The following is a 72,089-nucleotide window of genomic DNA, read 5'->3' as shown; positions in this document are numbered from 1 at the left end:
ATGATTGTTGTACCCTCTGTTATTAATAAAAATACATATTTTTCTCACTTGCTTGAGTATTCAAATTTATGGCATAGTAGACTTGGACATGTTAATTATGGATCTTTGCGTAGATTAATTAATATGAAATGTTTACCTAAATTTGACATTGATTCAAATCATAAATGTAAAATTTGCATTGAGGCAAAATTATCCAAAACTCCTTTTTATACAATTGAAAGAAGTACAAAACCACTTGAATTAATTCATAGTGACATTTGTGATTTTAAATCAATTCAAACTAGAGGTGGGAAAAATTATTTTATCACTTTCATAGATGACTATACTAGATATAGTTATGTTTATTTAATTCGAACCAAGGAAACTTGGTAAGAAAATTAAGAAACTTAGAAGTGATAGAGGTGGTGAATACGAATCACCTTTTGGTGAATTTTGTAAAGAATATGGAATAATTCATCAAACCACCGCTCCTTACCCACCTCAGCAAAATGGAATTGCTGAAAGGAAAAATAAGTTTTTAAAAGAAATGATGAATGCTATGTTAATAAGTTCTGGATTACCTTAGAACTTGTGAGGGGAAGCAATACTTTCTGCTAATTATATTTTAAATAAAGTACTCCGAAAGAAAGTGAATCAAACACCTTATGAAATGTGGCATGGGAGAGTACCATCCTACAAACACTTAAAAGTGTGAGAGTGTTTGGCTAAAGTGGCTATTCCTACTCCTAAAAAGACTAAGATAGGTCCTAAAACCGTTGATTGCATTTTCATTGGTTATGCCAAGAATAGTAGTGCATATCGGTTTTTGATTCATAAATCAAAACATTTCGAAATGCATGTAAATACTATAATTGAATCTCAGAATGCATCTTTCTTTGAACATGTGTTTCCGAATAAGATTGGACAAGAGACTAGTAATAATAAATGATCTTTTGATGCTATTACTAGTGATGATCAAGAACAAGAGAAAGATCAAATTGATGAAGAGGAACCTAGGCGTAGTAAACGTGCTAGAACCTCAAAATCTTTTGGTCTAGATTTTCTAACATTTTTGTTAGAAAATGAGCCTTTAACTTTTAAAGAGGCTATGTCCAATCCTGAGGCTCTTTTATGGAAAGAAGCTATAAACAATGAAGTTGGATCCATCTTGCAAAATCACACTTCGGAATTGGTTGATTTGCCACCAGGTTGTAAACCTCTTGGATATAAGTGGATTTTCAAAAGGAAAATGAAAGCGGATGGATCAATTGACAAATACAAGGCAAGACTTGTGGTCAAAGGGTATAGACAAAAAGAAAGTCTTGATTACTTTGACACAAACTCACCGGTTACTGGAATAACATCCATTAGAATGCTAATTGCTGTTGCGTCTTTGTACAATCTAAAAATTCATCAAATGGATGTGAAAATCGCTTTCTTAAATGGTGAGTTACATGAAGAAATTTACATGGAACAACCAAAAGGTTTTTCTATTTCAGGAAAAGAAAAAAAAGTATGTAAATTGGTTAAATCATTATATGGTTTAAAACAAGCGCCAAAACAATGGCATGAGAAATTTGACAAGACAATGATGTCAAATGGATTTAAAATTAATGAATGTGACAAATGTGTTTATATTAAAAACACATATAAAGGTTATGTTATAGTATGTCTTTATGTGGATGATATGCTTATTAGAGGTAGTAATAATGACATAATTAAAACTATCAAGAAAATGTTAGATAAACATTTTGACATGAAAGACATGGGCATTACTGATGTAATTCTTGGTATGAAAATTACCAAAACATCATAAGGATATGCTTTGTCATAATCTCATTACATTGAGAAAAAACTTGACAAATTCAGCAAAGATGATGATCATCTTGCTAGAACACCTGTAGATGTTAATTTGTTTTTTTCTAAGAATGTACAGAAAAGTATTTCTCAATTAGAGTATGCCCAAATTATTAGAAGCTTAATGTACTTGATTGTAACAACCCTCGTCACTGTTTACCGAATAACCACTGATTACCGTTAAACTGAAACTGATTATGACTGATAAGTGAACTGAATAAACTACTGAACTGACTGACTGAAATCTGAAACTGATTGATTAACTGTATCTGGTTAAATACGTTTCTATCTGTTTGACTGTTTGACTATCTGTTCATATTTTTGTGTTTAAATTGCGAATTGAAGGCCTTATCGGCGGCCGAACCGGAAACCGATTAGTGTTTTATGATCATCGTGATTTATGTGATTTTATGGTGTAATTACCTGAAAACTGATTAGGTATGATTAAATTAGATTAAAATGAGTTGAATTGCAATAATTTGCCTTAATTACCATTTCGCCACATGAGTGGCCCACTATTTGAATCATTTTTTAGCCTTATTACACCCTTGGCCAAAACATTTGATCAGCCTTATTCCTTGCCTCAGCCGACTAGAAAGAGAGAGTGAGTTAGAAGAGTGATTCATCTTGTTTTGCTTGAAATTGAGTTCAAGTGAGAGTCTAGCTTGGAGACTTGGAGAATTTGTAGGAGATTTGCTTAATTGAACTTCTACTCTTGTAATTGAAGACCTAAGGTAGATCATTGACCTTCTTTATTGTGTATTTGAACTTATTCTTGCATAATTCTTGGGTCTTTAGTGATTTAAGGCATGAATTGGTTCATTAATGTTGAATTGGAGCTCATTCCATGCATGCATGTTTGAATTGTTGAATTTGAGTTGATTCCATGGAGAATTGTCTCATGCATGCTCATGGTTATGTTAAGTCCATGTTTTCATCTTGTTTTTGGAACAATTGGCTCCCTAGAGCATGTAATTGAAGCTTTGAAATGATTTAAATTCATGCATGTTTGCATGTTCTTCATATTCATGGAAATTGGTTTGAATTGGATTTATTTGAAACACCTTTGGGCTTTGATTTTACAAATTAAGCTTTGAATCATGTTAAAGTATGAGTTTTGATGCGTTTTCTGGAAAATTGGCCCAAGAGGATCGAAATTTATGGTTTAAAACTTGGTTTTGAGCTTGAGGTTCAAATCTAGAATTTCCAGAATTTGGACTCACGCTCGAGCGGGGTGACTGGCACTCGAGCGTAGAAATCGTGCTCCCAGCATTTTGTTCTGTTTTGAAGTCCGCTCGAGCGGAATAATTGACGCTCGAGCGGGACATTGTGTCTCATACTCGAGCGGGTGTCGAGCGCCCAATCGAGCGTGATTTTCACCTATCCAGCACTTTTGACTGTTTTGCAGAACGCTCGAGCGGGTAAGTCTACGCTCGAGCGGAAACCTTTGTCTGCATGTCCGCTCGAGCAGAGTAACCTACGCTCGAGAGTGGCCCCTGTTTTTCTGAAAATTCTAAAAATGCTTTTAAAGTACATCTTTGCATCCTCATCTCATCCTAGGCATTATTAGGCCTAGTTTAAGACATCTTAATGAGGATATAGATGTAGAACCACACCGAGGCATTAGGGATTAAGTTATTATCTTTCCCAACTGTGTAGCTTAGTGTGTGTTCAATCTGTATACTGTGTAGGGTTGGCGACTGGGGACGCGCTCTAGCTTTACTGTAGCCCAGAACTCTGTGAGTAACAACTGTGTAAAGATATGTTCAAAATGATTATCTTCTGAACAATTGAACTGTACTGCTTTCTGAACTGTTACTGTTAATTGAATGAATGTATGTCCTATATTCTGAACCGTATTGTGGCATCCTTAGCAACTACTGTTTACTGTTACTGTTACAGAGATATCTGTTGGTTCCCTTGTTGGAACCACTACTGTTACTGACTGATGGCCATCATTTACTGTTCGGTCTTTTAAGACCTACTGTTTACTGTACTGTTATGCTAATGGATGTACCACATATGACTGTATCAACTGAACGACTGAAATACTGATTTAATGAACTGTTTTCATTACTATAAGGACATTCATTCATAACCTCTTTACGCATTGTGTTATTCACTGGGCTTTAGCTCACTGCTCATATATATATGTAAGTGTACAGGCACCAGACCGCGGCTAGAAGCGTTGGGGTAAACTCCAGTTTTGTCAAGCCAACCTATGTGCCTCACTGCGAGGTTCCGAGCCTGTCAAGCTGTGGCTTAGGGGTGTTTTTAATTTCCCCCTTCGGTCTCTGTAACTGTTTTGTTTACTGTATGGTACTGTTTAATAGGGATTAGATCCCTGAACTGAATGATTGTATATATGTACATGCTGTTTTGTTTGATTGTATATATTTGAATGAAAAGTCTTTTTGCATACAGATTGTCACAACTCATTGGACATTGTTTATTTACTGTATTGGCTTCCGCCAGCCCCTGTACTCTGTATTACTGTATTACTGTTAAGCAAGCCTTCGGTAATCTTGGATTACTGGCCGGTTACGGTGCTAAACCCATATGGGCGGGTTTGGGTCGTGACATTGATGAACTGCACTTTCCCAGATATAGCTTATGCAGTAAGTAAATTAAGTAGATATACGAGTAATCCAGGAGTAGAACACTGGAAAGCAATTATAAGGGTTTTAAGATACCTTAGATTTACTCGTAACATTGGGCTTAATTATACTAGATATCCAACAGTACTTAAAGGTTACTGTGATGTAAATTGGATATCGGATACTAGAGACTCGAAATCCACCAGTGAGTATGTCTTTACTCTTGGTGGTGCGGCTGTATCTTGGAAATCTTACAAACTGACTTGCATTGCTAGGTCTACTATGGAATCAGAATTCATAGCTTTAGATAAAGTTGGGGAAGAAGTAGAATGGCTTCGCCACTTCCTTGAAGATATTTTAATGTGGCCAAAACTGGTACCTGCTATATGCATACATTGTGATAGTCAATCAGCAATAGACAGAGCACAAAGTCATATGTATAACGGTAAGTCACGACACATCCGTCATCGACATAACACCGTAAAACAACTACTCTCTAATGGAATTATTTTCATTGAATATATAAAGTTTAAAGACAACATAGCGCATCCACTAACCAAAGGATTATCAAAAGAGCTAGTTGAGAATTCATCGAGGGGAATGGGACATAAGCCTATTAAATAAGAGTTACCACAATGGAAACCCAACCTAGTTGACTGGAGATCTTAAGATCTAGGTTCAAAGGGACAACCGAGTTGTGTATGACTCATAAGGATCATTGGGTAGTCAAACTCCTACCAATTTCTCTGATGAAATAGTGATGTCTGCAGCGTTTTAAGTTAAATAATATTTTTAATGATTCTTATATTTAGGTATACCTAGTGGAATAAGGCAAGATATTCCTCATAAGAATCACCTATGTGAGTGTGAACTGGGCCGGTTCTATGAGATTTGTAAAGAGCTACAAGTCCTTAGAGCACTCATGAAAGACCAGGTTGTTCAGGACCAAAATAAACACAATAGTGAGAACTAAACTTTGTCTGGAGATATACTGTGTGAGTTCTATTGTCTTGATTTACACAAACGGCTGAACAGTTTAAAACATCATGTTCACTGGTTAACTAGTAAATCCGATAGTGTCTTACAAAGGAAGGTTCAAAGCCAAAAGCTACCTATCCTTTGCAGAATATTTCCAATTTCTGTACTCTCTGTATTTAGATCATATTGTTTCATTTTCTCTCTGTCAAATTCTATTCATATGGGGGATTGTTGGAAAATTGGTTTTATATAGGCTTATTTTGGGCCATTTTTGAGCCCAAAATTGAGTGGGTCCACACGTCTTTTGAGATGGGTCCGAAGAGGTGATGTGTTCCTTGCCGCATGGCAAGTCACACCGTGAAGACAGTTCGTCAAAACCATTTATGAGTGAATGAGAAATTGACGTCATTTTTGGGTTCGTAGAATAGACAATTAAAGAAGTAAATATGGGTTTCTTTGAAATGGGTTGTCCCACATTGAAACTTTAAAAGAGCTTAGTATATAAGCACTTAGTGTACTAACTTGAATTGGGCTCTAAGGGGCACCCCAAGTTTGTAAAATGAATGAGTTATGGACAAAGTGAACCTTAGCTCAAACCACCACACACGCGGGCGCGCGCCGCCGCCCCCCATCCGTCCGGCTGAGCCGGACGCGGGTGTGATCGGGTCGATTCTAACTTTAATTATTTGGACAAAATTTATTTGAAATTCTTAATGAAATTAAATTCAAATTTTGTGTCAAAAATTGAATTTATTTTTCTGTCCATATGTTACCTGTTTTTCAATCCATTTTTTCAGCAAAGTTCAACAGGTTCAATCTGTTCTAAACAGATTGAATAACTGCCAGCAGTTTTTAGACAGTTTTAACTGCCAATAGATAAAAAACTGCCAGCAAATTTGTTCATTTGAATTTGGCACTTGTTGACCTCATTTTTGCACCTGTTTGGGTTTGTCAAAATTGCCTATATACATCAGCATTTCCAGCAGTGTTCTGGCATCAAAAACATCCAGGAAAAATCTGTTTCCTTCTCGATTTTGCCCTCTCTTTGCATTATTCTTCATATTAGATTTTAGGCAAATAATTAAGAGAGTATTAAAAACATAAGGTTTTGTTCGGTAAACAAATTGTTTGAAGTGCTACTACAATTTGTGAAGATCATTGTATCTCGGGAGATAGGCGCCATTTGTCTGTAAGTACCGTAGCGAGGCGAATCTGTCTTAAGGACAGAGTGTCACACACTCAACTTGATCTTTTTATGATTCATTCGGTTCGGTAAAATAAATTCGGTAAGTAATTTGTTTTATTTGTTGATTTAGTTTCAATTTATTTATTGTATACAGAAGATTGTTCCAACAATCTTAAGACTGATAACTGCAGCAGTTTCTATCTGTTGGTAACTGCTGGACAAATTTAAATCTGTCTGGCAGTTTTATAACTGTTTGGGTTCCAACAGATCCGAAACTGTTTAGACTGTTTCATCTGTTTGGAAAATTCGACTAGAGAAAGTAACAAATAGACAAAAAAATAAATTCAATTTTTGACACAAAATTTGAATTTAATTTCAAACAAATTAAAGTTAGAACCGATCTACACCCGCGGCCGGACGGATAGTGGCGGCGACGCGCACGCGTGTGTGGTGGTTTGGGCTAAGGTTCACTTTATCCATAACTCCTCCCTTTTAAAAACTTGAGGTGCCCCTTGGGGCCCAACTCAGGTTAGTACACCAAGTGCCTATATACATACATAAGCTCTTTTAAAGTTTTAATATGGGACAACCCATTTCAAAGAAACCCACATTTACTTCTTTAATTGTCTATTTCACGAATCTGAAAACGACATCAACTTCCTATTCACTCATAAATGGTTTTGACGAACCGTTTTCACTGTGTGACTTGCTATGCGGCAAGGAACACATCATCTCTTCGGATCCACTCTAAAAGACGTGTGAACCCCACACAATTTTCGGCTCAAAGATAGCCCAAAATAAACCTATACAAAACCAATTTTCCAACATTAAAAATAATTTCACTGTGACTTGCCATGCAGCAAAAAACACATCACCTCTTCAGATCCACCCTAAAAGACATGTGGACCCCACTCAATTTTCGGCTCAAAGATAGTCCAAAATAAACCTATATAAAACCAATTTTCCAACATTAAAAATAATTTTTGAATTGAGTTTTGAGTTATGTGTTTGGTTACGATTTGAGTATGAAGTTGTGTTTTGAGTTTGAAATATTAAAATTAAAAATTAAAAATTAAAATATTTACAAAATAAAATAAAATGTTTAAAATAAAAAAAATTTAAATAAAAATTATATATTTAAAATAAAAAATAAAATTTTCTTAAACATTTTTAATATTTTTAAAAAATAAGTCCAAAAATTTAAAATACAACTCAAAATTCAAAAATTCAAAACTCAAAATACAACTCAAAACTCTTCAAAATTCAAAAACTCTTTTCAAAACTTATAATCAAATAAATTATCTCTTTTTAAAACTCAACTCACAATTCTACACTCAAATTATAACTCCAAAAAAGAAATCACAATTCTAAAACTAAACCAAACGTAGCCTATATTTTGGTTTTTGACTTATTTCTTTATATTTTTTACATATTTTTTTTTTTAAGAAAGTCAAAAAATTAAATTTTAATCAACTTTTCAAAACAGCATTGAATTGGGTGACATATGAGAATGAGGTACAACTCATCTGAATCCAACTTGGAATCGAACCGCGAACAGCTTGGCCAGACTGGTGCAGTTTTGGGTGCATAGAAAATAGTAACTTGTTGATTTATTTGGATCATATTATTTTTTTATTTTTTACACATCTTATTACAATAAATAAAAAAATAGCACTGTTATATCTACTAAAGTTGTTTAGTCCTTATCATAAAAAAAATAAAATGCGAATTACACTACCAGTAGTTTGAGGCTTGTGTTATTTAGATTACTAACATTTTAATTGTGATATATTTAATTCTGAATTTTGAATTTCGTTTTAAATAGGGACAATTGAATTTCAAGGACAAAATTATCAATTTGAAAAAATATAAACTAAACTGTCAAAAATAAATGTGAAAAATTTATTTTTAAATTTTTAAAAATTATTTCTACCTATCAAAGATAAAATTATATAAAAATGATAAATATTTTACATTTTTATTTATTTTTTTTATTTTTTTACCAAATTAATTTTTAATATGTGATTGGATAACAATCATATAATGGTTAGTTGTTTTGTTTGTTGATTTTTTTTTATGATTATCATGTAAATGACGGTTGTATTCAGTGTTAATAGATATATTTTTTTGATTATCATGTAATGAATGGTTATTAGTCTTTTAATGTGTAATCAATATATTTAATATATTAAATATTTTTAATTTAGGCCTTGTTTTGGAATAAGTTATTTTAGTAATTTTTTTGACTTTTACGAAAAGATGTGTAAAAAATAGAGAGAGTGATATAACAACTTATAATGATTTTTTAATTTTTTAACTAAAAATATAGTTACCAAACGAAGCCTTAATGAATTGATTTAATAATGACATTAAAATTATCGACATCTTTGACTTTTGAAAAAAATTAAAAATAAATTATTTTTATATAATTTTATCTTTTTAAAAAAATAGAAATAATTTTTTTATATTGATTTTTATTAAATTAATTTTTAATTTTTTAAAAGTCAAACATGATTCCGCACATTAATAAAATGCATTATTTTATCAATTTATTTAGTTAGAATTCACTTTTAGCGGCATAGGTCTCGTTTGGGAACATATTTTTTTAGTGTTTTAGTTAAAATATGTTATAAAAAATTAATATATTTGGGATCATTTTTTGATTTTTTATAAAAAGATATACACAAAGCAGAGATAAAAAGGAATATTTGATAACGTTTAGTAGAATTTTAAAATTATGAGAATAGTGTTGTATTTTAAGTTTATGGGTTTTGAAATTATGATTTGAGTATGAAAAACTTGTTTGATTATGAGTTTTAGAAAGAGTTTTGAATTGAGTTTGAAATGAATGGTGTAATATATGATATTGATTCAAAAACTTACAACTCAAAATCAAACACATAATTCAAAATTCTTTTCAAAACTCAAAAAAAAAATTTAAAAAATTTTGAAAATATTTTTATTTAAAATATAAAAATAATAGGTGTAAAAAAAATTGTACACTGTTCTAATCAATTGACTGGACATTTCGGGAATGACTGAATAGACCTGTTTTGAAAAGTAGGTGTTGAATTATATTTTCAAAATTCTATCCAAACAGAGGGTGTAATGGAAGAGTGAAATCATAATTTGAGAGGTTAACCGAGCACAACTTTTCATTTTTTAGTATAAATTATTAATTTTTTTTTAAAATTTTTTTATAACTTTTTAATTTTTAAAATTAAAGAGCGAATTTATACTTATAAATAAATAAATGAATCATATCCAAAACAAGCGATCATGTCGGCAACAAGGGTAGGATTGTACTTTGGCGGCTCCTCACATTTATCTATCTTCTCCACAGTCCTTATTCATCTCTCTCTCTCCTCTAACCCTAGATCCGAGGGTTTCTCACTCTTGTTTTCAGTTTTTGTTTTCGCAGACGCCTCGACCTCGCTTTGCTGTCTCTCTTTCTCATACTCAAGCTCCAGGTATGCCTAGCTCCAAGAGCTCACTCTACTCTGCCTTATACCTTTCACTTCCTCATTCAAATTCAGAGCTCTGAATCTGATTCTAAACCTAGGTAGTATATCAATCTGGTTTGTTGTTTGTAGGATCATGGGTGAAATTAGGGACAACGAGGCTTACGAGGAAGAGCTTCTCGACTACGAAGAGGAGGACGAAAAAGCCCCTGACTCCGTCAACGCCAAACCCACTGGCGAATCCATTAAAAAGTAAGCTTTTCTCGATCTTTACTGTCTTGTTGATTAGGAAAGTAGATGTTCTTTTGGGAAAACCCTAAAAGTTGTTAACTTGATTAGTTTTTTTTTTGAAAAATGGTAGAGGTCCCAAATTTTCTACCAAATAAATGGCCCCGCACCCATGGGAGACATTTGGTCATTTGTTTGGTAGAAAATTTGGGGAAAATTTGGTGTCCATAGCATTACTTTTTTTTTTAATAAATACCCTTTTTTGAATTCAATATTGGTACTTCTTAAATTCTTTTGGGTTGATTTTGCTTTGTACTTTTGCTTCTATTGTTTGATTTTTACTAATACTTGATCTGGGTGTTGAGGAAATCTAGGAAAATAAATGAAGTTAGAACTTAGAATATGGTTTTATTAATATGGTTTGTAGGAGAGAAGAAAGTTCTCTTCTTTAATGCAACTATTTGACTTGGTTGATGTGGTTTCTGTGTTAGGTTGAATGAAGTTTGAAAATGTTTTTTGTGGTTCTGACTGCCAATACATGAGTAGCTCAAACCTAGATTTAGTGAGAAATTGTTGTTGGTTGTGGGAGTAGTGTATTGACTGTTTGGGGCCTTTCTTTAGCACACCTGCTCATAAATGGTTTGTTTTGGAGAAAATCTATGCGGCAGACACCATTTGTGTAGCTTGATCTTTTGATCATGCTTGTCCAAGTTGAGGGAGACATTCCCTTTGCTGGGATTGAATTCTAATCTAATGTGTTGTGTAAATCTAATATTTCGCCCTTAACCCAAAACTATGCATTGTATGAAAATGGTCACCACTTGTAAATTATACGTGTTATGCTCTGTTTTATAACACCAATGTGGACTCATAAGTGGTCAATGACTTTGGAATGTGCTACAAGGGAAATTTAGTTCACCTAAAGAAGCATTTTTCTTGTGGAATGCTTTAGTTATAAATTTCTTACTATATGCTGTTGAATATTTGCATGTTGTATTAATTCTTCTGCACCTTGTTTTGCTTGTCTGCAATGATGTAGGGGCTTCCTCAAGTGAATACGTCATATTAAACTATCTTTGTTTTGCTATTTTGTGATGTAGGGGCTATGTTGGAATTCACAGTTCGGGATTCAGAGATTTCCTGTTGAAACCAGAGCTTCTTCGAGCCATTGTAGATTCAGGATTTGAGCATCCTTCAGAAGGCAAAGTTCTAACCTACACCTTTTGTGGATATTAGATTTTGAATTTCTTTAAATCTTACAAGAGTGGCTATTTCAAAAAAAAAAAAAAAAATTCAATGAATTTTTATGTTTTCATTGTCCAATAAGAAAAAGAACTTTTTATGTTATCTGAGTTTTGCTGATGATTTTGAATCAGTTTCTGTTTGTGTATAAGATATTGTAGAATTGTTGCGTGTACACCACTTAGCTGCTTTCTACCTGTGAGCATGCTTTACTTTTGACATTATTCTACGAAATACGTAATTTGGATTTGAGCTGTGTTTGTGGAATGCTACACAGTGCTATATACTTGAAAACCTTTTGAAACTGGTTTTTTCAATTCTATTTCACCAATTTATATTTATATGCTTTTGTCTTCAATTATATGTTACTATTGGGGAAAACATGTTTGTTATTTTTCTTGTTGTGGGTGATAAATGTGGTTACTTGCATGTATGTAAATAAATATATCTGTTAAGACCTTAAGTGAGGTAACTAGTGTTCAAAAGGTGTTGTCTATTTAATTGCAGTAGATGTCTGCAGAACCTGCTGATACACTTCAAAAATGTGTGATCTTTTCTTTTGGTGGGCTTGAAACTTATTTTGCTAGTTTTTTCTTTTGTTCATGCGATGACAGATGGCTTGTTAAGCTTTTTGTAGCAAGTGGGACATCTTGGTACCCAGCATATTTGGAGACTTTTCGTATGATGTTTCAGAATTATAGTTCAGCCTGTCACTCTACTTAGTTTCATGTTGGTGCATACTATACTTTTTTTTTAACTTGAAGTATTTTATATTTTTCAGGTAAAAAACACTACTTCCATACTCATGATTTGGGCCAGAAAACTGGTTTGCTAAACCTTTCCATTAAAAGGATCTGGAAGATCATTTATACTTATTGAGGATTCGTCCGCTCCGATTTTGTTTCCTTCTTCACCAGTGCAACATGAGTGCATACCTCAAGCTATTTTAGGAATGGATGTCATCTGTCAAGCAAAGTCAGGGATGGGGAAAACTGCTGTGTTTGTTCTTTCTACTCTGCAGCAGATTGAACCTGTTGCAGGACAAGTTGCTGCTCTTGTCATGTGTCATACGAGAGAATTAGCTTACCAGGTATGCTGGGAGACCTGGAAGTTAGTATTTAGGCGTATTTGTTTGAGTTCTTGGACCATGTATTTCCAATAATGTGATTTTGTTTCTTAACTAACCATTACTTTTTATTATTTACAGATCTGTCATGAATTTGAGAGGTTCAGTACCTATTTGCCTGATATTAAGGTTGCTGTCTTCTACGGTGGTGTCAATATCAAGGTTCACAAGGATTTACTGAAGAATGAATGTCCTCATATTGTTGTTGGTACTCCTGGAAGAATATTGGCTCTTGCAAGAGATAAGGAACTCGGCTTAAAGAATGTGAGGCATTTTATCCTTGATGAGTGTGACAAGATGCTCGAATCACTTGGTAAGCTTCTGCATTGTTTGGCCTGCATTGTTTGTTCTTTTTAGTACCTCTTTTCTTTTTCTTTCCTTCGAACATTGATAATTTATTTATTTGTTTTTTTATTTTTATTATTACCTTATCTACAGATATGAGGAGAGATGTGCAGGAAATTTTTAAGATGACTCCTCATGATAAACAAGTTATGATGTTTTCAGCTACACTCAGCAAGGAGATTCGTCCAGTTTGCAAAAAGTTCATGCAAGATGTAATATTATTTCTCCTCTGTTTCCTTTCTGTTATGTTAGATTAGGAAGATATGCAAACTACTGATTTTCTGGTTGTGCTGGCACTGGTTTCTATGAATTAGGCAGGGAAATCAACAGTTTGCATCTTGGTATAGATGTTGATGGTTCATGGGTCCTTTACAGGTTTCCAGCTATGCTATTACGTATGAGTGGCTATGTAGTGTCAGTGTCGATGTATTGCTTCTTATCGAACTGTGTTGTGCTGTGCTTATGGCGACATAATTTATGCAGCTGTTAAATTAATGAATTATACAAGTTTACTGAATGTTATGATACATGCGGGACACGATCCAATTAATTATAGTATTTGTTTCATTTCAGGACACAAAATGTGTATACTGGATAGTTTCTGTTGTTTCTCAATTTTTGGTTAAGCATTATACACTAGGATAGTATTGATGGACTGCCCTTTGTTTTCAGTGTTTACATCATGTCAAATATTTACTTCTTAATTCTTAGAATCCTATGTCATTTGTCTACTTCTGCACTGGGAGAAGCTTTCTATATTGTATCTTTGTACACATACATTTATGTTTATTATTTTGAAGCCGTTTGGAGGAATGGCTATTGGAGGCACACTTTTTTTTTTTTATTTGGTGAAAGGAGGCACACTTTTAAAAATAGGGTGAAACTCTTGGCGTTGGGTGGGTGTTTCAATCTGTGTTTGTTTCTAAAATTTTAGGCTGTAGCATGTGTTCGCTTCTTTTTTGGGGGATAAGTGTAGTGTTTTGTGTTAGCTTACAATTAGTGTTTAATATGTCTTCTTGTGATCTTTGGCCCTTTCAGCCAATGGAAATTTATGTGGATGATGAGGCCAAACTGACTCTTCACGGTCTAGTACAGGTATTTGTAATTTTTCTAGTAGAGCCTCAGTGATTTGTATTTGCTTACACACTCACTATTACTTCTATGTTTTTTCCCATCAGCATTATATTAAACTGAGTGAGCTTGAGAAAAACCGCAAACTTAATGACCTCCTTGATGCGTTGGACTTCAACCAAGTTGTCATCTTTGTCAAAAGTGTCAGCAGAGCAGCTGAACTGAACAAGTTACTTGTGGAATGCAACTTTCCTTCTATTTGCATCCATTCTGGAATGTCTCAGGAAGAAAGGCATGTATTCTGTAACTCTGGTTCCACTTGTAGTGAGGAGTACTTGATAATTTTGTATTTTTAGGCTTATACAACGTCGTCAGTTTTATCTATGTAGTCTTCTCTGTAGTTTCTACTGCTGACTTGTTCTGTGCATCCTAGTATCTAATAATCACATATATGATGCTGTTAGGGGACCAAATTTTGGTTACTTAATAAATATCCTGAGTAGATCATCTGGTTTGGGCTGATAAAAATACAAAAAGATCATCTGGTTAGGATGATGTACTTTTTTTCCTTTCTTCCATTGTTATTTTCTTCTCTTCCATTTTTTTTGCAAGACAAGTGGAAAGTTAAATCTCTGTGGTCTTTTGTTGATTTATTATGATGTCCTTGGACTATGTAGTTTATTATTCCATTTTTGACTGGTGTCATTACAGTTTGTGAACTCACAATCACATGCAGTGTGGGATGTGTCCTTGAACTTGTATTTGCAAGTTCTCATGTCATACATTTGAAGTCGGCACATCTATTCCTGCCAAATGTTGGCTGCTACTCTAATTTACCCCCCACATGATGTGGCCGAGGAATGGGTACGGGGGCACTCTTCTCTGCAGAGGTCTCACTACACCTTATGCTGAAAGCCGGTTGGTCTGTGGGATATGTTCATTGAACATATAGGAAATAATTCCTTACCACTACTCTGTTCTCTAGATGCTTGCTTGTTTGGCTGTATTAGTGTTTGAAAAATGTCATATTGTCTGTTCATTTGGGGGATCTTGCAACTTCCGAACATAATTATTTTTTGGGTAATGGATGATTTTTAAGGAACTTTATTGACAAGACTCCGCATTCTAAATTGAAATGAATGTGTAAAACAATATAATTAATGTTCTCCATTTTACTGTTTCTGCTGCTGTTATGTTAAAGAATCATTGGTGACTGATTTTTAAGGTTAAAATTTTTTAGGTTGACACGCTACAAGGGTTTTAAGGAGGGGCACAAAAGAATTCTTGTGGCAACTGATTTAGTTGGAAGAGGAATTGACATTGAACGTGTCAACATTGTTATCAACTATGACATGCCTGATTCCGCTGACACCTACCTGCATCGTGTATGTCCCCCCTTTTAGCATATGAGATGTGCCTATGTATTGCAGTTTCAGAACTGCGATTGACCTTCCTCCTCGATTTTTAATACTTGACAGGTGGGTAGAGCTGGTCGATTTGGCACCAAGGGGCTTGCAATTACGTTTGTATCTTCTGCATCCGACTCTGATGTTCTCAATCAGGTAATTCAATCACACTTGATATCAGCTTGTTGGCAGAATTCCTCTTTTTTTTTTTTGCTTGATGGTCCATTTAATGCTATTAATCTTGTACTTGTTATTTGTACAGGTTCAGGAAAGGTTTGAGGTGGATATCAAGGAACTTCCAGAGCAAATTGATACTTCTACATACAGTATGAACCCTATGCTTTCCTATGCACATGTTAATTTATGTTGCTTTATTTAAATGATCCTTTTGGTAATTTGGAAATGGGGGTACAAGTTAATATGTTATGCGGTTCTTAATTTGGTGAGCGTGCGTTTTAATACAATCTGAGTTTTTTATTTGCCTGTCATATGTAAGCATAAATTATAGAGTACCCAAATCTGTTTACTCATCATTCAATGGGAAGAGAACTGTGGAAAAGAACTGCAAAACGAACTTGTAAAGGATCCTTACTGCTTAAAGATTAGATGTAGGAAAGGATGTGAATACTTACGAGGTAGTAGCAATAGGTTCAACATTGAATGTACACCAACTAAGAAGCATGGACACTTCTCGGAGGAAGTGTGTCCTATTTTTAACACCCGTGTCACACATTGTCACCCTTCTGTGTCTGAAATTTCTTCATCATGTCTTAATTACAAAATTAAATTCATAATATTGAACACTTACACTTCGGTGGCACTTCTTGAACCCTCCAAAAACATCCTATGTGATGACTCCTTTCATGGCTTTGCATTCTTCAAAATACAATTTATGCACTCTTAATATGGTTTAAAACATTTGTAAAATTAATACATTATGTGTGTTACAATTTTATAAGTGTTTTACATTCTTTAGAATGTAATTGTTATTACGTGAATGATATCTTAATGTTTTAAGTTATGAAAGATATAACTTTTAAATGTAAATAGTGTCATGTTACATATTTGTAATTTTCTTTGAATAAATTATTCATATATATGACATAATAAATTTGTAAAAAACCAACGCCCAATAGTACATGTTAATGTGTGTTTGGAAGGAGAAAGATTGGGTACACACCTAAACTTTGACATAAGTGCACAAAGTGGTTGACCCGAGACTTGAACCCATAACTTCAAGGTGCCGTGTCCTACATTTTTTGAAAATTGATGTGTTGACGTGTCAGTGTCATGCCATGTTGTGCTACTTAGCTACCCAGGACACCAATTTCTTTGTTGCAGAATACATCATTTCTATTTGATGGAGCTTTAAATTTCAACTTTTTGAAAAGCAATAATTTATATCATTATCTGGGTGAATATATTTTTTTTTTTGATCAACAAAGAAAAGTTTCATTAACAGCATGAAATTAAAGGTATGGTTGAGTATATTTTGTGAACTATGCATCACTGGTGAAAGTTTGCTATCGTATCTGCTCATAGTAGTTTGTCATAATGGAATTTATGGGAATGCTTTTCATTGAGAGGGCCAAGTTACATAGGCTTTCTCACCATGCCTTTTAAAATATTATTCTATTATATAACTCACAACTCACTTGGTGTGAACACGTAGTCACACAATTTTGATTCCCTAGAAGTTCTAGCTTATATTTTCCCTAAATATTTTTCCTTACCTAGTAGTTACAGTAAGGATCAGAACCTTAAATCAATTAATAAAAAACTGCTGCGCACCTCTCTCTCTCTCTCACACGATCTAACAACAATTCCAGCTGCACTAGTGTGCAGACTCGTCTAGTGTGTATATATGTTTTTTACTGTTTATTTTGGTTTGTGTAGTGCCATTGAGATGGAAATTCTTCACAATCTAACAATAATTCCACCTGCACATGTAGTGTGCAGACTCGTCTAGTGTGTATATATGTTTCTTAACTGTTTATTTTGCTGCTTTGTGTAGTGCCATCGTGATGGAAATTCTTCAGTTGGGCTTGGATGCTTCAAGCTTCTGTGTAATTCTATTTAACCATGATTGGAAGTTTAAGAAAGCGAGTATGGGCAGGAAAATTTCTTGGGCGATTGCGTTATTTCAATGTAGAATACTGAAAGCAGCTGTAGGGCGAGCGGAGATAGCCTGCTATCTTTTGTTTCTCAACTATCTATCACTTTTGTTTTGCGGATTTTAGACTGGAAGATGTAGGGATTTGAAACTAGGCCTAGCTGAATTATTCAAGCCAGGGCTCAACATTTGCCTGCCAACGTCCATGGAGTATTTAATTTTTGTTTCCGTGTCGTATCCTTTTTATGGTTTTGTTTTGCATTTGTTAATTCTTCATCTTATTTGTCTTAATTTTTCCAAGTAATGTTTTTAATATCACCAATTAAAATGTAGTGCTGTGCTGTATTTCCTCTGGATTGTTGGCATGCCTCCAATTTTTTCCCCAAAAATCAGTTAGGTTTGTGTTTTTTTAATTATATGAATTTTATAACTGTTTGAATTAGGATCATTTTGACCATGTTTTAATTTGATCTCTATTGTAAAAAAAATAGATGAAATTTGGTAATTTGGCTACTCAATACTCTTCTTTGGAGAAAAAGTGAAGTGCTTTCGAATGGGTTAAATGTAAAATTGGGGAAATTGTTTTCAGTAGTGGAGATGTAGGATTTTATTTTCATGATGGAGCAAGTTTCTTGTGTAGCGGAAGTTTTTTTTTTTTTTTTTTATTTATTTGTTGGTCTTTGGTGCAATTCTTTTCTGTGAAAGTTGCATCATAAAAAAATTAAAATAAAAAATCTAGTGTAATTATTCTATGATTGCTCACTTATTTGTAATTTTATTATGAAATTCATAAAATAAAAAAATGAGAAATATTTGAGAGATTTTTGTTTTCTTTTTATTTTGTTGCTCTTATTCAGATTTATGAAGTGAGTTGAGATTGTGTTTGTGATATTAAAAGTTAATGAATAGGTTTTGGTATTTCTATTAGGCTGATTTAAACTAGTTTTATCAAATAAATTGTGCTCCCTCCGTCCCAAAATAATGGTTCATTTTGGAGAATTTAACTTTTTTTGGTAGTACAATTATTGTACTTTTAAAAAGTTGATTTTTTAAAATTACTTTTTGATAGTACATTTTTTTGAGAATATCAATGTCATAATTGTACTTTTTATATTATTTATGAATTTAAAAGAATGGCAAAATAAAAAATTTATATTATTTTTGTATTTGATTTTTGAAGAGGGACTAATATTTTGAAACAATGAAAAATGAAATAAGGGACTAATATTATGGGACGGAGGGAGTAAGCAAAATGTACACCAATCTCAAAATAAATAAATAAAAATTTATAAGCTGCTAAGATCAACTGTGTCAAATAGGCCAATATAGGGCAATTATGTTTAGTGAAGGAAAAATTGTCTTTTGCTCCCGGGATAATGTCGTGGTGATTGAACTTAATTTCGATTGGTTAAAACTGTAGAATTCAATGGTGATCGAACTTAATTCCGATTGGTTATAACTGTAGAATTCAATATTTTTTATTAAATTTTTGGATAAGTTGAAACTGTAGAATTCAATATTTTTTATTAAGTTTTTGGATAAGTTGAAACTGTAGAATTCAATATTTTTTATTAAGTTTTTGAAAAATAAATTATCAAGTGTTAAATGATAAATAATGTGTAACAATGCGTCAATACCAGTCAATACCAGCAAATAGTCACTCAGGAAAAAGTTTCGGCAATGTGTTGGATGTAATTATGCTGCCTGCTGCTTGAGTTGCATCTGTTTATGATTTTAATGTTCAATAATGTTTTGTAGCTCGAAATTCAATGTCCCGAATGGCTCAAATGCCTCGAACGACGTCGTTTTGACATTTTTTTTTTCTCTTTCCCTTCCACTTCTCGTTTCTCTCCCAAACATTGAGTTAAACCTAAACAAACAGAGAGGAGAGGCGATATCGAGAGAAATAGAGGAGGAAAGGAGGAAGAGAGGACAAAGAAGATGGCTTCGCCGCCCAAATGGGAAACCGTGATCTGGCTATATCGGAGAGAGAAGGAGAATGGGTTTGATTTTTCTTAAAAAATCACATCTCAGATTAGCTATAAAAAAAATGTTGCTATTTTGGTCTTGTTTTTGTTCAAATTGCTACTGTTTTGGTGTTGTTTTGCTACTGTTTGGGTGCTGAAATTGCTACTGTTTTGCCTTTTTTTTATTGATGTTTAGCTGTTATTTTGTGCTGAAATTACTACTTTTTTGTGTGTGCTGAATTTGCTGCTGATTTGCTGCTAATGCAAATCTTGAAGGAGATGAGAGTGAGGGAGATGAACAAAGGGAGTGAGGGAGATGAACAGAGTGAAGGAGATGACGGAGGGAGTGAGGGAGATGAACAAAGGGAGAGAAGGAGATTCGGGCCTTTTGAGCCACAAACAATTCGAGCTACCCAGCAAAACTCTTTAATGTTTTAGGTTTTTGCAGGTACATCAGCTCGTAAAAATTTCAGATTTAAGACTTTGTTTTGCATGTTATTATAGGGTAAATTTTTTGAGAAGATAATGATGTCAAAAATATATTTTAATTAAAATTCAAGTAATTTTATTATCATGTAGAAGAGTAGTTCGAAATATCATTTTTTCTATTAATTTAAAAAATTTTGACAACGATATTTGTAATTTTTAAAATTATAGAAGTCAATCTATATTTTAAGCAACTTTCAAAAGTGTATTTATAATTATTTTTAAGGAGAAATGTGAGTTTAAGAGGTTGGTTATGTGGATAAGACCAAATTCAAGAGAGTAAATCTCCTAACACAGAAGAGTTATTGGTAAAGAATACTTATTAAATTGAATACCACATAACTCCTTTATATAAAGAGTTTGTGTATGTACAATTGAAAATATTTGCAAGAGCATTATTGCAGACTTTAACATCAGAGTGTCCTCGATGGTAATGCTGCCAGTTTACTTGCTTCAACTTTAATTTTGTTTTTTTGTTTTTAACTATTGTTTACTAGGATTGAGCATTAGAACATATTTACATACTGGAAATTTTTTTTGTTCTTTTCACAGTTCTATCAATTATGTATTTAATCAGTTTGACTTGTTTATGGATACAAAAGATGTGCATTGAAAGGGCCAGAATATTCCATTTTCAATATCTATGTTTCAATATAATTTTCAGTTTCATGATCATGCATTAAGATTTTAGTATTTTGAGATTTTAATTATATCGTGTTAAACTCGGAAGCTTATTGAGGACTTAAAGCTAATATTTTTGTTCTTCTTTCTTTAAATAAAAATACTAATTTAATGGTTTTGAAAATATTAATAAATTTCTTATCCTTGTATTTCAGTAATCTTTGAGAGCCCCCCAAAAAAAGAAAAATCTCTCACCCATCCGATTTCTCAACTAGTGGTGGGTTTGGGTTTAAGTTTCTGTTTAGTTAACTTGGTTCGGTTAATCATGGAATTGAGAGGATCAAGTTCGGTTTTGTTTGGTTAATCGAGTATTAATTTGCTTCTTATTAATGAAAATTAAAATTAATTATGTCCAATTATACCAATTAAAAAATATAAAAAGTATGTTAGAAAAATAAAGTTTATGAAATAGTTTTTTTAATGTAATATGATATTATATTTTTCTTACATTCCCACTTAAATGAAAATTTTCCACGAAACATCTAGGATTATGAAAATTTGTAAAAGTATTTAAATTCCTTTTTCCTTGAGAAAACCCAAAAAGAATCACTAATAAATTAGCTCACACTTTGTAATTAATGGTCACTACACAACCCTTTGACATTCAACCAACAAAAGCATTTTTGGAAGCCTTCTCGTCTTTCCCATTCAACTATGTTACAAACTTATTATTCAATGATATTGTAAGACTGCGAATTCTAATAGATTGTAAAATTTTCTCAGAAAAATGAAAATAATCTTGGTTTGTACAACATGTTCTGATTCGCAGGACCGTGTCACGACACTCATTCTTGTTTTGAGCTTGCTTCCAGCTCTAGTGCTAACTTGCAGCGATTTGAGTGAATTCAATGTTCTTGATTATGGAGCTGTCGGCGATGGCATGGCAAATGACACCCTTGTAATTTTTTATTTTTTTGAAATTTCATTTTGGGTCACTATTAGATTTTCTTGAGACTGAGAAATTTTTGACATTTTTTTGAATGTGATTTTGTAGGCATTTGTAGAGGCTTGGAACAGAACATGTAATGCAGAGAGTGAAGATGCAAGTATGGTTGTTCCAGAGGGAATGACATTTCTGGTGTATCCCGTGGCATTTGTTGGCCCTTGCAACCCCACCTACATCACCTTTTTGGTAGAAGAGTTTGAATTTTGTGACAATTTTTGAGTCCTTTGACACTGCTACGAACCCAGAAAAAATTTCATAGAAAAAGTGTCTTGTCGGACTGCATTCATCTTGTTGTGCAGTGGACTCAATCTGGGCTGAAAGCAATGCTAACAATCAACTTTTTGAGCACTTTTTTCATTGTTTTCCTCTTTAATTATTTTCACTACCTATAATTTCATTATTTCACAAGAAAGTGCCAACACTGCATTCATTTGGCGGAGTGTGGGCTCCATCTAGGGTGAATGCAGTGCGGTGTTTTCATATTTCATTAATTTTGTAGTTCATACTTTGTGCGACTTCTTTCTCAGAAGCATAGCATTCTGAACACTTCTGAAAAAAATTATGGGATTTTATTGTTTTCCTATTGAACACTTCTCTTAAAAAGTTAGTTGAGTGACTTCATCTTTCTATTTCCATCTTTGTTGTAGCTCTCGGGCACAATTATAGCTCCCCATAATCCTGAGGCATGGAAAGGGAGAAATCTAGGGCAATGGTTGACCTTTCAGGATGTGAATGGGCTCGGTGTTAGTGGCCCTGGCAAGATCGATGGACGCGGCCAGGGTTGGTGGGACATCTCATGTAAAAGACATCCTCAATCTCCGGTACACTATGTGTTTTCTTGATTTCATATAGTTACATTTCATTAATTAAGATCATAACTAACTTTAATTTTCCCTGTTTCTTGTTTCAACAGGGATGTGGCAAGCTTGCACCAACTGTAACTACATCACTTCAGTGATCAACTACCCAAATTGATTTTTTGAAATAATATAACCCATTAATTCATTAATGTTTTATCTTTTTCAGGTGCTCAGTTTCACAGAATGCAACCAATTTTCCATAAGCAACATTTTGATTGTCAATAGCCCTCAAACTCATATTCTTGTGACGGGATGTAACAACGTCATGATTGATTCTTTGACCATAAAATCTCCCGAAACAAGCCCTAACACGGACGGGATTCACATTAGCCACTCCACTGGAGTGTTTGTCAGCAACACAGACATTGGCAGCGGTAACAATTTCGCCCCTTTTAAGAGCAATTTGCTTTCTTTCTCTTTTTTTTTTTTTTTTTTTGTCAAAAAAAACAAAAAAAAATTATGCTTCTAAAAGCGAAACATAGGTCAAAATTTACATTTTCAAAAAGTATTAAGTTTTGATTTTTTGCTAATGGTGATTTGCAGGAGATGATTGTGTATCCATTGGCGATTACACTTCACATATAGACATCACTAATGTTAATTGTGGACCTGGCCATGGTGTAAGGTAAGCGATCTCGCACGTATCAGTCTACTCAAATTATATAAGCTTATTGTTAACATTTTGGACGTATATTTAAAAGTGGCTTGTGTAATGTACAAATTTTCACACTTTAAAAAACAAACAAACAAAACAAAAACAAGGAAAAATAATTGAATTCTCTCTCCAAAATAGTATATGAATGAAGACCTGAATCACTCACTATATGCGCACGCACACATGCAAAGTGTTTCTATGTGTACAAAATGAAGACATTATTTTGATATATGCAACTCTTTTGATAGCATTGGAAGCTTAGGAAGGAGTGGAAATGAGGTGAGAGTAGAAAATATTAATGTGAACCGCGTAAACTTCAACAAAACAAGCAATGGGGTTCGGATCAAGACATGGCAGGTACGATTGTGAAGTGTTTTATTAGTTCTCAATTTGATGCTTAAATATCAATGCTTCAAATTTCACAATTGACGTACACTAATGTTAATTTTCAATCAATTGTTGTTTTCTTTTTGGTATAGGTTGGGAGAGGTCATGTTCGCAGAGTTGTGTTCAAAAACATAAACTTCACAGACGTCAAAAATCCAATAATTATCAATCAAAACTACCGTGATGTCAAAAACGCACGCAAACGAATGGTATAATAACGTTCTATGAAGTTAAATTTCACGTTTTAATCAAATATTTCACGGTATCTACAATGAATTTTTTTTTTTTTTTTTTTTTTTTTTTGATGAAGAAAGCCGGAGTCGAGATTAGCCATGTGCGGTATAGTGGGACATTTGGTACATCAAAGACCGAAGTCGCAATCAATCTGGATTGCAGCCAGGCTGTGCCCTGCACCAACATATTGCTAGACACTGTTGAATTGGAATCATCAAGTCCGGGAAAGCGAGTGATTTCGTTCTGTAACAATGCTTACGGAAATGCCACCGGAGTTGTAAAACCCAATTCATGTCTCCTAAAACAATTTTGACTTACCAAGATGTCTATTTAAATTTTTTTTTTTTTTAGGCTTTTGATTAGGCTAATCACTATTCTTTTGAGTCAAATTATGCACACTTGTTTTTGCTAAATTGGACTACTTATATACAGTGATTTCAATTTTTGGTATGTTTTGTTTGCCAAATTCTTTTAACTTTTACGTTCATTTCTAGGTTATATGTGCTGAGAACCTCCATTTTCCAAAATGTTGAAGATAGATCCTCAACCCCCAAAAAAATGTTGAAGATATGGGGGGTTAAATAGTGGAGTGACATTGTGGATGTTTGAGAAGTGACTATTTTAGAAGTTTTTTGGCTTTCTGATTATTTTTGTAAGCTATTTTAATTTTTGTATTTGGGAAGATAAGATAGATTTTTATTTGAGTTGTTGTATTGAAAAATACGTTTGAAATGATATTTGAAGTTGAAATAACAAATTTGTCCCTAACCTCACTTTTTTCAAAATTGGTCTACATGGGCAAAATTGTCATTTCATTTCAGCCTGTGGGATTAGGCTAGCACTACACTGTGGCAGTGTAGGCTGCCCACTGCCGGCTGCTTTTTTTTTTTTTAAATATAAATCATTAACTTATGATACTATTTGAAATTATTTGACTTTTTTAATGTTTGAGGCTATTTTAGCCTCAAACTTGGGTTCCCAAACACTCCCATTACACAAACTTCCAAAAAGTACACATTATTTCAAGAAATAGAATTTTAGTTAAATACATTATTAGTTTTAAAATATGCACATTGTGTGAACTTGATCTCCAACTTATTCAATTTTTGTTCGAATGTTCTTACCGTGATATGTTTTTGCTGGAAGGGTATTTTTGTCCAAATCTGGATAAAAAAATTGATGGAGCCCATTTAAACACAAGTTAAATAAAATTTACCACAAAGTAAAAAGCCTATTTAGTTTGGCCAAAGAAACAATTTCTACATTAAAATTTTTTTAAAAAAAATTGCAGAACTTTAACAAAATTATTATAAGATAATATTACCCTCCACACTTCAAAAAATTGTACCATGTCCTTTTAGCTATGTTAACAAGGGCTCCACTGGCAATGTTGTAATTTTTCACTTAAAGTAAAAGTTTTAAAAGACTTAAAAAAAAAAAAAAAAAAAAAGAAAGAAAAGAAAAAAAACTCTTTTAGTGATTACCAAACGCATCATTCTAAAAAAATAAAAATAATTACTAAAAACAATCGTCAAACCCCCACCAAAACATGGCTGAATTGAATCATCAATTGGGCTGTGATGTTTTGGTGTAGGATCAACTGTACTGGTAGATTACTTTGACATTGTTTTCTTGTAGTAGTTTTGTAGCTATAGTTTACAAGGAGGATTATGTGCTTAGTGCTTATGCTCTAGTAATTTCTTTTTTGCAATATTTAAAAAAACTCTTGAAGAGTGATAAAAAGAAAAGATTACATATGGCAGGTCATATGCAATGTAATCTGGGCTGTAAATTTGAAGACTTCAGTGGTTAAGCAGAGTGATATCTTGGGACATCAACCGCGGATCAGGTAATAAATTTGAGTTGCAGCCAGAGGTATAAAAACAAAAATAAAATCTTCTCTTCCATAAAATAAATAAATAAATAAGAATAATAAGTATTTTCTCTTCCATCAGAAATTCCAACAAAGTTGGACAAAATCTTTTCTTTCGAACATCAGTAAATCTCCATCTGAATCTAAATAAATTGTCTTTATATATTCTCTATTTATGTGTGCGCGCGCATGCGCGTGTCAATAAACCACCATTATCGGCCTACAAACCAGCATGATTGATGGAAACTATGTCAAATGTCAGATAAAAGATCACCTACTGCAGTACACGCCATAACATATGAATCCATGATCGCATTTCAAAAGAGAATTAGCAGAGAAATGTTTGATATCACAATCAGTCGTTCATGTCAAACCAGTGACATACTTTTTTGAGTTCAAGCTTCAAGCAAGCAATATCAACAATGCAATCTCATAAATAACAAGTGAACATTTAATAACAAATAGGGTACTAATCTACGTGTTAAATCCGAAAATCTTATTAGGATATTTGAGTTATATCTATAGCACTCCTAACATTATGGATATGAATTAGTATAACTTTGGGATTTATTTTTATTGAATGTCTCAGCCATTTGTTATTCTTGATAAGGATATCCCACCTAAATTTATTTTGCCATTAATACAAATAGTCATTGAGATTCTAAAGAACACAAAATTTCAGTTCTCTGCGAAGCATACCTTATTTTGATTATCTTCTACTCTGCGAAAACCAAAGAAATTGTCCACAGAATAATGGTTTATTTCTCAACATCCACCTCTTTCTCAACAATCTTAGAAAACCCAAAAAATTGAACATACTTTCACAAATTCAAAGGAAAATAAATTTCAAAAGAAAAGAAGAATAATACAGCAAGCAGAGTCTTTCAGCCGACATTTTCTCACAGTTCTGTAATTATATGTTTTTTGCATATGCAGGATCTTCGTACCACATTCTTGGTTTTATGCACAGCCAGCTTGGGATTAAGCAGTGATATGTGTCAAGAAGATGGTTCCGATGTTTTTAATGTGCTCGATTATGAAGTAGTTGGAGACGGGATAAGGGATGACTCCACAGTAATAAGTCATTAACTACGACCTTCTCTTTTTTTTTCCAAAGCTCTGTTCAAATTTTAGATTTCTGGTTTCCAAAATAAAATTTTACAATGGGACATGCCTAGGCTTTTTTGGCAGCGTGGACAGCTGCCTGTGGAGCTGTGTTGGACACTTCAACCTTATACATACCAGAGGGTTCAACATTCTTGCTAAATCCAGCAAAATTTCAAGGTCCCTGCAGGTCTTCCAGCATAGATGTTCAGGTAAGTTTATTATACCATCAATGAACAATTTCGTGTTGGCAAACCACATACATATCAAGATATGAAGTAGTCAATAGAAAATTACAACGATTTGTTCAAGTTTGTAGCATGAATTTGAGATCAAATGTTTCAAAAAAAAATTGGACAGGTCTATGGGAATATCGTGGCGCCAGATATTATCGCATGGACTGGTCAAAACTTGAACAATTGGCTCATTTTCTCGAATGTGAATGGACTAACTGTCAGCCGGAATGGACAAATTGATGGGCAAGGCTCAAATTGGTGGGATCAATACAACGATTCTAGTGTGGGTCAACACAGTTTTATGCTAGATCACTCGTTTAATCTTTCCTTACATGCGATTGTTTTTTTTTTTTTTTTGGTTATATAAATATATTTTTCATCAAAGAAGTTCTAACACATGATCATCTATTCGATCAGAGGTCGAATTTCGAGAGACCCACTGTACGTTAGACCTCTTTTCATTTTCTAAAATCCTATCACAAACACACAGACACACACTAACTCAGCTCAAGAGATGTTTGTTTCTTTGACAGCCAGGCATTGGCATTCCGTAACTGTAACAACCTTCAACTTAGTGGATTGACACATGTCAATGGCCCCAGAAGGCATATATCAGTAGTTGGCAGTACTGGATTAACCATATCTAATCTTCAAATAACTGCGCCTGAGGACAGCCCCAACACGGATGGCATTGACATCTCTCAGTCGAGCAACGTCCAAATCCATGACTGCATCATTGGAACTGGTACATTTAAACTTGTCGATTCCTTTTTATCCCTCATTATGACCATTCCCTTGGTTGTACCTAACTTTTGTCTTCAATCTTTTTCAGGCCTCCTATTGCAATTTCTGTCACTACAAATGTAGGTGATGACTGTATTGCCATGGGTGGGGGATAGGCCAATATCAATATTACTAGCGTGGCATGTGGACCAGGCCACGGAATAAGGTTTCTCAAAACCTATCTTCTAAGCAACCAAATTGGGTACTATATACATATATACATATATCTATAAGATTGAGATAAAAGAAATTTCTTGCAGCATTGGAAGCTTAGGAAAGGGTGGAGCAATGGATACGGTGGAAGAAGTACATGTGAGAAATTGTAGCTTCACTGGAACTATGTTTGGAGCAAGGATCAAAAGTTGGCAGGTAATGAAGCATTGAAAACCATGTAGAAATTTAATTAGATTATTTGGGTGAGTATAATAATAACTGTTCTCGGGCCACTTGTCTTCTAGGGAGGGTCTGGTTATGCCAGATATGCCTCTTTCAAAGACATTACACTCATCGCAGCAGCAAATCCTATCATCATTGACCAGTTCTATTGTACCACTGATAAATATTGCACAAACAAAGTAAGAACAAATTGTTTTTCGTTTTTCTTCTAGGGAGGGTCTGGTTATGCCAGATATACCTCTTTCAAAGACATTACACTCATCGCAGCAGCAAATCCTATCATCATTGACCAGTTCTATTGTACCACTGATAAATATTGCACAAACAAAGTAAGAACAAATCGTTTTTCGTTTTTCGGTTAGATATTCTATAAATGATGGTTTCTGGTGCTAGTTGTTGAATGCTGACTAATTTTTTTTAATCCTACCTAACGTTCAAGACCGAGGCTGTTCAAGTGAGTGATGTTACTTACGATGGATTTTATGGGACATCAATCACAGACAATGCAGTCAAACTTAGCTGCAGTGAGACTGTAGGGTGCACTGACATTGTGCTAAGTAACATTGCCCTAACCTCACAGTATCCAAATCATGTCCTTTCCTCTTCATGCTTGAATGCTCAAGGAACATCTACTGCAATCAATCCAGTAGTGGATTGTTTATTACCTTAGGTTCATCATTTATCCATTTTTGGTTCTTCCATGTTGCCATTGTGTCACTATGGACATTTCTAAGACACTGTACTACTGTTATTAATGTTTGAGGGAAGTACTGCCAATATTATCACTTCAGACTACTAGAGCAGTTGTAAGTATTTTGTTCATTCTTTTTACTCTGTCATTCCAGCAGATAAAAGCTACACTCAATCTAATATAATGACTTCAATTGTACAATAAAACATAAATTATAAAATGTCATCTGCAAAAGGTTTACAATGATATGGCAATAAGAAAATTTTCCAGTACCGCCAGTAATTAACACATTAACATGTACTCCAACAAGAAGTCGACTTTTCCTGTACCTCTATTTTGTATTGTGAAAATGTTCTTTTCAAGTTAAGTCATGTTGTGTTCAAGAATTAAGTTAAGTTTGTATTAGAAAATTACTGTGACGAGTTTAAATTTCTTTGCTTTCTCACTTGGCGTTCGCGTTCCTGGCTAAGTTCATGAGGGAGTGACTGAAGATGAGAGGAATGTAATTATTTTGCAAAGGTGAAGAAGGGAGGCCTTATGCTGAGGTTTTCAATGTCAGAGACCTCTTACAGTATACTTCTGGAAAATACTACAAAAAGGAAATATTAATTGGCAGTTTGCGTATTTTGATGCTAAGATTCCAGAGGTGAGGTTTGTAATGACGGACTAGAGTATATGCATTTAGTGAAATAATAAACTATTCATATTTATAAAAACCACTAGATATCTAAAACAATTACCCATCCTTCTTTAATCAATTAAATAGACACAGTATTGAGTTATGAAGAAAATAATTTTCAAAAATTGCAAATTTTCTATCCTTCTCTAGTCATCTTCTTGACAAAGAGTTCAGCAAAAATTCGTAATTTTAATTTTTTTCCTCTTTGTTATCTTAAACAACAGCAAAGCATATTGTTTGAAAGTTATGTATATACTATATACTATACACTAATGCTAACATAAATCCACAAGCATCATAATGCCAAATCTTTTTGTACCCGATTTTAGTTACAACAATAGAACTCCTGAATTCCAAATTTCCAAATATGAAAGTCTAAAGAACACAATCCTTGAATGTATTATATCTCACATGAATCTGAGCGACCAAAGAATGCATAACGATTGTTTGCGACATTGTCGTATACAAAATCACGTATGAAACTGCAGCCATCAGCGTCAAGAGTAATGTTATAACAGATCAAGTAATGGTTAGTTGCAAAACTATAGTGACAGAAAGGGGGATAACTTACAGAGGAACTAACTGTAGAAAAACAGCAAGTTGAGGGAAGGGTAAATCTATGTATTCCATGATCTTCAGTACAGCTTCTGACTTAATATATGATCTGAAATCACACAATAAAACCTGAACTGATTAATACTTCTAAAGAATATCTCTCTAAAATTCTCTGATAGTAAATCCTGATATGAAAGCATATCTTGGGGACGCCCTAAAGCTTTTAATTGGGATATTAACTATAAAAAAAAAATGTGCAACCCACTGCTGCCTCCAGTAGAAGTCTGGGTGAAATTTTTCGAAATATTGGATATTTTGATAGAATTCACACAAAACAAATAAGAAAGGAAATAATAGAAAACTTGGAATTTTCTCAGCTCAAATCCCGACACAGCATAAAACTCTGAGTTGATGTTTCTCTATCTATCTTTTTCCACAGTCAACTGAGCATTAACAAATATGAAAATGCTGTTTTAAATTTAATTTGTATTGGAATTCCACAAAAAAAAGTAGCTTTAATGCCTTTCTCAGATGAATGAGGTTATGAATGCTATTTGATATCTAAATGAAAGGAGAGTGCAATGAACATGTCTGATCCGTATGGACCTCCTTGCCATAAAAAAATATAAAAAATTATTAGAGAGATATTATGATTAGTAACTGCATCGTTTAGACAACATTCCTTAAATTTTATTATAATTTCATTAGTTACAATATAACACAATTGAAACCTCATTCGACACATACCTTTGCTTTTCAACAAGTACAACACTTGAAATATCGTCAGGAGCTCTTCCAGATCTCCTTAGAAGTTTTTTCCCTGCTTCACTCTGTAGAGCTTCAAATCTTATATTCCTGACAAGTAATGATATACTTATAAAGAGTTGAAATAAAATTTTGATATTGTGCAGAAGCATAGATCTGATAACATTTCGTAGAAGCCTCAGTGATAAATATGCATGTGTATCTATGTGTATAGATACTCATCAAATCATTCTTTCCTTTGGCTAAACCATCTTATCAGTCAAAACTAAACTCTTCTTTAAACTTTCTATTTCTCATTTGATTTTTTGATCTGCATAGATGTCTTTGGAAGTGGCTTCAAGAATGAAAATTACTTGGCCAACTGGAAAACTTTAGACACCAGTGTCTTTCGTTAGATAAAACTGGAGAAGGTGAAGGCATCAGTCTACTCTCTTTCTCTCTCTCGTGAAAAGTTGTCCCCTGCATTGACAAACTTGAAAAGCTGGCACAAAATTTCAATAAGTATATTTCACGCCTGGGTATTGAGCATTTCACTCTACATGGACACATAGCATGTGTTTAGGTGTGCAAGACTCGTAACCATTGATGCCAAACCATTACTTTGAAGTTCTTTTTACTGCATATATTTTTCCTTGAATACAATCAATCCTTAACTAGAACATAATAAATCTACTCTTTGGTCATCCAGATTTTCTACATATATATTACAGAAAGAAGAAAAAAGTGGGATTTATCATTAGAAAAGAAAAAGCATAAAGATAAAGAAGAACAAAGGAAAGTACAAAAGAAGAAGAGGGTTATATTTGGATGTTCTAAAGCAGTTGAAAACATATGATATAATCATACAGAAATTAGATGAACAAATTAAAGAAAATTGCCCACCTTTTCCTGTCATTGTCTCGAACAAACTTCACACCTCCATTACACAAGTTGCATACACCTATCAAAATAAATAAATGCCACCCAATAAAATTAATACTTTGCTAGGTATTCATGAAGTATTAACGCTCTGTTTGTTTGGGCAGAAAATATTTTCATATTTTCTAAAAGTATTTTTCATATTTTTTGGTGTTTAATAAAATAGAAAATGAAAGTCGACGAAAAATATTTTTCACGATCAACAAAAATAAGCTTATGTGGGTATAAAATGTTTTCTACTTCGAAAAGGTGAAAACCTTTTTTTTGGACTAAAGTTTTACTAATGTCACCATACTTACCGCCACTCTCACCTCCACCACCATCACCGCCACCCCACCACCACCCCGAACATAGGAAAATATTTTCTCCCAAAAATATTTTTTAGAAAAATAATTTAAATAAAAAATATTTTCCGTCCAAACAAACAGAATTTAGGAATAAACTAACATCATCAGTTACGGGGTCAACAATATAGAATAGTCCCAGCTAAAATTTTCATTTTAGTAATAAATTGTGGTCAAGAATGTGAATAAAGACAATCTATCTTTCAAATTGAAAATTATTCTACAAAATTATTATTCATTTGGACATTTCATCAAAAACATGGCAGTAGCAAAAGCAAAAACCCTACAGCACTATTAATTATGGTCGTTTACAGGCTAATTAAGAAATTAAGATAATGACAGTGATTAAGTTTAGAGAGTATCGTTGACTGTTGATTAGTACCGTCGAATAACATGATAGGTCGAGTGTCTTTCTCGAAGAAGCTCGTTGTCGCCTCCGCCCAATCCGCCGACGCTTCGCCGCCGCGAATTGGTGATAGAGTGGCAAAAGTAGTAGTAGCAATAGAAGCGGCTCGGCGGCGATGTCTAACGTACGCGGGAAGTGACGCGCTCAGTCCTGCGCACCCAACAGGGATTACGAGCGCCATAGATGTTCGCTGGTTAGTTCTAAAAATAGAACCAGTCGCATAACAAATTAAACGGTTAAATACAATTTCGTTGCGATATTTTAATCAGAGCAAACTACGTTATGTTTGGCAAAGGTTATTTTTTTTATTTTTTGGGTTAACATTTATAAAAGTTAAAATAAATTAAAATAGTTAATAAGATAAAATGTCACATCAAATTCATAATTATTTTATTTTTTTTTCATAAATATCACATCCAATTATAAAAAAAATTCAACTATTTTATCAAACACAAAAATTTTAACCTACTAAAATAGCCTACTAAAATAGCAACTTTCCAAACACCCACTACAAAAACACACTTGAAATTTAATTAAAATATGAATAGTGATGTAAATTTGGCCTGACCCAATTCGGTTCGATCCACTCTGGCTCTGGCCGCCCTATGTCGAGCCATGCCAGCTTCCGTCAAAATTTAAGCCGAGCCGAATCACAAGTTATAAAATTATGCCCAAGTCTAGGGGTATTCAGGCAATGGGCGAGCCTGACCATTTAGCTCCAAAACACACGACCTAGGCTCAAGCCTAGGATCCCGAACTTGCCTCAAGCTCGGTTGGGTAGCAGGTGGAATTCGGACGGCCCACAGATAATTTTTACACCTTAAATATGAGTTACATTTGTAGTTAGAAATTACATCTTATCATTTCAAATTTTTAATTCCATAACAAATAATATATTTTGGCCTCATTTGAGAACTTGGCCATTTTAATTGATTTTTTGACTTTTTAACTATTTTATGAGATGAAAAAAGTTGTGTTTGTGATGATTTGGGAATTTTTTTTAGTTGAATAGATAATTATGAGAGAAAAAATGATTGATTGATGCATAAAATGTGGTATTTTATCTTATTAACTATTTTAATTTTTTTTTTTTGACAAATTACACTAATAGTTCCTATACTTTACCTCATGTGTCATTTTGGTGGTCCCTATGTTTCTCAATTGACTCGATTTTAACCTTTCATTTTTAATTTCGTTTTATTTTAGTCTAATTGTTAACGCCGATTAAAATTGTTGACGGAAAACAAACACATGAGCCGCACATGACCGTTTTTTAAGGGTAATATGGACATTTCACAACCCTTTTCAATTTCACCATTTTCTTCCTTTTAACTCTCTACCACAATCATCTACCACCGTCTTTTGCACAAACCTACCATATCCATCACCCTCATCCCACCTCCTTCATCTACCCCTATCATCCCATCATCACCAAACAACAAATTATACAAGAACCAAATTATACAATAAATTATACCAAAATTTCCCAAGAACCAAACAAAGAAATGAAAAAAAAAATAGGGAAAAGAATAGATCTGGAGAGAGAGAGAGAGAGAGAGAGAGAGAGGGCTGTAGACTATCAAGCTGCCTTCTCTCTCTAAAATATGTGTTTCTTTAAAAAAAAAATGAAACGCTATGTCCGCTGGAGGTAATGCCAGTTCTAGTAAGATCAGGCTTCTTCCGGCGGAGGCGCGACGTTGAGGTCGAAATTGAGGATTTTGCTGAATAGACTATGGTCCGACTCATTGTTATCTACGACGAAGGAAGAGTCGGAGTCGCTGTGAGCTCCATCGACGAATCTGTACATGTTGAGATGGTTATGCAATAAAAAAAGGAGAACCTTTTTCTTGGAGACTTTCTTGAATCTGTACATGTATCTTGGTCACTTGTCCTGAGATACACTAAATGCGAGAACGAGAGACGTAATGGGATTCAAGGCATCTTCGTCCTTTACTTGAGGTTTTGTCTCCATTTGTGTCTCAGCTCGACCAGCATTCTGAAGAGCTATTGCAATTCCCCTTCTTGTAGTAGCCCATTGGACCTGCACTTGATTACGAGACTCAGATTCGGACTGATCGTTTGGATTTTGAACCAATTGATTACGAGATTGAGACTCGGACTCGTCGATTGGATTTTGAAGCAATTGATTACTAGAGGCGGATCGTAGATTGAGGAATCCACAGTGCTGCTTTGGCTAGAGTTGCGCATGGTGTTGTTGGTGTTGTTGGCGAAAATAGAGGTGTTGCAGAGATGGCATAGGGTGTTGCAGATATGGAATAGAAAGGGTTAGGTTGAAAGGTCTGTTTTGTTCTTCAAAAGTTGATCACATGTTTTACGCATGACTATTTTTTGTTAAATAATTTAACAGAGGTTATTAATTGGACCAAAATGAACGAAGTTAAAATGATAGGTTAAAATCAAGCCAATTGAAAGCACAAGGATTAAAAGGTAAAATACATGAACTATTAATGTAATTTGTCTCTTTTTTTTTTTGTTGTCTTTATTGACTATTTTAACCCAAAAAAAAATTCCCAAACATAGCATTTATTAATAAATAATCAAGTCAATTAGTAATAATTTTTAATAATGTCAAAAACATATTCCAATTAATAATTCATATAATTTTATTGTTGCATAGGACAATAATTAGAATTTTTTATTTTTCTATTAATTCTATTAAATAATTTTTTTTACCAATGGGTATTTATAATTTTTTAAACCACCGGAACAATTCGTATTTTAAATAAATCTTAGGAGATATATTGGTAGTTTATCCTTTTAATTATGTTTAAAATAATGTTATACAAACAAAAAATTCATATATAATTTTCATATATAATGATGTAGCTCGTTATAGACCTTTCACTTCTAAATAAAATACCATTGAAGGTGAATTTATTTATAATGATGATATTATCATATTATTCTTATCAAATTTTTTTGTATAAATTTTATGTATGAATAAAATTTTTCTTATATATATATAATTTAACTTGTATTTACTATTAAAAAAAACAATAATAATAATTTGTATTTAAATAGTTAGGTAAATTACAAATGAACTCCTTAACATTTGTTTAAAATATAAATTCTCCCCTATAGTTTTAAAAATTAAATCTTGCCCCCTTCAAATTTTAAATCACATAATAAATTATTCTTTTGCATAAATTACACTTACAACTCTTGAGGTTTGGATTTAATACATATCACCTCTTAACGTTTGGAAAATTACACTAACCCCTTGTCATTGTAATTATTTAGACAGAATGAAAATATTGAATTGATACACTCTTTCTTTTCTTTTTTTGTTTTACTTCTTCTGTTTTTTTTTTCCCTCTTTGTTTTGCTTTATTTTTTTTAATATAATTTTTTTATTTTTCTACTAAGAGTTATTGCCTTTTATATAGGCAAGGGGTTTGTGAAATGAGACTATTAATCACAGGGGTAAGAATGTAATTTCTAGAATGTCAGGAGTGGGATGTAATTAGACCAAACCTTAGGGGTGTCAATGTAACCCTATTCTTTTTATTAATAGATCATTAAATTAATTAATAATTTTTAATAATATCAAAAATATAACTCAAATAAAAATTATGGTAATTTTATTCTTTTTACAAGGGGGTATTTATAGTTTTTAAAATTATAATAAATAATTTATATTTTAAACAAATTTTAGGCGATATATTTATAATTTATCCTAATTAGTTTTATCTGAACGGGGTTGGAAGGTCTATGTGTGAAAAAAATTATTCAATGTTCCTTAAGTAACCACGTATTTACATTCTTTTACTAATTATCACATCATGTTTTTTTTATATTTTTCAATCATTCAATACAAAATTATGAGCCTCTTCTTACCTTCACTAATCACAATAATTTGGAGTACTAATCACAATAATTTAGAGTATCACGCAACTATATTTTAGGAGCGCCCAATAATCACTCGTGTGTGCCCTTGCTCCATATAATTAGTGCCACGTGGAGAAACATAAACCCCAGGTTTTGAAGCAATGACCAACGGACGTGGCTAACACGAGCTTTTAATAGGCCATGTCCCTGTTTAATAGAGTTATGGGAAAGTGTTTATATCTTATATTTAAATAATTTATATTTTATAATTATGAACATAAGTTATTTTCTGATTTATAAATTAAACATCTCCTGTCCCACTCAAAAAATAAGTTGATTTCTAATTTCCAAAAAACTATAAGTTATAAGTTAAACCAAACACATCAAAATAACTTAAATTAAGTTGAAAGCTGAAATAAGTAACTTTTAAGCTGTACCAAACAGACACTTTGTAATAATTAATTAGCTGCAATGAAATGCTAATTTTAGGTTGTGTGGGGGTAGAAATTTAGAAAGTAAAACAGTGAAAATTATTGTTATATAATTAATAACTTTTATATAACTCTTTTAATTCTTAATTTTATCATATAACACCATAATCATGAGATAACTCAAATTTTATGTTTAATAACTTGTTATTGGTAACATTTTTTTAATATGACAATAATTACACAAATAATACATATTTACAAGTCAACAACTAATAAACCAAACAATCACAAAATGAAAAAAAACAACTTAACTATATAATTAGAATGGAGAAATGATAAAGGATGTCAAACTTATCACTACAGAATTCGAGCCCACAACCTCATAACATAAGGTGGTAAGGAAAGAATATTAAGGTCATGTTTGATTCACAAGACTAATAGCGAAATATTAATAATCTTATTAAATTAGTATGATATTTACTATCCAATTGATTAATATCCATTAGATTAATAATCCCACCCCTACCCCATTAGTAATAATCCTATAAATTTGTTGGATTAATTATCCATTAGATTAATAATCCTAAACCAAAATGTTAAAACAAATATAGGATAATTTGACACACGGATTAATAATTCCAATCTCATCCTCTAATTCACCCAATCAAACATGCCCTAAATGTATTAGTGACACCATTTTATAGGATGTTACCAATTAATAAAAAGTTGTAAAAGTATTAAGTAGTCAACTGTTACCCAATAACGTATGATTACTCTGTAAATCAATAACACTCATTAAATGATAATACTGCTATGTGATATCACTAATTCAAGTTAAGACATTATCTTCTATTTACACACTATTAATATTCTTAGTACACATCATTAATAGATTAAATTTACATTCCAATAATATACTATAATGAAATGACCATTAAGGACAACATGAGGTGTATTCTCTTCATTCAAAAATTTCATATACTAAAAACACTAAATACTCTTCACATACCATCATTCCTATAGGGTTTAGGGTTTTAACACGAAAACATATTGTATTTCTTCATCATCTTCACCATTAACATACACTCATGATATCATTCATTATCAATTAGCTCACTTCATTCTCTTCTCCATTATACTTATTTGGGCAAACTTCACTTTACCCCCTGTGGTTTAGGCCATATGCGGATTACCCCCCCTAACTTTCGAATATCACCACATAACCCCCCTGTAGTTGATGGAATAATGTGCACCGTTAGCTTTTCCGTGTATTCTAATCGGCTGTGCAGTGCACGCGAGTATAATGCAAGTGGGCATGAACTGATGATGTTCCCTCATAATGAAAAGACCAAAATGGCCCTAGGGTTAAACATAAAAGCTTACCTAAGAAGATTGCTTTTTATATTGCCTCCTTGCTTTGTATGTTGAGTTGCAAGCTAGTCTACCCAGCAAAAATGTCATCTTCAAGCATTGGAGGTAGAGAAGGACAAATGTTGAGGTTCATGAGTAAGAAATGTCATTGTAGGAGAAAAGCAGCCATTAGAATCATAGAGTCCGAGAAGCTTTCAAAATGTAGGTTGTACTATGTTTGTGAAAATGCGGGTTTGGGGGTTTGTGATTTATGGGCTTGGTGCAATCCAGTTGGATATGCTCCTATCTATGGAAGAGATAAGATTGATGATGAGAAGCCAAGAGTTGAGGAAGGTGTGCAGTTTAATGGAAGACTGATGAAGCTGGAGATGAAGATGGAGGCACTGGCCATGATGATGAAGACATCTATGGTGGTTTTGCTTGTGTGTTTCATTTCCACCATGTTAATGTTCAGTATGAAATGAATTTGTAAGGTGCTTTATGTACTTGAAGTATGTTTGAAAGCAATGAAATTATGTTTATGAAATTTGTGATTTTTGTATGTTCGTTTTTACTACAACATGAAAATGCATTGAAAATTATTCCAACACAAACCTTGGTGAGTTTAATTGGAAAAAAATCAACAAATTCTTAATTTTTGGGCAAATTACATATACACCCCTCGAGGTTTGGCTAAATTACAGATACCCCCCTGAGGTTTGAGAAATTACGAATTCCCCCCTGAATGCTATATTTCCATAAGAAATTAGGGGGTAATTTGTTATGAAATATAAACCTCAGGGGGTAAATTGTTATGAAAATACAAACCTCAGGGGGTGAGATGTAATTTCCGAAACCTCAGGGGGGTATCTGTAATTTAACCAAACCTCGAGGGGTGTATATGTAATTTGCCCTTAATTTTTTTACTGCATTCCAATGCAAAATATACAACGAACATTTCCAACACAAACAAACTGACTGTATACTTGAAGCAACGGTAACCCTACTGAGTTGATTTGCAAAACAACAGGCCTCATTTCAAATCAATGCACTTGAAGCAATGGAACAAAAATAACAAAAAAAAAAAAACTGAGATTGACAAGGCTATTCAATACCAATCCATTCATAGAAGTATGCTGCATTTGAAAACCATTCTCAAAAACCATAACTCTAAATACAAAAATCATAACTCTAAGTGTGTGTCTATCTTTCCTTAGCTTGAATATTGTGGGGGACGAATAATTATATATTAAGGAAGGCCAAGACATTTGAAGACATCAGGCCAAAGGCAATTCAGCTATAATCTAAGGGCTCTTGAAGCCGAATATATAGATCGGCCACATGAAGAGCCGAATGGGAACTAGTACGCAACCGGAAGGCCGAGTAAGTAATCAAGTGCGAGATTAAGAGTGGGCCCGACCCTTGGGCCCAAAGGGTAGTATAAAAAGAGGAACATCAACCAAAGAAAGGTATGTGAGAATAGACAAAATAACTTGAGATAGACATAAACTGGAGAGAATACTAACTTGTCCGTCGGAGTGCTAATTCCGATAATCCCGACCGGAGTGTTCATCCTTTTTTCAGGTAGCAATCAGAGGATCAAGGAAGTCTGACTGGATCCTGGAGTATTTCCAAACCACTTCTCCACAAATACAAACATAACACATTCCACAATATTGTTTCATTACAAAAACATAAATAATAACAGGTAATCCTATAGTCTACTTTGACCCAGTTACCAGTTCTTTGTCCAGTCTCCTTGCTTTGATTGTCTTTGGTACAGAAGTTATTGAAACAGCATGCCCTCTGACATTAGCATTCACTCCAGTTCTTCCAACATTGACTGTAGATGCAGATGCATAATTGGTCTTCTACCCCTCCCACTAACTATGATTTCAGGTCCTTTGCCAAGACCACTTGATGCCTTTCTACCATGGGTTGGTAGTTTTGTGGGCTGCAACAACATTTTCAATTAACAAACTAAAAAGTTACAAAATAAAAAAATTTGATTATATAAACAAATAAGTTACCTGAGTGGATGACCTAGTATTCCTCCTCTTCAGTCCAATAGAAGCAATACTCATTGGTGGTTGAGATGCTGCTTGGCCTCCTCTTCTAGTTTGGCTATTACTGGACATCTGAGGCAAAAAAAATTTTCAATTAGGAACAAATTAGGCAAACTACTGTAAGTTTCCTACTTGAAGTTACAAGTCAACATTAAAAGTTAATTACCTCATTGATGGGATGTTTGTTGTTGGAGTAGGAGTAGGAGTTGATGTAGGTTGAGATGATTGCCCACTAGTACATCTCTGCTGCAACAAGCAAATTAAATATACAACAAACAAATAACAACATGTGTACAATAAATAAATGCATAAGTATACACTAACCTTCACCATTTTGGGCTTATGATGCAGTTTGTTCTTGCATGACCTCTGATTGTGCCCCTTTCTGCAGACACTTAGCACATGTCACATTGATGTTCTTCCTTGATGTCTTGTGTGGATTTCTTGGCTCATCTACTTGTCTATTTCTAACTTCTTTGGTCTGCCTGCTAATTTCTTTGCTATTGGTGGGTTCAATTTCTGGCCACCTTCCTCATACTCATGCATGTCTGGAACTGGGTATATCATGAATACATGAGTATCCAAGTACCTAGACTTGCTGTAATACTCATGTACATAGGCTTCTGGCTGCTCATGATTGATTTGAATGGCACTAATGGCATGACTTCAAGGCAAACTAGACAAATCCCATCTCTTGCAACTGCATGTCCTAGTATTTAGGTCCATTATGTACCTCCTCTAAAAATGATCAATCTCAAATTCCAATTGTCCACACCAGGTTGCAAAGTAGTTCCTTGATTCCACCTCTAATTTCTCAAGTTTGTCATGAATATTGGGACAAATTCACCACTGTATTTTGCCATTCCAGCCCTTTTAACTTGAATCTTTTGCATCAATTTCCTTCTGATTCATTCAAACATGGAGATTATTGGTAGCTCTCTAGCTTCTAGAGTGTAAGAATTGAATAACTCACTCAAATTGTTCACAAAGGATGTCACACTTGCTCCTTGGAGAAAAATGTGACCTTGCCCACAAAACAGGGTCAGTCTCCCTCAACCACTCCACAGCTGTCTTCCTATTTCCAGTCTTAGGATCAGCTTCTTTAATCTTCTTCATCCAATAATTGAATTCATGCATATTTCCAGTTGATGCAGCTTTCCAGAACAGGTATTTCAACACACAACCATTGTATTTTGTCTTGAAGTTACTATACATATGTCTCATGCAGTATCTATGATCTGCAGTAGGGTATAACTCTGCAAATGTTTCAACCAACCCCTTTTGTCTATCTGATATAAATGTCCACACCATCTCCTCAACACTCCCACTATCACTTATCAATTCCTCAAGAAACCAAGACCAAGAGGCTTTACATTCTATCTCAACCAAAGCCACTGCAATTGGATACATGTTGTCATTTCCATCGCTCCCAATAGCACTAAGTAACTGCCCTCCAAAAATTCCTTTCAAATGACAACCATCTAGTCCTATTATTGGTCTACACCCTGCTAGAAATCCATCTTTCTGTGCACCAAGTCTGAAATACATTCTTTCAAATATAAGCTCTGTCTTTTTAGGATTAGTTGTTATTGAAATGTGTGAGGTTGGATTTTTCCTAATAACTGTAGCTGCATAATCTCTAATCCTGTGATATTGCTCTGCCAAATCCCCTGCAATTATTTCCATTGCCTTTCTCTTTGCTATATATATTTGAAATCTACTTGCATCCACCATTATCTCTCTTCTAATTTTTTCTTGAAAGAGGCTATGTTAATGGAAGGGTCATCTCTCACCTCATCTACAAAACTTCTTCTCTAAATACTTAGAATTGGCTTGTTTTTTGTTGTAATGCCTCCTACATGTGTGTTTCCCCTCTAGAGTTTTGATCTGAAAGGTTGTGGTTCCCCTAAATAGAGAGGCATGTATTCTCCAAGTACACCTATGCCTACAAACAGCAGTGATCCTAACACTCTCATTTCTGATGTACCTTATATCATAACCATGCACCACATTAAACTCCCTCAAATACTCTCTGAAAACTTGGAGACTGGAAAATTTCATTCTAACTACAAGTTTGGGATCCTTTATCATCACTTCTTTGTATTTTGGGTATCCAACATCATCTGCCTCATCTGATGACCCTTTCAGACTAGTTAATTTATCATCATCATCATCATCAACATCTGAATACCAACCAACATCATCTAGTAGATTGACTTTAGGCGGTGGTCTTTCAATTCTTCTATGTGAGGTTTCATAAAAAATGTCGTCATTTGGACCTTTTAGGTTTTCATACAACCAACTTTGGTCATCACTTTCCTCTGCACTATCCTCAGAAGTTTCAGTATCACTATATTCTTCACTAACTATATAGTCAAGTCCTCATAATCATCACTATCAGTTCTCTTTTCATCAGCCAAAAATCCAGTCTCACTCTGTGCACTGTCACTCTCATCAGCCTCATTACCTTCTATAAACTCAGTATCAGTAGTATGCTGCAACCCCTCCTCATGTTGTGTATCATTACCCTCATGCTCCCTTCCTATTTGACTCTCCCTAGCCTGATTCAGACTTGATTTCTCACTATCCTCACATTCCTTACCCACATCCTCACTTTCAGCTACCTCTGCACTACTATTTGAGTCATTTCCAATGTCATCAGCTATGATGTCAATATCAGACAAGTTTATATCAATAATGTCTGTGTCACCACCACATATGGCATTACCACCCTGTTTTGTGTCACCACCACCTATGGCATTACCACCCTGTTCTGCATCATTGGGATCCGAGAACAACTCACCATTAGATGATAAAACCATAATAGGATCTACACCCTTTTCTACATAAACTACTATATAATCCAAACTCTTATAAGCCTCAAGCATTTTCATCACATCAGCATCACTGTAATTTGTTTTCAACCCAACACCTAAACTATAACTAGACCATGTATTCTCACGACCCGCTCCCCGTACCCAAGGGTTAAGCATCGTGATGGTCAGTAACTGAGGTTACCTCCAGCCAATTCTTGAACAAATAAATAAATGCGAGCAGAAGTAATATTTAAGTAAGAGTACCAAAATAATCGCCGGAGCTTCTATTTTTATTACAAAATTTATTGACCAAAAAGGCCGATATTTACATAGAAAAATATCATAAAAGTGCTGTGTGTGTCTATTCCACAACCCGACTTTCTCAAAAGTTATTTTTGAATTGCATTGTTTCCTGAAAATTGGTAAACAGCTATAAGCATATGGCAGAGTGAGAAATATTATACCAAGAGTATAAGGGACACAAAATAACCATGGATAGTTATGTATCTAAAATATTTAAGATAACTTAGTCTGAACAAATAATCATTTAAGTAACAAAATTGAGATTATGTAAATAAATAACCATAACCACGGTACCGAACAGAACAGAATAGAGGTCACAGGAGTGATAGTCAGAACAGAGATACGGATTCAAGAGGTGGCTCGTACGAATAATAGAGGTGGCTCCCACAATAGTGTAGCCCTTATCTCCATACAGCACTTTGCTCTGCACAGAACAAAGCTCAATAGATCCATGACAATAGAGGGCAACAAAGTGACCAAACAGAGGCCAATGGTTATTTAAGTCCCCCAAAGCGTGAGACTCCCATGGTGGTACTTACAAAACATAATTATTTATAAGGTCATTGTCAAATATTCTTTAAAATATAAACAAACATATCCATGAGTTTCATTTTAACAAATAGAGTTCAGAAATTAATCCGCGTAACTGAAATATTTATAAAACATAACTTGTATTAATATAACTAATAAAATAAAATTTGTATAAAATAAATTATGGTAAGTCAAAACATACGTAAAATATATTATGGTAACTCAAGGTATAATATAACTCACCTTAAAAATAGTACCTTACTATTTCTTTTCACTACCAAAGACTCTTCCGACTTCTATTATTTTTTTCTTCCTTTTCTTCATTTCTTTCCCTTCTCCTTCCTCTCTTTTTCCTTTTTTTTTTTCTTTCTCCCTTCTTTTCCTTTCTCTCCGCCCAGTTGATCACCTCCTCCCTATTTATAGGGAGGTAAGAACGTGGCCCGCATAGATTCCTTAGATTTGATTCATAAATTATATAGATTCATACTTATTTTTAATAAATATTTAAGATAATTACACTTTGGCCTAATTTTCTAATATAACTATATAAATAAATTAATCCCTAATTGAATTACATTCTATCGTATACCAACAGAAAATTAATTATTTATTTTACTACCACACCCATTATTATTATTATTATTATTATTTATTTATTTATTTATTTATTTACTCTTACTTTTATATTTATTTATTTACTATCTTTAACTTTTATTTGGCCCCAAATAATAATCCCTAATTTAATTACACTTTATCTCATACACCCGTAACATTTAATATTTTATTTTACTCTTACGGAGTATTTAATTAAACATTTAGGGTTTTAATACTAATATAAAATTTAACAAACAACTTAAATTTTCAGATTGTTACATGTATAGTACATATCTATGTTTGCTCCTTTTCCACCAATCAGGTCATAATAAAGGTCTTTTAACTCAAACATGGACATTTTGTCAAGGTCACAGTTAATTATTTTATTCACCCTACCACCATCATAAACAAAATGTGGATGAAAGACAAAAATGGCCCTCATGGTGCATTTGAACAGTTATGAATTTGTCTGACATTTTCAGCATTCACTCCTAAAGTAGAAAATACTTTCATCAATTCATTTTGGGCTTACAACCCTAAACCCTAAACAAAGATATAGTCATGCATGTAACCAACATAAACTAAAATAATAAATAATCCCTAATCCTCAAACAGATCACACAAAATAGAAACATAATATTAAAGCATAAAGTCATACAATACAAATGCCTACAGTATATGACAAGCATAAACTAATAGAATTAAAAAACCTATTCTTCAAGCATAAAGTTAAAAGTTAATTGAAGAAGGAAACAAACAAAGTAATACACTGAGGATTAGGGATAAACTTCACCTTTTCAGTGCATACCCCACACAAAACACAATGACAATAAACAAACAAAGTAATACAGTGACATTATTCACTGCAAATAAACAAATAACCATAGGGGACCACAGTATATGAACAACTTCAAATATACAAAACCACCATAGCAATAGGCTATGAACAATTGCATCAAGCACAGTGTCCATGACAAAAAGTTAACCACTAATTATACGAAAAAGAGAGGCACATAAACCCTAATATACAAAACATACGGGGCCACAATATACAGCAACAAAAAGTACATCAACTAATATTATATATATATATATATATATCAGCAAATTGAACCAAATGAAATACAAAATAAAAAGTAATGATCGAAAAAATACCTTACAACTTATTCTTCGTGAACTTTTGGGTTCCGTTTGCTTGGTAAATCTCCAAATCAGTGACAATCGAACAATCGAAACCTTACTTTCTCAAATCTATACACTATTTCGTTCGATTGAAACCCTAATTTGTTCAATTGAACAACCCTAATTTGTTGAATCATTCAATTGAATAACCCTAGTTCTCTTCACTTTCCTCTTCTCAGATGTACAACTGTTGGAAGTGAAAATGGTAAGCAAGATTAGATATATATATATATATATAAGGGCAAATTGGTCTTTTTATGTCTGCTATTAACGGTGTTAACTATGCACATTACTCCATCAACCACAGGGGGGTTATGTGGTGATATTCGAAAGTCGGGGGAGGTAATCTGCACATGGCCTAAACCATTAGGGGGTAAAGTGAAGTTTGCCCTACTTATTTTTCAAACGTAAACATTATTACCTTTGAAGATTTAAAGTTTAAGAATATTAAAATCAATTAGTACTGAAGATTTGCATACCATGGATGACACTGAAATGGTTGGTTCTGATATAAACATTGAAATGTTGATTTGAACATTGAAAAGATTAGGGAGTGTTTGATAATATGATTAAAATTGAATTGATTAAGTCAAAATCAATTAAGCATGTTTGATAACTACAATTGATAGCATTTAAAAATTTAAGTCTCTCTTAAAATGTAAGCTAAAATTTAAGTAAATTTTAAATCATATCAAACTTACTTTTCTGACTGAATTTATAAAAACGAAACATAAGCATTCATTTATAATATTATAAACTCACTACCACCACTACCACCATCACCATCACCGTTACCATTACCACCACCATCATTAGCCGCCACCACTACCACCACCACCACCATGTCATCACCACTGCTACTACCACCACTACCACTACCACCACCATCACCATCATGCCATCACCACCACCGCTACCGCTACCGCTATCACTACTACTACCACCACCGCTACCGCTATCACTACCAATACCACCACCACCACCACCGATAACACTACCAACACCGCCACCACTATCACCACCACCACCATAACCATCACATGATCACCCCCACCCCCACCATCACAATATAAAAATTAATACATATCATATGTAAATAATAAGTTTCAAATTTAACCTTCTACATATCAAATAATTTATTTTTAATTCTATACTCAAATTTTTATCAAACAGTTTTTCAATTAAAAAAATTTAGCATTCAGTTTTTAATATTTAATTTTCAATCTTCAATTTTTAGCTTTATCAAACACTATCTTACTTTTTAACTTGATTTTTTGGTTTTTTATTTATTTTGTTCGTATGTTAGGAATATTAGTTTGTTCGTCTCATATAACCAAAGTTAAACTTTTATACAATGTTTGATTATTTATATTTGAACAAAATAATTTTGTTCAAATTATTAAGATTGACTAAATATTAAATGTTCATACATAAAAAATTAAACATTTTAAGTTAGTTCGGTTAAAATAAACTAAACTTTTATTCATTGCTCAGATATAAATTTTTAAACACATTAGGGCTCCGTTTGGTTTAGTTTTGGAATTATAATTTGAGTGTGGAGTTGTGATTTAAGTGTAGAATTGTAAGTTGAGTTTTGAAAAGAGAAAATTTGTTTTATTATGAGTTTTGAAAAGAGTTTTTGAATTTTCAAAAAAGTTGAGTTTTGAAAAGAGTTTTGAGTTGCATTTTGAGTTTTGAGTTTTGAGTTTTTGAATTTTTTGGATTTATCTTTTTAAAATATTTAAAAAATGTTTAAGAAAATTTTATTTTTTTATTTTAAATATTTTATTTTTTTTGTAAATATTTTAATATTTTAAACTCAAAACACAACTCCACACTCAAATCGTAACTAAATACATAATTCAAAACTCAATTCAAAAACTATTTTTAAAACTCATAACCAAACACATAACTCGAAACTCCATACTACTTTTAAAACTCTACACTCAAATCATAACCAAACACATAATAAAAAAATTAAAATATTTAAAAATATATTTATAAAATAAAATAAAATATTTAAAATAAAAAATATTAAAAATAAAATTTAAATATTTAAAATAAAATAATAATTTTTTTAATATTTAAAAATTTTGAAAAAATACAGCACATAAATGTATGAAATATAGTGCACATTAAAATAAATATTTAAAATATAAAATATTTACCCTAAAAAAATAAAATTAAGAAAAATTTAAATATTTAAAAAAAAATCCAAGAAATTTTAGAATACAACTCAAAACTCAAAATATAACTCAAAACTCTTTTCAAAACTCATAACCAAACAAGTTTTCTCTTTTAAAAACTCAATTCAAAACTTGTAACTCAAAACACGACTCCACATTCAAATCATGATTCTAAAATTAATTTTAAAAAATAAAATAAAATAATATTTTTTTTGAATTTTTTCTTTTAAAATAAAGGTTTGAAAAGAGTTTAGTTTTGAATTTTGAAAAGAGTTTTAATAATAATTTTTGAATTGAGTTTTGAGAAGTCTTGAGTTGTGTTTTTTATTATGAGTTTTGAAAAGAATTTTGAAATTTTTTTTATTGGAATTGTGATTCCAAAAGAGAACCAAACATCGCCTAAGTTTGTCAAACTTTGTATTTATGAACATGATTAATTTGATAAATTTGAATCGACGACGAAAAATGTGAGTTCAAGAACGACAATAAAGATCAATATTGGCAAAAATAGAGGCTGAATGAAACACTTAGCTAGTGATCTAAAACGACGAGACAACGACACGAGACACGACGAAAGTTCAACACTAACTATGGAGGTCAACATTGGCAAAGATGGAGACCGAATACAATCTCCGCCGGCGATGGAGATCAAGACGGATGAAGATGGTCTCTGTTGTTATCTGTTTTGAAGATTGTGGGAGTTTTTGTTGTGTGTAGTAGTGAAGATGAAGAGTTTTAGGTGTGTGTAATAGTGTGTATTCAAATAGTTAATGGTGTGTTAATATAAGGTTAGTAATGAAAAGTTAAAGTGTGAACTAACATATTTTTAAACTCTAAAAATTATTTTGTATGTATACTAAGTAATGGAATATACCGACATATTAGTGGTGTGTAAATATAATCACCCTAAAAAAAAAAAGTTCCAACAACATCTATTTATTTATTTATCTTTTCATTAACTTTGAACGAAAATTTAGTTTGGTATGAAACATGCTAATCATCACTCCCCTTTTTTTTTCTTTTTTTTTTTCTTCACAAAGTATTTTTGAAAAAAAAATCTAAATTTGTCATAAAAACTTGTTGGATAAATTACAAATACATCTCCTGAATTTTGATTAAAATACGAATCGTTCCCTGTAATTTTGAAAATTACATTCTACCCCCTGAGGTTTCTAATTTCATAACAAATCGTCCATTTTATAAATAAATCATCAAGTCAATTAACAATTTTTAATGATGTTAAAAATATGTTTCAATTAATAATTAGGTAATTTAATTATTGTATACGAGAGCAATTAGGAATTTTATTTTTTTAGTTAATTCTGTTAAATAAAAAATTCTAATATGGGGGTATTTATAATTTTTCAAACTAAAAGGGACAATCTTTATTTTAAGCAAACCTTAGGGAGTGTATTTATAATTTACCCAAGCTTGTTTTAGAGTAATTTTCTTTCCACACACCAAAACATCTCACTCCACATCCTCTCTCAATACACACACCAACTAATTTCGAATTTTGTAATTTTACTTAATACACAACCCTTTTTGCCAAAAATATCCCTCTCTTTAACATTGAAACCCTAAACCAACACCCATTGTAAGTATTGTTTCTTCTCTCCTACTTCGATCTTGAAAAGAATTTTCATTCGTTTAAAAAAAAAAAAATTGTTACATTGAGGCACTGTAAATGGCATGTCGGTTAGAGCTATGGTTTAATTATGGATTTATAAGTTATTAAATTTTTTTGTTATATATTCATCATAATTTTTTTTTTTGTGTTTGTTTTTGATTTTTGGGTTAAATCTGGTTGATATTTGAAATACACAGCCATTGATAGACCTATTACAGAGTTTAATTAATCATATTTCACTTATGTTTTTGGATCTGTGGTTCATCTGTTTTAATTACCATGTATTATCCATCTATTTGTAAATGAATTTTTTTGTAAATATTCTACAAGATTAAATTTGTTCAAATCTATTCACCCAAAAAAAAATTGTTCAAATCAACATGCATTGTTTCCTATCAATGAACCTAGCCAAACGCAATCTAAATCCTCAGGGGATGGCGGTTTTGCGGCAAAAAAGTTATAGTGGAGTTGATGGCGGCGGCGACGACAATAGCGGTGGGTGGGAGCTAGGGTTAAGGTTAAGAAATTGGGTTTTGGTGAAGAAGATAATGACACTTTAGTAATTTTATTTTAGGAAAAAATTGTAATAAAAAAATAAATCATTAAAAGTGTGTGCATAGAGGTAGGTATGTGTGTATGTAACGTCCCCAAAATATAATACAAATAAACTAACTCATAAGAGGAGTGAATCAAAAGACTTGACATACATTCATTAATCAGAGTTCGAATTACAAAAGTTATTACATACGTTATACATTCATAAATGTTTATCCTGAATTTACAACATGTAATATTGGTAAACAACAACAAAATGAATGCCCTATGGACTTACATCTTTCCAAGACACTTCTTGGTTACAATAAAAGGGAGTTTTAAGCGCCATAAATGTAAAGCCCTCGGCTTAAATTGAACATTTAAATACAAACACAAAAAAAATAACAAAACAGAGTTTCTAGCTTCTGAGTCCTCCCAAGCTACGTCCTTGGAGGAGGTATGTCGCCGGTACCTGAAAATGGTTTCCCGAGTATGGTAAGCCAAAGCCTAGTAGAAACATTCTAACACAAGCTATGATCTTTAACTAAGATATAGGTGTCAAGTGTATATTCAATACTCATGATAAATGCACATTCTTCACTTGATCACACAATACTTATGTTTACATCTCAATCCATTTCCATCTATTCATTTCAAGCTCGTTCAATTCTTTTCAATTCATAGACCAAGTTTATAGTTTTCCCGAATAACTCAACTGAGACTATAACTCAGTGATTCTTAATTCATACAATCATCATGTAAACACTTCAATCTTGCTATTTTACGAAAATTTCGTCCGCGGGATCGACACCCATGTATTTATAAGATTTCGGGACTTTCACCCTGGACACTTCAGCTAACTTAATTTTCAATGGAGTCCATCTCCTATCTCCTCCCAAAACATGGAGTACATCCCCTTTATCCTCCAAAAACATTATACATATACAATGTATTTAAAGATTTCGTCATATTCAATGACATTCAATTACACATATTCAATGCCTTAATACACCGTCATACTCAATAACACATTAAGAATGATTAGTTTCAATTCACCTAATCCTCATGCAGTTTCTACAACAATTATAGCTATCCTCTACCGATAGCCGAAAACAGATATTTCTACACAGATATACAATCATTGTAATAGATAGTTCATGTAATTTTTCCTAGGTGAGTGATTTAACAAATCTAACTACACTATTCATTCGCACATCCTCCCAATTTTACATTTTTCATACCAATTTCATTATTTATACAAAGTAATTAATTCAACATATTTAGGGCAATTTCCCACTTTTTCCAAATATTGCCCAAAAGCCACAATCAACAATTTCTAACACAATAAGCACTCATAATCAAACCCCATGGTCAATTATAATAATACATAGGTAACCCCTCTTTTACATCACACCCAAACCCTAGGTTTGTGTTCAAAATACTCCCAATGTTCACCATTAACACATAACGACGACTAACTGAGTTAAAGAGCATAACAATGTGTAGAATATCCCTACATCAAAGAGAAAAGATGAGCTAAGCAAGAGAGAAGCCTCAAAGATGATGAAATCCAACTTCAATCGGTTCAAAATGATGATCTTGAGGAGCTCTACCTTTTAAATGAAGGCACAAGGGTGGATAGATCACCAGATTTAGGTGAAAATCTAGAGAGAGAGGATATTTGAGAGAGAGAGGGTCTCACTTTAGGGTTTTAAGAAGATTAGATCTGAAAAAGTGATGTAAAAATGCTTTTCGTGATTTGATATATGCGCAGTCCGCTCGAGCGGAGAGTTTGACACTCGAGCGTCAAACACAACATTTTGTTCCACTCGAGCATAAAATACACACATCCAGTAGTTATGCAGACACAGTTAACCCGCTCGAGCATGAAAAACACTCCTCTAGTACTTTTGCAGATGCGTCAAGTACTGAGAGTTTGCAACTCCCGCTTGAGTGCAAGAAGACCCGTTCGAACGGAGGACCAAAATTCTGGGCAACTATGTTTGGAAAAAACATGCAACCAACCTGTTCCAAACTCAATCACAACAACCCAAAGGCTAATTTCAAGAGATACAAAGGAGAAAAGAGGTAAACAACAATATGGAAATATTAAACCCGAGTCTGAAATACAACAACTAACGGGTTAAAACCGGGATCGCTATAGTGTAGAAATAGAATTACCCCTTGTTTTATTCATTTTTTATGAAATAGAGTTGTTAATTATTGTAATTAGTCTCACTCTAGTTTGATTGTTAACATTGTTTCTGAAAACTAGTTACATTTGAATAGGTGTGTAAATTTTGCCCGGCCAGGCCTAGCCCATGTTAGGCCTGACCCATGTTAGGCCTGACCCATGTTAGGCCTTGCGAGCTCTAGCCAAAATTCGACTCAGCTCTGCTCACGGGCCAGAAAATTAGGCCTAGGCCTAGGGGGTATTCGGGTCTTGGGCAGGCTGGTGGGCCTGAGCCTAAGCCTGGGCCTGGGCTCAAGGCGGGCTTGGGTGGGCCTAAACAAGTTTTTTTTTTTTTAATTTTTTCTACCAAAATTTTATTATTTTTCACTAAAAAAACACACTGGGCCTCGGCACGGGCCCACGAGCCGAGTTTCAAATGATGGCCCAAGCACTGGCCCAGGGTCTCGAGTTGGGCTAGGCTCGGGCCTGAGCCCAAACGGGCTTAAACGGGCCGGGTCCACCCCGGGCCACAGGTTGGCTTCGGGCCGCCCACGAGCCGTAGGCTATTTTTACACTCCTACATTTGAATAATTTTGAGACTTTTTAAACAATTTAGGTGAATGAACAAATAAAATAAGGATGGGATAATTACAAATAAATAAATAAATTAGAATTTGACACTTATAACAAAATAAATAATAAATTTTAAACTTTGTTTAATATTTTGATTTGTTTTTAATTTAATTTATTTATTTATTTATTTTTGTTATGTAAAATTAAAGGAAAAAACATATTTTAATCATTAAACTCAATGTAAGTGTATATAAAATATCTAAAATATTCTTTTTTATTGAGTCTAATAATTAAAATATATTTTTTTGTTGGTTTTACTTAGCAAAAATAGATAAATAATTTAGATTGAAAATAAATCAAAAAATTCAAATTTAAATTATTAAAATAAAAAATTTAAAGTTTATTTTATCACAAGGGTTAAATCCTGTGATTTTTTTGTTGTTGTTGTAATTTCCCCAATAAAAACTAATGTGTACTGCATATTTTTATACATTTATACATGTGAAAAATAGAAAAATAACAAGCTAAAAAAAAATTACACATTAGTTGGTACTTCTTAAAATAATTATAATTTTATAAAAAAAATTAATATTTTAATTATTAAAATTTACAAACTTTATCACCCATTTCAAATCACTGAATTGTTATTTGGGAGGATTACATATATAAGGGATTGTTTAGGGTGATTTACTTTAAATCATTGTTTTATTTTATTCGGATTATATCAGCTCTTTATTACATTGTATAATTTTTTATCAAAGGTCAAAAAATATATTTATTTAGATGTGGTCATTAGAAAAAATATTTTAAAAAATAATAAATATTATTAATTATAAATTATAAATTTTTTCAAATAATTTTTAGAATGGTAATTTCTCCTTGTTATTTTATTTCCCCAGTCAAAGGCTAGCATTTTTTTAAACACTAATATTTAATATTTTTATATTTTTTATTAAATAAAAATCATAATTTTATTTATTTTAGGGATATTTACCAATAAATCCCATCCCACAAATAGTTGCACCATTTGGTCCCAACTTTGTGTTTGTTGCTCTGATTGGTCCTATCAGTGAGGGAATATAGTCCTGTTGATCCTTTTTTCCTTCTTTGCTAATATGTATTGGTCATTTATACCCTTTTTTACGTGATTTTTTTTTTGTTTTGTTTTGTTTTTGTTTTTTGGTGGGTTTTCTTCTGTATATGGAAGTACAATATGTTCCTTCTCATTGTGTTAGGGTTTTTCTGGCTGATGTGACGGCGTGTTGTGCTCATTTGTGTGTTTGTGGACAGACGGTGGTTCCAGTTCCGCCGACAGAAGTCCTCTTGTGTTGTAGGTATTGTTCTGTTTCGTGTTGATTTCTTTTTCCGTGTTGCAGGTATTGTTCTGTTTAGTAGGTTCGTCTTAATGTGTAACTTATACGATTTTATACACCCAATATGTTTTTGGGTAAGGCACGGGGTGTGGGTGGGTTGTTCACACATTCGTATGCAACAGTCCACGGGGTGTGGCAGGGTTTTTGCGATGCATTCACTGTAATCTGAAACACTCAACAGTAGTGCTCATGTGTTGAAGATATTGTTCTGTTTCGTATTGATCCCTTTTTCGTGTGCGTTGTGTGTATAGCTTAATCGTTGTGTGTTGCTGTGCCATATAATGTTTATAATATCGTTGTTTCCCATTCGTATGGGCCTGTGCATATTGCTGATTTGATGTGCATTTGACACACATGGCTGGGCTTTAATCTGAAACACTCTGTTACATTGTTTGCATATTGTAGGCATGGACGCTCATGTTATGTTGGTGTGTTGTTACCGTGATACGAACGCCGCCATGAAGTTACAATTTCCATTTCGGTTTGATGATTTGGTTAATTCTGTCCATCAAAATTTTGATGGCCTCATAGATGATGATGTGTGTTTATTTTTCAAGATTCCGGGATACAACAATTTCAAATTACAAAATGATATCGATATGAAAAACATGGTATCCCTTGCACGGTCTTTCCGTTTAGGACATATTGACGTCGTTGTTAAAACTCGACGCATGCAAAGTTCAAACGGTTTTGGTGACGTAAATCGGAAATCATGTGATGTTACATTCAGTACACCGAGGGAAGGATATGAGTTGGACGATGACGATGAGCAAGATGATTTACTCCCCAATTTTTGTCCTCATGTTGAAAAAGTTTACATGTCCGCTCAATGGGCTAATGGTATCACACATGTGGATCAAAGTTTTGAAGGCGGGGCTGCTGAATTCCGTAATGTTCTTCGTAAGTATGCAGTTGAATATGGATTCCGGTTCAAGTATCTGAAGAACGACTCTGTTCGGATTATAGCCGCCTGCACGATGAGGGAATCAAAAGGATGTCTTTGGTCTATACATGCAAGAGTCCTTCATGCTGATGAGTTTTTTTACATTCGTAAGTGGAACGCAAAGTACATTTGCAGTGTTACCGTTTGGACACCAAAAAACCCGAGGGCAGGGTCTGATTTAGTGTCCGATGTTATCTCTGAACGAGTACGTGACAAACCGCTCACACGGCCATCCAATGTTGTTTATGACTTGAAAAAGATTATGGATTAGAGATAAGATACCGAGTAGCATGGTTGGGAGTTGAGAAAGCAAGGGGCGAGATGTTTGGTGCACATTCCATTTCGTTTGATCAATTACGATGGTATAGTAATGCTGTTATGGAAAACAATCCGGGCAGTTACATTAACATTGATTACGATGACCAAAATCACCGGTTTGTACGATATTTTATATCATTCAAAGCATGCATCGATGGGTTCAATCATTGTCGCCCTTTACTATTCCTCGACGGTACCTTTTTGAAGGGGAAATTCAAAGGCAACTTGCTAGCTGCTACTGCAAAGGATGGCAATCAAAGTTATGTTCATTCGTAGCACACACACTGTTGTTGGCATATTTGTTTTTTTTTAAAATAAAAAACTCTATGATGTTTGCGTCATACCCATCTGCTGAACCCACTATTAATTATGCACACAGGTTTATTCCCATTGGCAATTGCAATTGTCGGCTCGGAGAACACAACTAATTGGGCTTGGTTTTTGGAACACCTTGCGAACGTGGTCAAGATGGACAGAACGATCACATTTATTTCAGACCGACACACAGGACTTCTAGAATCTATTCCGATCATATTTCCATTTGCCCACCATGCTTTCTGCTTGCAACATTTGCAACGAAACTTGCAAGACAAGATGCGATACACTAACAAGATGCACCGTGTCGGATTACTAAGTAAATTTCGTGCATGAGCTTACGCACTGACCGTAACAGCGTTCAACTCCAACTTAGAAAGCTTTAAGGCATCGGGCCGACAATTGGCAACGGCTTTTCTGAAAGATTTACCTCCGGCGTATTGGGCAAATGCCTACTTTCGGTACGCACCCGAGCATGAATATATTCCACCAAATTAGTTTCGTACATTGTTCTGCTTAATGCAGTTATCCTTCATACTTACATAGAACTATTTATTACATGTTTTCATCTTTGTGTCTGTAGAGGTGACCGGTATGGCGAGATGTGTTCCAACGCCGCTGAGTCATTCAACTTATGGATTCGTGAGGCACGACACTTCCCAATTACAAAGATGGTTGACAGCATTAGAACAAAAATTATGGACCAAATGTCAAAACGCCGACACAAGGCAGCCGCGTGGCCTGGAATTCTTTGTCCCAAAATCGAGTCTCGATTGGTAAAAGCTTACAACAAAGGCAGGGCGTGGCTTGTAAGCCAATCAAATGACGATGTGTACGAGGTCCATTCATACCCATCAATATTTGTGGATGTTGGCAGGCAGACGTATTCGTGCTTTCAGTGGCAGATTAAACGAATTCCATATACACACGCGATGGTTGCAATCCGTAACAGCGGACAAGATCTGTATGACTTAGTTGAACCGTATTACAATGTGCCCGAATATCGTTCCACATACGCATCAAACATAACCCCAATACCAACTGTTGACAAACCTCCGTTCAACACCGAAGATTTCATCATACACCCACCAGTAGTGAAGCGACCACCTGAAAGGCCAAAGAAAAAACGAATTTTGTCTCAGGGTGAAGAAACACAGAAAATTCGATGCGGACGTTGTCAACGCCTGGGGCAACACAACAGGAAGACATGTAAAGAACCAATTTAGCCGTCACTGCATGCAAAATTTATGGTTACTGTTTTCATTCATAAGTTTGTCATTGTGATTTTCCCTAAGTAAATAAGTGTGTATGAACACTCCGAACATACCATACTATTATCGTTGCTGTTATTACATATTAGTATCGCTTTCATTATATCGTCGTCTTCATTATGTAAGCCTAATTTGGATCCTATCCCTTATTAAACGTTTTCGTTATTAAATAAGTGTTATGTATCGTATTTTCTTTTATAATAATTTTGTTACATCGATGGCATTGAATTGAATTGTGGTCCCGTTCAACCCACTTTTTATTGAATTGTTGTCTCATTCAACCCACTTTTCCCAGAAAAAATGTTATGTTAACAACGTCACACTTGCATCATTACACACATTCACCAAATCACCCTATACATCGAACAACAACACCACATTAATACTGAAATTGTGCTCCTTTTGCTCCTAATAACTATTCAAAACACACACTCAGATACGCACCCTATACGTGAAACATAAACATTTACCTAACCACCCTATACGGGAGGGACAACACCAACCCGCAAATTATTTGTTTACACACACAAAGATGATGTTCAACATATCAAACCACATCACTATGCACCATACAAACCCACTGTCAACACCATATTCACCAAATCACCATATACGTCGAACAACAACACCACATTAATACTGAAATTGTGCTCCATTTGCTCCTAACAACTATTCAAAACACACACTCAGATAACCACCCTGCACGTGAAACATAAACATTTACCTAACCACCCTATACGGGGAACAACACCAACCCACAAATTTTTTGTTTCCACACACAACGATGATGTTCAACATATCAAACCACATCACTATGCACCATACAAACCCACTGTCAAACATTCTCACCAGCCAATAACATGTTATACCAACTCCATATAAACACATTGCCCATGCATATATCACAAGTCACAACAAAAACCACAACATATTTAAAGAAACCCCACATCATATTTATTACGAAATTTATACTGTTAACGTACGTTCACAACAAATATCACTTGCTAATAAAAAATATATAACTGTACGCTATTGCCTTCCACATGTGCCCCAAAAACCATGGATATCCCACTTGCTAATAAAAAATATATAAAATATATAATTGTACGCTAATGTTTTCATATGTGCTTGAAAGTTAACATTCAGATGGAATGTTTAAGACCCCTGCTAATGTCGTTGACAAATCCTTTTACCATGTTTGCTCTCAACACGATGCCATTGGTACCTTGCAATGATCGCGCTACGTCAACATGGTGTACGTACTACCTCATCACCGCGCAAACAATAACCGCACAATCCAGCCTGCGTTGGGAAAACAAGAAATAAAATTTCAATTAAAATCCGCAATCACTTTCGTATACAACGGACAAACAATACAGTTCGAACTCCAGTTCACTTACGAGTCGGCTTTCTGCTGGGGACAGTCTTCAATAGCCTCGAAGGGATGGTTGAAAGTCTCAGCGATGCTAACCTCATCTATTCCATCTGCTCGTAAGGACCGTTTCATTACAAACGACACACGTTCCTTCTGTCATACACAAAACACCCACCGCAATTACATTCAAAATCGTAATACATCCATGACTTGATGACAACTACAATGAAATGTGTTCTTTACCAGGACAAGTGTTTCATTGTAGTGTGCGTCTGACCTGCCAGACGAACGTTGCCTCATTGAGTTAAAATGTTTCCAACTTCCATTCTCTACGTCGTACACCACCAGTGTCCAGTGTGCGTTGTTGCATATCGAGAAATGAATGTACCGACATTCCTTTGATGCTGCAAAATTCTTCAACACATAACTTTCCATTGTTTGCTTGTTGCTAGATTTGAAAACGCTCTACAAAACAAACATTTAATATCAGTACATAACGCACTGGTCATTGTACAATAATTAAATAATACCTTCCTCACCATGCAAATACTGTTAAAGACGTACAATTTGTCCGCTAAAGCATCACCCGCATAGGCATGTGTCTGCTCTGTCACCAATGTCTCAGCATACGCATCAATCACCTGTATTGAGACACCGAAACATTAAATACGTAAATCAACAACATCAAACATGTACGGCTACACACATTTCACAGAGTCATGTAACACAACACAATGCGTGACACAATAAAGTAATAACACAACTCACATTGCCACATATACTTTCTCCCCGTACAATACTCTTGACGTCCGTAAAATACACAGCCACACCACTTTCACCACCAGTCCACATGACAGCCCTACACATAAAACAAACACATCCTCACAAAAACTCACCAACACACGATACGTATACGGAAATAAATTACGTAAACACCTGCACATACCCGTCCCCATTCCATTCGTAAGCCTTCATTATTTTCTCATTTTCCTCAAAAGTCATCATTTTCCATACCCCAAACCGGTTGTTCAACTCAAACCCATACCATTTATTGGCTGCCACACCAACTGTGTCCACGTCTACAACTGTGTCATTTACAGTGCTTTTTTCCATCCACACACCCTTGCACCTGTGTGTGACTGTTTTCTTTTCGTGCTCCCCAATTACTTGGTAGTCATAATCTTTCAGCCTTAATTCTTTCCTGACTTTGTTCTTCAGGTTATGCACGAACGAGTTTCTTACACCTTCCCCTATATTCGGAAACACTCCCACTTCAAAGTCCATCAAATTCACATCACCCATACTACGTTGTGGCACCAGACTAGAATCAGACATTGTGTGCACAGTAACATTCTCACCACTAACACCAACATTTACACCAACCCGAATAGGCGTAACATCATGAACAACTGTCACATCGAACCCACTACCTCCTTCGCAATGGCTTGCACCAACGTCCCTAAAGTCAGTTGGTGTGTTCTTCCAGTAAGCTTGCGTAACAATGTGTACTTGCTGGTCAGCCAGTTGGTCTTCCAACATCGAAATTGTTTGCTGTAATTCCTTGTTCTCATTTTTAAGTTTTCGTATTTCGTCATCCTTAACCTTCACAACACACTCGAACCCACCGACAATGTTAACGGCTTGCATTTCCATCTTACTCTTCAAACTGACTACTTCATTCTCCAGCTTTGAGATTGTCTCCTCGTTTGCTTTGTTCCGCAATTCCATATCTGCCATAGACTTCAAAGCCTTTTCCAATTCGGTTAAACCAGCCACGTCACTCACTGCATCACGTACCACGCTGTGCACATCTTTTACTTTCACCCCCATGCCATCCACCACCTCATGTGTCACATGTTGAATCCCATCGCCACATCCGATAACCACATCCATCACTCCATCATCACGACGGCCAACTTCTTGCTCGTCTATTGCTAAGATGTCACGTTTATACTCCAACGACCGCATTCTGTCAGTACTTACCTGCCAAACATACAAACAAAACACAAATCAAACAACACAATATTCAAACACCCTCGTCCAATAACAGTTACGACCAAATATTACACATAATTATACAAGTACTACACCTGGAATTTGCTAGGTGTTGATAAATCCAAACCCCGTATCCGGGTAACTAAGGCACCAATGTCCCATTTTATAAATCTTGGGAACATACTCTCCATTTCAGGTTTCACCAGCGTGGAATGTTCACAAATCCAATACTGCGTTCCAAATACAAAATTCTTTAAAACCAACCATTATTTCAACAACATATATATTATAAAACAATTACTAAATTTGCAAACAAAATACAATTTACATACCAGTAAAGCGACAACACACCCAGTGACCTTCTCTGGCGTCTGATGGAAATCCTTGATTGAACCCATCAACATTTGTAGGATTGCACCAGTCCAGTCGTATGAACGTACGGTATTCAGGTCATCGATGTATCGCACAAATGCCCATCTTATCGTCTCCCCAGAATTAGCAAAAAACATCGTCCCACACATATACAGTGTCAACAACTTTGTTGCGTCCTCCTCGTCAACCCTTCTTCGCCCGGCCACGGCTTCTTTGAACAAAGTCTTCACGAGCTTCGATGTCACAGTGTTCAGACTCCTCCGCTGAATGAAATATGATGTCGGCCTTTGACAAGGAGACAAATCAATATGCTTTGTACCACATTGAATCCCAAACAGGAGTCTAACATCACTCCTACAAAGCTTAACAGAATTTCCAGCAATGTTGAATGCGTCACACTGTGCATCATACGTACGTATTATTTTCAAAATCGCCTCGTCATACTTCCTGAATTCATTGTGATTCAGCTTGTTAATACAGATAGCCTCAACCATGATCCAAAATGGAGTCCTCTTCAACTGTTCAAAATGACCAGCCCTCAAAGGAGATGTTGTTACAAGCTTCACGATACCAGCAATGTTTGATTGGAAGTTAATTCTTGTGGGTGTAGTGCGTGATGGCCCACCAGCCGTTTCATTAACTTCTTCACGAGCTTGCTGCTGGTTTGTCTTCGACTGCTTAAACAATATGCGGCCCTGTATGTTAACACCCAGTTTGTTCGGTTTTGTCCCAAATACACCTTCAACACGCTTTCGTTCACACGAACGCGTCCACGGACTTCTGTTATCGTCACCATCTACATTATCACAAAACCAATAACAATCAAAACCTATTATCACAAACATAACTCAAAGAGCTGAAGCAATATAACTCCATGACAACTTCGACCAACAGACAGCTCACAATAGCGAACATAAACCGTTACAAAATCGATTGCTTCGGAACATCACACAAAAAATCACGAGACACACAACCATTCAAACCCACAAATACAACAAAAAAAAAACAAACCTAGACACACCCAACATTGTCAAACACAGAAACCCCCCAATCACAAACATCGTCACACAAAGCCCCCATTCTTCACAGTCACAAAATCGACTGCTTCGAAACATCACACAAAAAAACACGAGACACACAAGCCATTCAAATCCACATACACAACAAAAAAAAAACAACCCCACACACACCCAACATCGCCACACACAGGAAAACCCCCAATCGCAAACATCGTCACACAAACCCCCTATGATTCACAATCACAAAATCGACTGCTTCGGAACATCAGACAAAAATCACGACACCACACACACAATCATTTAACCTCGTAAGGAACATAACGAAAAGGAAAACCACAAAAACATTGGTGACACATACCTTTCGCAGACATCGTTCCACTCCGACTGAGAAATACCAACGCCTCCTTCAAATCGTCTTCACACATATCACAATTGTCGAACAAATTCAATTGACAGGATTTAGGGTTCCTAAAAAATGCCTAAATTTGTTTATGTGATACAACGTTTTACGGACACGGGTTGTCTAACGGGTCGGGTCGTATTATGTGTGGCACGTGCTTCATTCTCCCAAACGTAAGAAAGTACTAAAAGCATTAGTGTACTTTCCAGTTTTGTGACACCCACCAAACACAATCAACGTGCGAGCGACAATTTAATTTCAAAATATTCAAACATGCGACATTAAATAAACAAATGGTATTTATGTCATTTGACAATACAAAAAACCAAATGAATCATAAGAATATATATTAACACCAAATGGAACACAATCTCAACATTTAAGATTTATTGATAACTTTCCTTTATTTCACTATTTTAAAATTTAACGATCCTCAAAAAAACAAACCCAATTTTACTAATCCCTTTGCTGTCAATACCCCCCTTGCTGTCAATACCCTCGCCCGCCCAAAGGTTAGCATGATGACTTGCTGGAGAGGATAAGAAAATTGAAAATGCAAGTCTATGGCAATATATTGTTGACCAAGCTTAAACGCGTGAGTAGACTAGGCGTATCATGAGGAGGGTTCAACAATCACAACATGCAAAGAAGTTGGTGTAATTCGAAGAAGAAGAAGAGCACGATCGAAAGAACAATGGGATTGATTGGAGAGACAACGGTGGTGGACTCTATCAAATCTATTCAGTTCCGGCAGGCATTCTCTCAGGCCGTCACTCTCGGTCCCTTCTCTAATTACCCTTTGTCGATTTATACACATTCATTGACCTTTCTGTTTATTTGGGAGTTCAATTTACACATAAACTAGTGTTTCCTCTGTTTCTAATATTGAAAATCTGATGTTTTCTATGTCACCCGCACGATGTTTGCTTCAATGTTTCATAGAATTTTGAAATCTGTTAGTTCCATACTTTTGGGTTCGGTCAATCATTTGCTGTTTTTCTTATAAACTCTAGTACCGTGTGTGCTGATATGGGTTCTAGAAAAGTGAAAATTAAGATCAATTCAACAATATACAGTTTTGGTCTTGGGTGTGAAGTTTTCAAACTTAGGTTTGCTTGTGTCAGTGACAAATTTCCAGAGAAGAATGACTAAAACAAAGGGAAAAGAAAAAAGAAGAAAAGGTAAATAAAATGTTGGGTTCATGATACAAACTAGAAAGCATTGTGATATATAAATATTAAGATTCCAGCAGCTACTGCATGTTTTGTCAAGCTGTTGTAATATATTGTTGGTTATGCTGTTGTTAGTACTAGACTACTAGTGAGCATGGTTGGCCTTTTTGGGTCCTATAGTAAGATGGGTCTTCAAATTTGTCATAATTGATAATATTGATTTACAGTGAAAATAGCAATTTAGCTCAATTTGGCAGCAGCTGTGAACAAACAAATGTATGGAAATTCATCAACTGGACTTGAATAACCAAAAAAAAATCATTCAAAACCTATTTATTTTCTGCAAGTTTGTGCACTTTGATCGCTTTCCTTGTTCACAACAATGATTCCTGTACTGTTTTTGTTACATTCTTTAAACTACATTGGATTACAGGCTAAAATTGAAGGTATGTACTTTAAGACTCTGCCTTTTGGCAAAAAACAGGAAGGGATGATGTGCGTCCACTGTTATCGCGTGTTTGAATGCGTCATAAGGGATTAGACTAAGAATGTACTTTCTAGGCCTGTTTGATTGGGCAGATTAGTATAGGATTGGGATTATTAATCCATGGGACTCACATTCCATTGTTTGTTTGTAATTTTTTGTTATTCGGATTAGATTCCTACGGACATTCTATCCTACAAAATTGGTGAATTTTTAATCCTACAACTAATAATGCAAAATGAACTTATAATGAAGACTGTATATTCTATAATCATTGCAAAACCAACGTGGACAAGAGGGAATTATTTATTTCACTAATCCAGTTGGATAACCAATCCTTCACTAATTTCATGAATTGTTAATCCTCTCACTATTAATTCTATTAATCAAACAGGACCTCTATTCCATAATTGCAGGATAAATCAGTTTCACTACGCTACGGGGTGGTAAATTGGTAATGTGGTATTACGAAGTCAAAAATAAGGAATGGAAGGAAAATTACAACTAAAAACAGTTATGTCCATTTCATTTTCCAAACCTGGCTATAACATGGGTTCCTGACATTCTCTCCCATGAAGATACAAAAGGAGGGCAATTTTTGGAAAAAAATCATTGACCATGGGAATAAGTGAGAAGCATGTTGGATTGATTAAGATTAGTATATCTGGGCCCTGGACTTTTGAGTGTACAGGGTTTTTTCCCCTAGGGCATTTTCACAATTATAATTTTGCGTATCTAAAAAGAATTTCCTTGGCTGCCATGAGATGATCTTTAGAAACTTTACTTGACAGAAATTCTTTTGCGCTTGACTACTACTTGGTGATGATATGATTTTTGATATGCTATAGAACAACTTGCTTAGTAAAACCAGCCATATGTATGATGAATTGGTTAATAAATCTGGCTTTTCAAAATGGTAGAAGCCAGATAGTTGAGGACCCTAATCCATAGTAAAAACTACTCATGCACTGAAATTAGTGATATAAATGAAGAAAAGGCAACACACCAACAGACATATTTATATTTGACTCAGAAGCAAATTGTATTGTGACATCCAGGTGTTCACTGTTGAATTAAAAGCTGTGCTCAAAATGAAAAATCACAATGTTGTGTTGTGGTTTGATATTCTATACAAATAAATGATCTTATATGTGTGATTTGCTTTCTGTTTCAGGAATCATAGTTGCGTCTGCACTAATAATATGGAAGACTTTGATGTGCATTACGGGCAGCCAATCTCCTATTGTCGTCGTTCTTTCTGAAAGCATGGAACCTGCCTTTCAGAGGGTAAGCCAATCTAAGGTGTTATTTAGTTATATTTAAATAATGAATGAAATTTAGTCACACTATAATAGGCACAAGGTTTGTGTTGAACCGTAAGGAAACTGCATCTTTCTGTTCCTTAATGGACTCACTTCTTCCTACTCTTGTACTTGGAATTCAAGCAAACATAGGTGAAGCAACATAGTTCTAGATGAATTATCAACAAATTCATACAATTAATTTCGTGAGTGCAGACATAGGCAAACCATTTGCATGTTCAATACTGCTGCTGTTTGGAAGTAGTAATTTCTAGGAGTTTGGCTACTCACAAGTTAAAATCTATGCAAGCATATTATAGATGGTCTTCTGCATATGTTTGCAGACTTCATATTTATCTTCATACATTTTTATTTTCTTTGTAGTATGCCCTTTATTTCTTAGCTAAATGAGAACCACTAATTTCATTTCCCAGGGGGACATTTTATTCTTGCACATGAGTAAAGATCCCATTCGTGTTGGGGAGATTGTTGTGTTTGATGTTGAAGTAAGACTTCTTCCTTTTTCTTCCCATTCATATGTTCTACAATAGCTGTTTCCATAATCATTGAGACCTGTCTCAACATTACTTTCTATATCTTCTATTTTGTTTGGAGCATATTTTGAATTTTTGTCTCATGGGAATGCTGTATCCGATATCCCCTTAGTCTTGCTTACATTTCAATGTTATTGTGAAATAAATTTTTTGTTATACAATGGAAAAAAAACTTATTTAACGGAAGATTTATTTCCCATGCATTATTTACATGGTGAAACATTTTATTCTTCAGCTTGGCAATATGATTAATTGTTTTGTGAACCCTGAGCTTACAAAGGCTCTCAGGTCCAATATTCATTCAATTATATTTGGTACGCACTAGTGTTAGTAAGCTTGTCCATCGTGAGCTTTTAAACCCGAAACACTACATTTAGATTATGTGGCATTTCACAACCAGAATATTCTTACAGAATATTCTCTAGAAGCTTAGGCAATGCAACTAAGAGTCTGTTATTTGGATTAGCTTTTGCACTCTAGAAGTCCATTTTGTAGGATGGGCTTTTCACAAAGGACTTCACAAAAGGGACTTTAAAAACATGAAAATGTGTGGTGAGGCATTTCACTGTTGGGAACATGAACTCACTGGAGAGAGATTTGGGCAAACAAACAAAGGTATACCGCAAATAAAGAATAAATCACAAAATTAGCAAAGCTAATATAAAATTTAACCTTCAAAAGATTCAAACATGTGGTTGACTGATTGTTATGATAATTATTATTTTCTGTTTACATTTTCAGTCTTGAAATAGGGCTGTCTCATTTTATTTGCAAATTTTGCACAGTTGATCATGCTTAGTGGAGAGAGAGAGAGAGCTGTTTGTTGGTATTTTTCGCAGATGATGGAGAAGGTAATGATGGAAAAAACAAAGAAGAATAAAGAAGAGAATCTACCAGGCACACTCTGCACCAGTTCTCCATTAGTAGCCCTCCTTTGAAGAGATATGTTAAAGTTATTATCATGATTTTAAGTTTTTATTATTATTAAATATTCACCAACTTTGTGAGAAGTCAATCCAAAAACCACACAAGGTGGCTTTTCTCAGATGGACAACTGCCCAGCTTTTTTCGAAAGCTCATTTCACTTGTCTCACCAAATGCTATTGTTTCAACAGAACGGCTTTCAAGGCCTAGAAGCCTGTTAAAAAGCTCAACGCCATCTAGTCGTGCACATACTTGTTTAATTGGAACCTAAGATATGATATTAAGAATGCTCTAGCAATTGGTTGGCATGTGCATTCTGAATCGCTTTTTTCTTTGGCTTGAAAGTTGCAAATCAATCCTAAATATAACGGAGACAATTACTGTTAGTCTTGGTTTCAAAGCAGAAACTTGTGCATTTATTATCTTGTTTGCAAACTTGAAAAAGCCTTATAGGAATCCATTTTCTCCATTTGCCCTATGTTGAATCATATTCTCTATGGTTCCAGTCTTAATACTGTTTTATTTATTATTATTTTTTTATACTGTTCTCTTCGCACTTTATTTATTTTTTGTGGATGTGTAGTAATATTTCTATTGTTTTCTGTTTAATTCTCTCCAGAGACCTGCAGAAATAGGCTACATATGCATGCAAATTTTGCTAAATGCTTGCATATATCTTGTTTTGCTATTGGCATTTGCTAATATGTTTCCCATGTCTGTTCTTCTTCTTCTTTTTTTTTTTTTTGGTTGGCAGGGTCGTGATATTCCAATTGTCCATCGTGTAATAAAGGTAATAGCTGTTGGAAGAATGTTTTCCTCTCATATGTTATATTGTGATACATGCATGAAAATAACCTTTTATGCATGATGAAAATAAATGTGGTGTCAAAAGAATTCTTATGGGATTACATGAGCTTGCTTCTCTCTTGTTTTTGAGCCACATGGATGAATTGGACATGACATGTTGAACACTTTCCCTATAAAGAATCGCTTGATTGAGGGATGGAATAGTTCCAGCATACGCCTGTCTGGCTCTACTTTGGCATGTCATCGTATCTGTTTTCATCTATGCCTAAAATGTTCAAAAGAACTTGTGTTATCCCATTGCGGGGAAGATGGTGTTGTGATTTGCTGTCAAATTATATTTGTAGCACGCATTTCACATACAGCAAAGTCAGCACTATCTTCATTTCTCCTGAGGCTGATTATCTTTGTGGATTATTTTGACTGTTAGCTAGGACCTAGTTGTTGACTTTGATAATGTATCAAGTGAAATGGTTGTCATCCTTATGATAAGCCATTGTCACGTCCTCGTTGGGATTTTCAGAACTGGTCAACTTGTAATTACTTAGGACATGACTGCATAACACACTTTGGTAGTTTCAGTCAGATTAAAGTTGAATGTTGCATGTCTATAAATCAAATTCTCAAGTTTGATTTGTTGGATGGCTTGATATAACATTGTCGGGCTCATTTCCTAATAGCTTAAGCTTTTGGGAAAATTGGTGACTTAATATGGTATTGAAGCTCAGGTTGAAAGAGACCTTGGGTTCAAGTCTCTCCGTTGGCATTTGGTATTCTATCCCCCGTTTGGCTTCTTCTTTTCTATTTGGTTATTTCCTTCTCCTGCTGTTTGGTTATTTGTTTGTCTCTCCACATGCAAGATGGGGTTGCATGTAAGAGAGGGTGTTGGATAGCCTGATACACTTTACTAGGCCCATTTCCTAATATATTAAGATTTTGGGAAAATCGGTGACTTAACATGAGATCCAATGGATTCTTTATTCTCTTTACTCCAACAATCAGGTTCTGCTAGGTTTTTTTGGTACTCTAAAAAATGCTAGGGAAACTGTGATTGTTGATTGGTAAAACTTGAATTTCTATTGAGGATCATTTTTCTCCTTCAAATTGCTAGTGGTTCATCTATGTGACAAATATGTTTTGCTCCAAACAATAGGTCTAAAAGGGGATGAACAAATTGATTCTCCCTTGCAAGGTTTTCTAAGGGGAAGAGTGGATTTTTGTACAGTTGGATTGGAGTACCTTGTCTTTTTTAAATAATGGCATGCTACAAGGTATTAGGTGTTGTAAACATCAAAAAAAAGAAGGTATTAGGTGTTGTAGAAAAACCATACCATTCTTTCGAGCACAAGGTTCCTGGACATCATGTAACCTTTATATTAATTCTATGAAGATTAGGGCACAATGCTATAGACTAATTCACAAGATGGTTTCTTCTCAACCCCCCTTGACTATAAGAAATAGCTCTGAAATTATAGTAAATTATTTACCTTACAGTAGATTCTGTTGATAAACAAAAATATAGGGGTGTTAGCAACAGCTCCATTGGAATTCATGATCTAATTTTTTTCAAATACACCAACCATTATTTTTCCCTCCTTGCTTGTAAGCTATTTTATTCTTCCCTCCCCTCTTTCTGATACTGTTACTATTGAAACTCGTCTAGTGTTAACCTATAGTAATCTGGTGTACTGATACTTGTAGGTTCATGAACGGCAAGATACTGGAGAAGTTGATGTTCTCACAAAAGGTGCTAGTTTTTTATATGAAGCTTTGTATTATTGAGAAAATATTAATGGCATTTTCTTTTATTATTTCCTATGTTTTTTATGGTGAAGTTATTTGGATGTTTCATGTTTATTCAAGTCATTGGACAGGACCTGATTATATTGTTATGAGAACTTCCAGGGACACTCCTAATTTACATGGTGTGGGTCCCTATGTGAGTGGGTGGTAGTTTAGTGTGTAAATTATTAGGTGTCGCTCTCAATATAATTTTCTTGTTTTTATGATTTATCTTCTGCATTTTGCTTTTGTTGTGGTTTACTAATTATCTCATCATGTGATATTAAGATTGTACTTTCTATAATGTGCATCTGCTCCCCAGTTTCAACCATTTATGTGTTTTTTTATTTTTTTCTCAGGGGACCACAATCTTCACGATGACAGAAGAGGAGGTCTATATGCTCCTGGTCAGCTCTGGATTCAGCAGCATCACATCTTGGGCAGAGCTGTAGGGTAAAAGCTCTAGTGTTAACCTTCTTTCTGCCATCTGGTACATGTGTTAAGAATCTGTTACACCTAAGCAGGATCAATGAAACATGAAACATAAAAAGGAATGCACAAGGATGATAAAGTGTGCACGCACACACAAAACACAAGATTTACATGGTTCACTCCAAACTAGAGGTGTATGTTCATGGCTGCTGCAATTTTCTCTATGATCATAAAAGTTACAAGAGGATATAGAAATAGCCCTCTCCCCTCAACTATTAAAATAATAATAATAATAATAATAATAATAAAATAAATAGGGTAACAAGTCACAAGTGTAGAAATACCGAAAATACCCTTATTGTAAAATTTTGCGGTCAAGTGGTTAGTGATCAGCATTTATCGGGATTCATATTACCTAAAAAATATGCACCTATTTGACCGTAATAAACCATCTTTTAGATGCAGCCATGTTGTGAGAAGTAACACCACGTTATAGCTGGGCTTGTAGCCTTAGTTGTGGTTTGTAATATATTTCAGGACATAGTCACTCCACGTTTACACTCTTCAATGCTGGGTAATCTCTAGGCATATTTTGACACAAATCCATCCCCATAAATGGAGTAAGAAGATTTGATTCATCACTCAAATAGTTAAAAAAATGTCCCATTTTTGAAAACCCGGAATATTGCAATGGCCGATGAGAATAGAGTCAGTTCTGTGGACAAACTTCTAGTGTAGATTGGCAGTATTTAATGTCATGGGAATTCAAAACAAACTGGATGACCAATGACATTTTGGACCTATCAGCAACCTTGTATTTTCAATGTTGCTTCTCTTATCTGCACAGAGTGATTGTTCAAATTATGATCAAACTTTTGGGTTTGACATGTCCTTAGTTGTTGGGGAAAATAGAGGAAATTTTACCTTCTTTCAAAAAAAAAAAAAAAAAAAAAAGCAACGCCCAATTAATACAGATTGAGTACACACTTAATCTTTGGCATAATGCACAAAGTGGTGGTCCCAAGATTTGAACCCATAACCTCAAGGTTATTAGGCCAAGTCTTAACCATTGAACCAATGGTCACCCCTAAATTTTACCTTCTTTCTAAAAATGAAAAATAATAAATCCGTAACACTTTCATTTGCTATTTGCAGGTTCTTACCTTATGTTGGTTGGGCGACAATTATCATGACAGACAAGCCTATTGTAAAGGTTTGTTTTTTTTTCCACGACACTCTTTTGGCACTAAAGTAAGATCTTCTTGTTCTGTCTGGCATCTTGACACTCTGAAATACTATCGGTTATTGTTCTTTGGTTTGCAATTCTTTGGCTCTGAACATCTACAATTTGAATCCCATTTCCTGCATTATTTTTTATCCAGATATTTGAAAAAATTAAGAAAAAAAGTGCCAAAACTCTGTTAGAATAGAAGAAACTTTTTTTCTGTAAAAGCTGCAATGAGTAGAAATTGTAGCTATCAAAATTCCAAGATATGTGGTAGATTGGAATATTGTAGTTTTCAATCGAATTTATTTATTTATTTTTCTTCCTTTGCAGTATATTCTTATTGGTGCTTTGGGGCTGTTTGTTATTATATCGAAGGACTAACGAACAAAAATCAAGTACATTCAACCACCCAAAAATCTGGTTTGGTTGAGAACAGCAGCTGCCATTCTTCTCTTAGTTTTGTGACCTCTCCTTATCCTTGTGTACGTGGCAAGGAAATGGATTTCCTTTTTCTTTTTCTTCTTCTCTTTTTTGTGAATATTGTAACTTGAATCAGAATTGGTTAAAATGTTTCAGTAACTGTCAGAGTTCGAGTGTTGATGTTGGGAAGATTTTGATATGAATTTATTGTGCTTGAATCTTAAAATCAATAGCAGGTTTTGATTTTGAATTAAAAATGATTTATTAAAAGTAGGTTCATTAAACTGATGACACATAACATGGAATCTCAAATTTGATTGTTGATAGGTCAAGCTTAGTATTCGAATTAGGTTGATTAAGATTAAAAGTGTCGTGAGATTGATTGATGGAATTAGTAGTACGGTGATAGTTCAATTAAATTTATAAAATTATGTAAAAATTCTTAATATAAAGTAAAGAAAAGAAAATGATTTGTTATTTTTATTAAGTGGGGATAAAATAATATTTCGACCTCTAATTTCATAAGATGGGTGCGTCTGTTTATGCTACAAAAACATCTCCTTCCACGCGCCATTCTCATTTTTATTATTACAAATTTATTCCTACTTAAAATTATTAAAAAAATACTTGAGCTCAAAAAATTTAAAATTGTAATTTCAAAAAGTTATTCCTACTTAAAATTATTAAAATTATTAAAAAAATACTTGAGCTCAAAAAATTTAAAATTGTAATTTCTAAGTATGATCTTTTCAAGTTGGAGTTTTTTTTATCGAATTTTGTAGGATACTTATGAGAACAAGAAATAGATGAATATCTAATCTAATATTGTGTAAC

The 72,089-nt window shown here is 34.0% G+C and overlaps 5 protein-coding genes across 5 annotated transcripts; 4 read left to right on the top strand and 1 right to left on the bottom strand.

The window, feature by feature from the left end:
• The first annotated feature begins 9,867 nt into the window (after positions 1-9,867).
• Positions 9,868-17,941, top strand: LOC114284678 (DEAD-box ATP-dependent RNA helicase 15). The gene is made up of 12 exons (XM_028227628.2): positions 9,868-10,067; positions 10,191-10,310; positions 11,387-11,487; positions 12,446-12,618; positions 12,736-12,967; positions 13,093-13,211; positions 14,038-14,094; positions 14,178-14,362; positions 15,311-15,455; positions 15,549-15,632; positions 15,739-15,802; positions 17,491-17,941. Exons 1-12 carry the CDS (start codon positions 9,877-9,879, stop codon positions 17,499-17,501), a joined length of 1,482 nt encoding a protein of 493 aa, XP_028083429.2. The 5' UTR covers positions 9,868-9,876; the 3' UTR covers positions 17,502-17,941.
• Positions 17,942-21,300: 3,359 nt separating this feature from the next.
• Positions 21,301-28,882, top strand: LOC114284687 (uncharacterized). The gene is given in 17 exon segments (XM_082908113.1): positions 21,301-21,621; positions 21,718-21,855; positions 22,317-22,490; positions 22,583-22,606; positions 22,696-22,903; positions 23,073-23,154; positions 23,433-23,541; positions 23,664-23,780; positions 23,882-24,112; positions 26,615-26,752; positions 26,857-26,994; positions 27,143-27,276; positions 27,552-27,763; positions 27,886-27,967; positions 28,062-28,170; positions 28,260-28,376; positions 28,637-28,882. Coding segments are annotated over 17 exon segments (2,415 nt in total). The 5' UTR covers positions 21,301-21,450; the 3' UTR covers positions 28,868-28,882.
• A 918-nt stretch (positions 28,883-29,800) lies between these two features.
• Positions 29,801-32,909, bottom strand: LOC114284708 (Putative thiol-disulfide oxidoreductase DCC). The gene is made up of 5 exons (XM_028227661.2): positions 32,532-32,909; positions 31,770-31,827; positions 30,870-30,977; positions 30,139-30,231; positions 29,801-30,049 (listed from the first exon to the last, which is right to left on the bottom strand). The coding sequence occupies exons 1-5, from the start codon at positions 32,734-32,736 to the stop codon at positions 29,968-29,970; spliced, it is 546 nt and encodes a 181-aa protein (XP_028083462.2). The 5' UTR covers positions 32,737-32,909; the 3' UTR covers positions 29,801-29,967.
• A 22,501-nt stretch (positions 32,910-55,410) lies between these two features.
• LOC145812885 (uncharacterized) lies at positions 55,411-56,948 on the top strand. Its single transcript, XM_082908112.1, has 2 exons — positions 55,411-55,523; positions 56,306-56,948. The coding sequence occupies exons 1-2, from the start codon at positions 55,411-55,413 to the stop codon at positions 56,946-56,948; spliced, it is 756 nt and encodes a 251-aa protein (XP_082764238.1).
• Positions 56,949-62,508: 5,560 nt separating this feature from the next.
• LOC114284720 (uncharacterized) lies at positions 62,509-71,512 on the top strand. Its single transcript, XM_028227672.2, has 8 exons — positions 62,509-62,933; positions 64,985-65,097; positions 65,546-65,617; positions 67,344-67,379; positions 69,095-69,140; positions 69,535-69,628; positions 70,763-70,820; positions 71,166-71,512. Exons 1-8 carry the CDS (start codon positions 62,795-62,797, stop codon positions 71,214-71,216), a joined length of 609 nt encoding a protein of 202 aa, XP_028083473.2. The 5' UTR covers positions 62,509-62,794; the 3' UTR covers positions 71,217-71,512.
• Positions 71,513-72,089: the final 577 nt, after the last annotated feature.

Source organism: Camellia sinensis, chromosome 15 (genome assembly GCF_055761805.1).
Source record: "Camellia sinensis isolate YWXY chromosome 15, ASM5576180v1, whole genome shotgun sequence".
NCBI classification, from domain to species: domain Eukaryota; kingdom Viridiplantae; phylum Streptophyta; class Magnoliopsida; order Ericales; family Theaceae; genus Camellia; species Camellia sinensis.
The sequence above is the reverse complement of the archived record's forward strand: the minus strand, read 5'-3'. Positions and strand labels throughout refer to the sequence as shown.

Bases quoted from the DNA above. Each gene is read 5' to 3' on its own strand.
- LOC114284708 (XM_028227661.2), bottom strand. From the start codon at position 32,736: ATGGCGCTCGTAATCCCTGTTGGGTGCGCAGGACTGAGCGCGTCACTT. The intron at 30,232-30,869 runs GTATGTGTCGAA...GTGTGATTTCAG, and splicing joins GTACTTGTTGAAAAGCAAAG to ATCATATATTAAGTCAGAAG. The intron at 30,050-30,138 runs GTAAGTTATCCC...TGATGGCTGCAG, and splicing joins TTTCTACAGTTAGTTCCTCT to TTTCATACGTGATTTTGTAT.
- LOC145812885 (XM_082908112.1), top strand. From the start codon at position 55,411: ATGTTTGGTGCACATTCCATTTCGTTTGATCAATTACGATGGTATAGT. The intron at 55,524-56,305 runs GTTTGTACGATA...TTGTGTCTGTAG, and splicing joins TACGATGACCAAAATCACCG to AGGTGACCGGTATGGCGAGA.
- LOC114284678 (XM_028227628.2), top strand. From the start codon at position 9,877: ATGTCGGCAACAAGGGTAGGATTGTACTTTGGCGGCTCCTCACATTTA. The intron at 10,311-11,386 runs GTAAGCTTTTCT...TTTGTGATGTAG, and splicing joins ACTGGCGAATCCATTAAAAA to GGGCTATGTTGGAATTCACA. The intron at 12,968-13,092 runs GTAAGCTTCTGC...CCTTATCTACAG, and splicing joins CAAGATGCTCGAATCACTTG to ATATGAGGAGAGATGTGCAG.
- LOC114284720 (XM_028227672.2), top strand. From the start codon at position 62,795: ATGCAAAGAAGTTGGTGTAATTCGAAGAAGAAGAAGAGCACGATCGAA. The intron at 69,629-70,762 runs GTAAAAGCTCTA...TGCTATTTGCAG, and splicing joins ATCTTGGGCAGAGCTGTAGG to GTTCTTACCTTATGTTGGTT. The intron at 70,821-71,165 runs GTTTGTTTTTTT...CTTCCTTTGCAG, and splicing joins CAGACAAGCCTATTGTAAAG to TATATTCTTATTGGTGCTTT.